Consider the following 72,089-nt stretch of genomic DNA (forward strand, 5'->3'; position numbering starts at 1 on the left):
TTGTGGGCCTACTAAGTTGACGGGGACGGAGGGCTTTGTCAACTTCGTCAATATGCACAATTCTAGCTCCAGTGACCGTACGATGTCCATCCAACGGCCGTAGTGCTTCTTCAACATCTGTTCTTCTTGCTCCAGCCACCCAAACCAGCGTCGGTCGTGCCTCCTTCTCCTACCTCCCATGACCGGCTACGATGCGGTGGAGGCCTCACTGCCCCCTACTACTCCCACCGCTAGCCAGGCCATCCCTCTACTCACCCACACCCCCTGTTATTCTGTGTCGACGGCAGCCTCACACCGCAGCGAACCAGTGAACCCTCGTACTCCTATCCGCGTGGGCATCCACTACCGCGTCTTCCCTGGCTCCACGTCGTCCCCTTCCTAGGCCTCGCCGTTGTCCAGCGCCCTGGTGCTCTTGGCGCGGCGTGGTCAAGGAACGACTTCCATCGGAAGAGCACTGTACGTGGAGAGGCTGACAGCTGGGTCCACGGCAGCCGCAAGGAAGTGCCTCCTTATTACGCGGAAAATAATTATTCCTCCACCTGACAGCAGGGACCCACCGGACGGGCCACCATATTTGGCGAAAAAATGTTTCCCCCCTAACTGCTGGGACCCATCGGACGGGGCAACATATTTCGCAAAAAAATAAGTTCCCCCCGCTGTCAGCTCAGACCCACCAGAGGTGCCTCCTTATTACGCACAAAAAAATGAATACCCCCCCTGCTAGCTGGGACCCACCTTGGTGGCAGGCTGACTTGTGGGCCTACTAAATTGACGGGGACGGAGTGCTTTGTCAACTTAGTCAACATGAACGATTCTAGCTCCAATGACTGTACGATGTCCATCCAATGGCCGTTGTGCTTCTTCAACCTCTGGTCTTCTTGCTCCAGCCGCCCAAAGCAGCGCTGGTCGTGCCGCATGCTCCTGCCTCCCATGGTCGGCTGTGCCGCGGAGGCCTCACTGCCCCCTACTATTCCCACCGCTGGCCAGACCCTGCGGCGATGGCAGCCTCACACCGCAACCGAACCAGTGAACCCTCGTACTCCTCTCCGCGCGGGCTTCCACTATCGCGTCTTCCCCGGCTCTGCGTCATCTCCTTCCTAGGCCTCGCCGTCGTCTACCGCCCTGGTGCTCTCGGTGCGGCGTGGTTAACGTGGTCAAGGAACAGCTTCCATCGGACGTGGACTGTACGTGGAGAGGCTGACAGCTGAGTCCACGACCGCAGCAAGGAAGTGCCTCCTAATTACGTGCAAAATAATTATTCCTCCACGTGACAGCAGGGACCCACCGGACGGGCCACCGTACTTCACGAAAAAACGTTTCCCCCTGACTGCTGGGACCCACCAGCTACATCTTCGCACGCAAGGAAGTGCGTCCGGGCAAAAAAAATGATTCTCCCCCCTGATTGTTGGAACCCACCAGCTACATCTTCGCACGCAAGGAAGTGCCTGATAGTCGGGACCCACCTGGTCAAAGCGTACGTAGCATTGTCATTCTGGTCGCGAACGTGTACGTACATACTTTTCGATGTAGAAACACGCACGTGTCGTAGTAGAGGTGCGCACGTAGCATGTACACATACGTACAGCGGCCAGTGTGCAAGAAAGAAAATAAGGCCACGTACGTACATATGGGCAGGGTCTCGAACGCCTACGCGCGCATACGTACGGCAAGGGATCGTGTACATGGCTGGGTCGGAATGGAGAAACAATGTCATTGTCGTGTTCATGGGGATCCAACCAGCTAGGTTAGAATGGAATGCGTCGTCTTGTTAATCCGGAGGGCTTGGACGGAACAACCGATGGAAACGAGGCCTGGTGTACCGCAGAACGGAGGAAACGGCCTTGTGTTTGACCGGCCACGTTCAAAACGGGATCCTGTTCATCGGGAGGGGGTCTGGCGTACCACAAAACAGAGGAAATGGACCTCAACGGACGAAAGAGGGGTCCTATTGATTGGGAGGGGTGTGGCGTACCACAAAATGGAGGAAACGAACTTGTGTTGGAGCGCTACGGTCGAAACAGGGGTCCTGTTCATCGGGAGGGGTGTGGTGTACCACAAAACGGGACTCCACGGGATACTGTTCATCTCCACCGTCGACCCCCTCCAGCCTCCATGGGCTACTATTCATCCACCGTCGACCTCCTCTGTCGGATCTCGGGTTTCGGCAGACCCTTGACGTTCGAACACTGGGGTGCGCGCGGAGATTTCGCCTCCTACCTACCTGCACCCCTCCGCCTCGCTAAGATCTAAGCAATGGAAAGAACAACACAAACGACACAGGGTTTAGACTGGTTCGGGCCACCTTTGCGGTGTAATACCCTACTCTAGTGTGTGGTGTGGTGGATTGCCTCTTGGGCTGATGATGATGAACAATACAACGAAGAATAGCCTCGCGAGGGTCTACTCTTGGCTGGGGGGATGAACTGCTGGGAGGAGTTCAGTCACTCTTCTCTCTCTCTGCTTTCTTGCTTTCTCTCTGCTAGGGTTCTACCAGATCTCTTCCCGTTATCCCTTCGTTCTCTCTTCCTCCTTTGTGGGTGGCTGGTCCTATTTATAGAGGCCCTGGTCCTCTTCCCAAATATCGAGCGGGAAGGAAGCCAACAATGGTGGGCTAATTTGAAGGGGGACAGCTAGTACTAGCTATCCTGACAAAAGTAGTCTTCGCCTGCACAAAGCTCTGGTGGTGACGCCGTCTTGGGCTCCACGATGACCTCCGTCTTGCAGTCCTCCTGGTCTTGGTCTTGTTGCACCGAAATGGCAACCTTTGCCTGATGCCTCGGTACTCCGCGGCTGCGCTTGCTCCCTTTGCACCAAAGGGGAAAGGAGGACGCTGCGCGGGCTGGCACCCGCTTGGCGCCTTCGGTCGTCATGGCTTGCGTCACGGGCACCTCGTGAGGTACCCCGCCTTGATCTCTCCGCCTCCGCGCGAGCCAGCCTGATGAGGCCGTGCCTGAGGAAGCTCCGCGTCGTCCGCCCCGCGAGGCTTGGCCCCTCGCGAGGGTCTTGAGTCTGTGTTGGTGAAGATGGGCCGCGCTGGGCCCCCTTTTGAGCCATGCCGCAGGCCGCAGGCAGGCAAGTCTGGGGACCCCCGTTCCCAGAACGCCGACAGTAGCCCCCAAGCCCAAGGCGCGCACGGACTTGGCCGTGCAGGGAGGCGGAAGGGCGAGGGCGAAGCGCCGCGGGCCCTAACAGCCTGCGGCCTTTGGCGCCGCGTGGTGGTTGATTAGACGTGGGCGGCACTGCTCCCCCACGCCTCCCTGATTTTTGCGCCATGCTAGGCGGACTTGTAGTTGTACACAGCCGCTCCCCTTTCTGTCGCTCGAGCGCCCTCTGTCCTTCCTCCGCTCGAACTCCAGCTTCTGTTTTCGACCCAATCTCGAACTCCCCCCCCCCTTTTCCATCGCCATGGCTCTGACGAAGAAGGGAGGAGGGAAGAAACCCATGTCTCCGCCTGGTCTGCCGCCATTGGCGGCCCCCGCCGAGGGCTTAGGCAAGGTCAGCTCGGCTCTGGCCAATATCTTCAACGAGTGCGGGAGGACGCCGGCCTGGCATGCGTCCCACTCCTCCATCGACAGGACAGTCACCGAGGTCCCGTATTTCGCCGACGCCCTGCGGGCGGGTTTGGTTCCTCCCTTTTCTGATTTCTTCAATGCCGTGCTTTCCCACTATCAGATCCACATGATGCATCTGGGTCCTGAATCCATCACCCTCCTTTCGATCTTCGCCTTTGTTTGCGAGGCTATGATGGGCATCCTTCCTTCGGTTGCCTTGCTGCGCCACTTCTTCTCGCTGCGCCTTGTCGACCCAACCAAATGTTGGGCATGCGTGAGCTTTGTTGCCGCGTCTGAGACTACGGCCTCGGGGATAGACTTCAAGCTCCCCCTGCCCGCGACTGGGTTCCGCGAGCGGTGGCTGTATGTGGACGCAGGGGTGCCCAGCCCCCTGCTATCGAAGCCAACTTCGCCTGCTGTCCCCAATTCGGGTTGGGGCCAGGGGACGCTTGAGAGCTCCCGGCTCGTCTTCGTCTGGCACCGCTTCGCGTTCTTGAGGTCGCTCGGTGTGACAGCGCCCAAGGTGGTGAAGGAGTTCCTGCTACGCCGCGTTGTTCCTCTCCAACGCCACTCCTGCCGGATGTGGGCCTTCAGGGGGCGCGACGACCGTATGAGGCTCCAGGAAGAGGACTTGGCTCCTGAAGTGCTGAGGACAACACTCTTGACCCTGACTCGGGACCCCAACCTTGGCAGCATCCAGCAGGGAGGGGCCTTGCTGTACCTCTGCCAGAGCAGGGGCGATTTTGTGAAGCAGATGCCTGTCTTTGATGAGTGGGGGCCGCGCCCCGCCGGCCTCCAGGGGCCTCGCAAGAACCCAGTGGTGGTGATCGCCCTTCCAGTCGGCCAAGGCGGCTCTTCCTCGAGCGGCGGAGCAGGGAGGCATGAGGCGCCAAAGGCCGAGGGGGCTCCCGGCGGGGTGATGGCGACGGGCGACGCTCATGAGGGAGCGGCTCTCGGGGCCAATGCCGCTGAGGCTGAGGGTGACGAGCAGCTGCTCTCAACGCTTGCGACTGAGGCCCCTGAAGTTCCGGCTCCTTCCCTTGGCGAGGCGATTGGCAGCGCGCATCAGGCGAGCGCCCGTGACGCAGATCGCCTTGATGCTCCTTCTTCGTCGCAGGTTGATCCCTGCTCCCAACTCTTGGGCCGCTTCCGTGTGGACTTTGAGGCCCTCCGAAAGAGAAGGGAGGCCCTGGGCGACGATTATCCTTGTCGCCTGCTGAAGCACGGGAAGTACTTCGCCACTGATGAGTAAGGCTTCTCCTTTCCCAGCTCCCGATCCTTCTATTGCTTTTACTGACCCTTGCTCCACAGGCGCCTTCCAGCCGAGTTTGCGGAGACGGCTGAGGTGCCGTCCCCCTTGGCTTCGCCCCCTCCATCGCCCTCAAGCGCCTCGAGCAGCAGAGCCCTTGTGGTGAAGGTGATCGAAGAGGCGGACCGTCCCGAGGCGCATCGTGGCCCTGCGCACCTCGCGATCCTCTTCCGCAGGCCTTCTCATGGCATAGCCAGCCTGCCGTGGGCTTCCCGCCTGGTCGTGGACTGCGATTGGCTGAGGCGCTCCTTGCGTTCTTCTCCTGGGGACGGGCTGGCCCCAGGCCGGGCCTCTGGCGTGGCGTGCCCGACCATCGCGAGGGTGCCAGCCCCCAGCCCCCAGCCCGGAGGGGGGGCTGGTTCGTGGCCCCCGGCGCTTGCTTGGGGCAGATGATGGCGTGGAAGACGTGCTCGAGCGCGCTCGGGAGCGTCGCGCTCTCCCCCAAGGATTCCTTCGAAGGGCGGCTGACGCGGTAAGCCTGCTTGGTGAGGAGCTTGCTGATGAAGACGCGCGCCTTGAGGCCGAGGGCCTGCGCCTGGCTGCAGAGAGGCGCGAGCTGGAGGCCGCCATTTCCCTTGCGTGCCGCCAGCGCGATCTTGAAGACGCAGAGGCCAAGGCGTCGCTGATGGCCTCTCGGGAGGCTCGATCTTGGGCCGCTGAGGAGGCCCGGGAAGCCGACCGGCGGCAAACGGCGGCGGAGGAGCGGGCTCTGGAGCTCTTGGCCTGGTGCCACTCACTGGAGGAGCTGGTGGAGCTGCGCGAGGAAGCCCTCGTGTCGATGAAGGTGGCCTCTGGCGACTCAGCAGAGCTCCAGAAGCGTGAGGAGGCGCTGACGCTGGAAGCCGCCGAACGTGCCCGCGAGTACGAGCGTTTGGAGACGAGGGAGCGCTTGGTGACACAGGCGGAGGATGATGTCGCTGCACAGGAAGCCCACGTCCTAGAGGAAGTCGGACGTCGAGTGGCGATGGAGCATTTGAACCTCGAGCACGAGTTCGAGGAGAAGTTGGGGTTGATCCGGGCCGAGGTTGAAGGCAGGACTGCTGCCTTGAGAGCCAAGCTGGAGGGGGTGACATGGCAGGCCGACGCTTTCCGGGCCGCCCTTGAGGTGGCGGAAGGTGAGTTAACCACCTCCCAGGCCGAGGTGCTCCTTCTTCGCTAGCGGGTGGAGGAGGTTGAGGCCGTCGCGTGCCAGAATGCGGATGAGATATGTCAGTGGCGGATCCTAGAGCATGAGCACGGCCCCATGCTCACCACACTCCGAGAGAGAGCCAACACAGCCTTGGGCAACATTTGCGAGGCGGCTATTAGCGAGCCGCATACAGTCAACTACGCCAGCAATCTTCAGTTCTTCACTGACATGGTGACGCAGCTGGAGGTGCGGTCGGTCAGGGCTGACAGGTTGGTGGAGAAGAGGAGCCGTGCCCTGCTCGGGCGTGCCTTTTCTCGCGTCTTCAGCCATCTCCAGGACATGGATCCCCACTTCGATTTCGACGCCGCCATCGCCCCAGTCCCCCAGGCTGTCCGAGGCGACCTGGCGCGCTGGGTGGAAGACAATGTGGATGCTCTTATCAGGGCCTTCGCTTCAGACAACGACGGTGTGGTCATGGCTGCCGACAAGGGCGGTGCGGCGCACGGCCCTGACGCCGCTGGCGGTGACGCGGACAGCGATGGCGAGCTCAGCGGCGCCAGCAGCGGCTCGGGTGGTGCTCTTGAGGACGCATTGGGGGATTTATCCGACTGATTGTGCATTGTTCCTCCTTCCTTGCCCTGCGTAAATAGAACTAAGGTTTTGGCCTGATGGCGGTGAGAGCATTTGGGAGGGGGAGCCCCTTATGTAAAACTTGTGTTCATCGTATTAGTAGTCGCTACATTGCCCACGCGCCCGCGCCAAGTGGTTGGCTTAAGCGACACGCTGGTCGGCTAGTTTACCTTGGTCCCGTGCTGGCCCTGAGGCAGCCTGTGGGGGGTTGTGGTGCTCCGAGTGTTCCCTGATTGGATCCGTAGGACCTGCAGCAAAACATCCTCATGAGAGGACACGGCGGCGGCAGTCTGGGCTGCGCGCAAGCTAGGCCCGACCCGGCTCGCGAGGGGCTCACGAGGGGAGGCAGCTGAGGCGAAGTGGTAACCAAAACACGAGAAATTACTCGAACGAGACTAAGAACCCCTTCCCAGAACACACGCAAATCTCAAATTCGAATCCAACTTGAATCTAGCGGGGGAAAGCGACAACCAAAGGAAAAAGCAACGAAAGCAGAAAAAAGGCCGCGTCCGGCACCTAATCTAGTCTTGGACGTCTTCTCACCAGCGCGGAGCTAAGTGCTGCCACTGGGCGTGGGAGGGAGCCCCAGGGCCTGAGGCCGGCACCCCTGAGACTCCGGGGCGTGTATAGCCCCACTCATTATTACGTGAGAGTGTCACGGGGCGGCGAGCTTCACAGGCACTGGGCCTTCTTCACAGGTACTGGCCTTGCTTCATATCGCCAGACGAGGGCCCCGCCTTGCGCCACACTCTGGTGCCATCAGCGACGACCGGAAACCAGGACGCCGCCCGATGGGGTAGAGAGGTCGCCAGTGGTTCCCCCGACGACCACGGGTCCTCCGCCAGGGGCAGGCCCTAAGGCACCTCCCCAGCAGAGGGCCTACCTCCTGAGAACACCTTGCTCTGAATGCCGTGGTGGTGATGTCGGATCTCGGCCCCTCTCCTGTAGCCCCCTGCGCCTTCCTCCCGAGGGGTAGGAGACTGTGGGAGCGGGGCAGCCGCTCGCTGTGGCGACCTGCACCTCGTGCGATCCATGGTTAGTGTATACCTGCTCCTGAAGAATTAGCGGCACCCGATAATCGTTGCCTCCAGCGTGGCCGGTGGGACCGTCCCGGGGCTCCTGGAAAGGCTCAGCTTCTAGTGCCTCGTCCCCCCAGCTTGGGCTGAGGAGAGAGCCCTGTTCGCTCTCGTGAGGGTGTCCTTGGTCCATCATGAGGGGCACGTATTCCTCTGGCGCCGTCATCGCGAAGGCCACGCCATAGTGCTCCGCGTGCCACGTGGTCCTGCCTGACGCGCCCACCGTGGGGTGGCAGCGCGGCTGTCCATTGGGGCCGCGGGTCGCGTCGGGTCCTTCTTCACGGACCGGGAGTAGGGGCAGCGCCGCCGCCGGTCCGGTGCTGATAGCTTCGCTGGCGTTGAAGTAGCCTTGGAGCCCGCGGGCGCGCGCGGAGCCCCCGCGCGGGCCGCCCTGGGCTTGAGATGGGAGCTGGGTGCAAAAGGGGTGAGCCCCCGAGGCGGCGAAGCCCAGGAGCTCTGCCACCCGCTCCAGCAGCACGTCGCGGCCGCCCTCCAGCAGCCTGCACTGCAGTAGCTCTCGGGCCACCGTGAGCGCGGCCCTCGAGTTCGCCTGCTCCCGGAGGGTGTACGGTGCCGTGGTCGCGGCGTGATTGGAGGCCCTTGCTGCCGACCGTGCCTGCCGCGGTGTGAGAGCTGTTGAAGCCTGTTCGCGTCGCCCGCGGCCCGCAGCGCCCTACGGACCGCGAGCTGCCTGGGGCACGGGGTCGCCCGAGGCGAGCGGCTCTGCGCGAGCGGGCCACGCCGCCCATGGATCTGGGTTGCCCGCCTGGTCGCCGGACATGGTGATGACGACGCGACAGGGCACAAAGCGATAGAAGGTGGATTCTGGCGCACCTCTACCTGGCGTGCCAAATGTCGGATCTCAGGTTCCGGCAGACCCTTGAGGTTCGAACACTGGGGTGCGCACAGAGATTTCGCCTCCTACCTACCTGCACCCCTCCGCCTCGCTAAGATCAAAGCAATGGAAAGAACAACACAAATGACACAGGGTTTATACTGGTTCGGGCCACCGTTGCGGTGTAATACCCTACTCCAGTGTGTGGTGTGGTGGATTGCCTCTTGGGCTGATGATGATGATGAACAATACAAGGAAGAACAGCCTCGCGAGGGTCTGCTCTTGGCTGGGGGGATGAACTGCTGGGAGGAGTTCAGTCACTCTTCTCTCTCTCTCTGGTTGCATGCTTTCTCTCTGCTAGGGTTCTACTAGATCTCTTCCCGTTGTCCCTTCGTTCTCTCTTCCTCCTTTGTGGGTGGCTGGTCCTATTTATAGAGGCCCTAGTCCTCTTCCCAAATATTGAGCGGGAAGGAAGCCAACAATGGCGGGCTAATTTGAAGGGGGGCAGCTAGTACTAGCTATCCTGACAAAAGTAGTCTTCGCCTGCACAAAGCTCTGGTGGTGACGCCGTCTTGGGCTCCACGATGACCTCCGTCTTGCAGTCCTCCTCGTCTTGGTCTTGTTGCACCGACATGGCAACCTTTGCCTGATGCCTCCGTACTCCGCGGCTGCGCTTGCTCCCTTTGCACCAAAGGGGAAAGGAGGACGCTGCGCGGGCTGGCACCCGCCTGGCGCCTTCGGTCGTCATGGCTTGCGTCACGGACACCTCGTGAGGTACCCCGCCTTCATCTCTCCGCCTCCTCGTGAGCCAGCCTGATGAGGTCGTGCCTGAGGAAGCTCCGCGTCGTCCGCCCCGCGAGGCTTGGCCCCTCGCGAGGGTCTTGAGTCTGTGTTGGTGAAGATGGGCCGCCCTGGGCCCCCTTTTGAGCCACGCCGCAGGCCGCAGGCAGGCAAGTCTGGGGACCCCCGTTCCCAGAACGCCGACATCCTCCAGCCTCCACCTGCTATTGTTCATCCACGGGCTCCTGTTCATCCAGCGTCCACCGCACGCTACTGCACCGGCTACTGTTCAACCAGCCCTCTCCACAGGCTCCTGTTCAACCACCCCTCCATGGGCCACTGTTCATCCTGTCCTCCACTGTCTACTGTTCATCCTACCCTCCACGGGGTGGTCCTGTTCATCCTGCCCTCCACGGGGTCCTGTTCATCCAGCCCCAATCGGCTCGATCGATCGGGGTACTGTTCATCCAGAGGCAACACCACGGGGTCCTGTTCATCCGCCCCCACCGGGAACTGTTCATCCAACCCCCCCACCCCACGACGCTCACTGTTCCTCCAGAGGCAACATCGATCGGCTTCAGTTAGCAGCAGTAGCGCAGGAATCGGTTGATCGGGTTCAGTTAATAGCCATCGATCGATCGCTTGGGTTCAGTAACGCGTAGCCTGCAGTGCAATCGCTCGGGTTCAGTTAGAGCCCAACGCCTCGCACACACGTGCGTACGTATGAGAGAAACGCGCAACGCTCGGCCCCTGACCACCCACCATAACCGGGGACTCCCTGATATTTTCCGCGCCCTGGCTTCTACCACGGTTTTTTCCGTCATGGACGGCCCAAAGAATGTCATGCAGCTCCGTCTCCGGCCTGCCCAGGACGAAAAGCCCATTTTCTGTCATGATTTTTTGTCATAGAAGTAGGACCCCACCACATCTATGATGATACCGGGTTTTGTCACAATTATCGTCATAGAAGTATCATAAGTATGACAGGAAAAAAATTCGTTCGTCCCAAAATGTCACAAATGTGTCTTTTTTTGTAGTGCAGGCCGCTGGTGGAGCCACACCCCGGGCCGCAGGAAGGCAAGTCTGGGTAACCCTGTTCCCAGGACGCTGACAGTAGCCCCCGGGCCCAAGGCGCGCTCCTACTTGGCTTCGTGGCGAAGCCAAGGGTCAAGTGCGGAGCGCTGCGGGCCCTAACAGCCTGCGGCCTTGATTGATGCGTGGCGATTGATGGGATGTGGACGTCTCCACTTCCCCACGCTGCCTCGGCAACTGCCCGACTTGCGAGTCCCTGTTGCATGCAGAAAAAGGTCATTATTACCTTAGATCATGGAGGCCGGTGGTTGGCCTCCTCCTGGCTATAAATGGGAAGGGGGTGGAGCCCCCGTCACCCATCTCTTCTTCCACTCCTCCTGCTTCTCCCTCTTCTTCCCTTTCGCGACACCCATGGCACCGATGAAGAGGTTCTCGGCCGCCGAGAAGGGGAAAGCTCGCCAGGAGCGGCCCGGCTCGCCACCACCTAAGAGGGGGCGCGGCTGCCCGCGCAAGCATGCCGCGACCCCCGCTGCGGTCCTTCATAGGCGTGGGCGGACTCCTTCAGGGTCCGGCATCGTCCTTGGCGGCCGCGAGGTGCTCCTTTGCGCGGCGGGAGCTGCCTAGGTCGGGGCAGCCCGTTGATGAGGGGAGGCGCACCATGATCGCCTGGCCTCCCTAGCCGCGCTTCCACTCGGTGGAGGTGCTGCCGGAGTTTGTCGTGTGGTCGGCGAACCCGGCTGGCACTTGGCTCCAACTTGCGCACTCCTTCGCCAGCGAACTGCCGGCCCCAGGTCCCGGCGGCCTCTGGCTGCTGGCGGACGGCTGCTGTAGCAAGGCTTCGTGGGTCGCGGTGGAGGTCTCTGCTGCGGGCAATGTAGCCCTGGCCCATGGCTGGCAGACGTTTACCCGCGCACGCGGCCTAGGCAGGCGGTCTACCCTCCACTTCAAGTACGACGATGCAGCAGCCCTCTTCATGAGGGTGTTCAGGGAAGACGGTCGCCGCGCCGGATGCTGCCCCGAAGATGACGACAACAGTGGCGAGGTGCTTGGCCTTGCCGACGGTCGTGACGAGCACGAGGGTGACCTTGCCCGCCGCGGAGACCGCGCTCGCCCAGCTACGGCAGCTCCTCCTCCGACGAAAGCTCCAGCAGCGGCGGCTATGACCAGTTGCCACGCCACCGGGCCTGCTTCGAGGATGGTGGCGGATCATCCCGTCGTCGCGCCCCGATGTAGCGCGAGGAGGGCTCTGGCTGAGTGCGGGGGCCGACCCTCGTGAGCAGCCGCGTCGTAGGAGCCGCTTTTGCTTGTCCTCTCTTTCCCTTTCCCCTGCATTGTTAGTAACGAATTCGGGGCCCTGCGAGGGCGTGTAATGAATCATGGTTCTTATGTTGCTTTTATGGTGCGTTTATTGTTTCCAGGTTGTGTTGTGAGATCTATGCCTTATATAGGTGAAAAGGGGGAACTTAGCTCAATGCATCCATTGTAGCTTGGCCCTCATGAGGGCACGCGTCTCTGGGCACCTGTTGGGGCTTCCCCACTATTGATTCGGGTAACATGGCTTAGCTGCATCGCGAAGCTGCAAAAACTTGTCAAGAAATCTTTAATCCTTCCTGTGCGGGGCCTCAGGTATGGGCTGGTTATGGCCAAACGCACCGCATCGCGGTAACCGCGGGGCACGGACTAAAGGCGGGTGCGCCGATCAAAAACTCAGACGAGAACGCCCCGCAGAGACCAGGGGAGTGCACACGCGCATAGTACCTGTCCATCCCCCCTCGCGGGGCGTGCGAGGGAGAGCATCGGGCAACTGCTGCCCTCCCTGGCGAAAAACAAAGAATTAAGGGAAGAAACAGAAAGAAGAGGCAAACCACCAAGAAACACTGGAACTCCAAATTTCATTAAAGGGAAAGTGGCAAGCCAACTACAGAAAGTAAATGAACAGCCGCGTCCAGCACCTAGTCTAGTCTTCTCATCAGCGCGGAGCTAAGTGCTGCCACCAGGATGTGGGAGGGAGCCCCCGAGGCCCGAGGGCGGCACTCCTGAGACTCCGGGGTGTGTACATCCCCACTCATTATTACATGAGAGTGTCATGAGCAGAGACCTTCACAGGCACTAGGCCTTGCATCATGGATAGAACTTCCGGAGGTGTTGAATGTTCCAAGCATTCTGGATGGGGTCCCCATCCTGTCTCCATGCATGCGGCGCCAGGCTTGGAGACGCGGGCAATCCTAAACGGGCCCTCCCACATGGGTGAGAGCTGATGCAGCCCTTCCCTGGAGAGAACCAGCCTCAGGACGAGATCACCCACCTCAAGCGTCCTGGAGCGGACGCTGCGACAGTGGTACCGTCGCAGTGCCTGCTGGTATCTTGCCGCTGGAAGCGAGGCTTCACGGCGGTGTTCCTCCCCCTGCATGAGGTCCATCCCCCGCATGGCGTCCTACTGCATCTCATCAAATGCCAGGGCCCATGCAGAGCGATGCCTGACCTCGTGAGGGAGAAACGCTTTTGCTCCATAGACGAGGAAGAACGGGGTCTCGCCTGTTTACTTGGTGGCGGTGGTGCGAATGGACCACAACACAGACTGGAGCTCGTCGTGCCGGACCCTGCCGCAGGCCTTGAGCTTCTTCTTGAAGGTCCTGGTCTTGAGGCCTCCCAAGACCTCGGCATTGGCGCGCTCAGCTTGGCCGTTGCTCCTGAGGTGTGCCACCGAAGCGTAGCAAATCTACGTTCCAAGGTTAGCACAATAGGTCTTGAAGAGATTGCTAGTGAACTGCGAGCCGTTGTCGGTGATGATGAAGTTAGGGACCTCAAACCGACTTACGAGGCCTTTAATGAACTTAACTGCTGGCCCGGCTGGGGTGGTGTAGACGGCTTCAACCTCTGCCCGTTTGGTGAACTTGTCAATGGTGACGTAGAGGTAGCGGTAGCCCCCGGGCGCTCGTGGGAAGGGGCCCAGGATGTATAGCACCCAGACCGTGAAGGGCCATAAAAGAGGGATAGTCTTGAGGCCCTAAGCCGGCTAGTGGATTTTCTTGGCATGGGACTGGCAGGCCTCGCAGGACCTTACCAGCTCGGCCACCTTGTTGAGTGTCGTGGGCCACTAGAACCCGCTGCAGAACGCCTTGCCAACGAGGGTACGCCACGATGAGTAATGCCCGTAGTCTCCACCGTGTATGCCAGCCAGCAGCTCGTTCCCCTGCTCCCTGGAGATGCATCGCAAGGAAACATCATTTGGTCGTTTTCTGTACAGCTCACCGTCCTGGATGCAGTATGTTGTAGCCTGTCGAGCCACATGCTTCGCGTCCTGATAACCCACAAGTATAGGGGATTGCAACAGTTTTCGAGGGTAGAGTATTCAACCCAAATTTATTGATTCGACACAAGGGGGGCCAAACAATATTCTCAAGTATTAGCAGTTGAGTTGTCAATTCAACCACACCTGGATAACTTAATATCTGTAGCAAAGTGTTTAGTAGCAAAGTAATATGATAGTAATGGTAATGGTGGTAAAAGGTAACGATAACAAAAGTAATATTTTTGGTGTTTTGTAGTGATGATAACATTAGCAATGGAAAAGTAAATAAGCGAAGAACAATATATGGAAAGCTCGTAGGCAATGGATCGGTGATAGAGAATTATGTCGGATGCGGTTCATCATGCAACAGTCATAAAATAGGGTGATACGGAACTAGCTCCAGCTCATCAATATAATGTAGGTATGTGTTCCGAATATAGTCATATGTGCTTATGGAAAAGAACTTGCATGACATCTTTTGTCCTACCCTCCCGTAGCAGCGGGGTCCTATTGGAAACTAAGGGATATTAATGCGTCCTTTTAATAGAGTACCGGAACAAAGCATTAACACATAGTGAATACATGAACTCCTCAAACTAAGGTCATCACCGGTAAGTATCCTGATTATTGTGACTTCGGGGTTAACGGATCATAACACACAATAGGTGACTATAGACTTTCAAGATAGGATCAAGAACTCTCATATATTGATGAAAACATAATAGGTTCAGATCTGAAATCATGGCACTCGGGTCCCGGTGACAAGCATTAAGCATAGCAAAGTCATAGCAACATCAATCTCAGAAGAGAGTGGATACTAGGGATCAAACCCTAACAAAACTAACTCGATTACATGATAAATCTCATCCAACCCATCACCATCCAGCAAGCCTACGATGGAATTACTCACGCACGGCGGTGAGCATCATGAAATTGGTGATGGAGGATGGTTGATGATGACGATGGCGACGGATTCACCTCTCCGGAGCCCCGAACGGACTCCCGATCAGCCCTCCCAAGAGAGTTTAGGGCTTGGCGGCGGCTCCGTATCGTAAAACGCAATGATCTTCTCCTCTGGTTTTTTCTCCCCAAAAGTGAATATATGGAGTCCAGGTTGAGGTCAGTGGAGCGTCAGGGGGCCCACGAGGCAGGGGGCAAGGGTGCCCCCCCCACCCTCGTGGACAGGTGGGACACCCCCTAACGTGGATCTTCCTTCCAATATTCATTATATATTCCAAAATAATGCTCCATTGATTTTCAGGTTATTCCGAGAACTTTTATTTCTGCCTAAAAATAGCACCATGGCAATTCTGCTAAAAATAGCATTAGTCTGGGTTAGTTCCATTCAAACCATGCAAGTTAGAGTCCAAAACAAGGGCAAAAGTGTTTGGAAAAGTAGATACGACAGAGACGTATCAACTCCCCCAAACTTAAACATTTGCTTGTCCTCAAGCAATTCAGTTGATAAACTGAAAGTGATAAAGAAAAACTTTTACAAACTCTATTTGCTCTTGTTGTTGTAAATATGTAAAGCCAGCATTCAAGTTTTCAGCAAATATTATGAACTAACCATATTCACAATAACATTTAGGTCTCATGTTTACTCATATCAATGGCATAATCAACTAGCGAGCAATAATAATAAATCTCGGATGACAACACTTTCTCAAAATAATAATGATATGATCTAACAAGATGGTATCTCGCTAGCCCTTTCTGAGACCGCAAAACATAAATGCAGAGCACCTTTAAAGATCAAGGACTGACTAGACATCGTAATTCATGTTAAAAGAGATCCAGTCAAGTCATACTCAATGTAAACTAACAGTAATGGATGCAAATGACAGCGGTGCTCTCCAGCTGGTGCTTTTTAATAAGAGGATGATGACTTAGCATATAAGTAAATAGATAGGCCCTTCGCAGAGGGAAGCAGGGATTTGTAGAGGTGCCAGAGCTCAGTTTTGAAATAGATATGAATACTATTTTGAGTGGTATACTTTCATTGTCAACATAACAACCGATAGATGGTGATATCTTCCATACTACACACATTATAGGCGGTTCCCAAACAGAATGGTAAAGTTTATACTCCCCCTCCACCAACAAGCATCAATCCATGGCTTTCTCGAAACAACGAGTGCCTCCAACTAACAAGAGTCCTGGGGGAGTTTTGTTTGCAGTTATATTGATTTGATTTGCATAAAGCATGGGACTGGGCATCCCGGTGACCAGCCATTTTCTCGTGAGTGAGGAGCTAAGTCCACTCCTCTTGAGAATAATCCGCCTAACATGGAAGATAAAGACATCCCTAGTTGATACATGAGCTATTCGAGCATACAAAACAGAATGTTTATTTGAAGGTTTAGAGTTTGGCACATACACATTTACTTGGAACGGCAGGTAGAAACCGTATATAGGTAGGTATGGTGGACTCATATGGAACAACTTTGGGGTTTATGGAATTGGATGCACAAGGTATTCCCGCTTAGTACAGGTGAAGGCTAGCAAAAGACTGGGAAGCGACCAGCTAGAGAGCGACAACAGTCATGAACATGCATTAAAATTAATCAACACCAAATGCAAGCATGAGTAGGATATAATGCACCATGAACATAAATATCGTAGAGGCTATGTTGATTTTGTTTCAACTACATGCCTGAACATGTGCCAAGTCAAGCCACTCGAATCATTCAAAAGAGGAGACCACCCTATCATACCACATCACAACCATTTTAATAGCATGTTGGCACGCAAGGTAAATCATTATAAGCTCCTAGCTAATTAAGCATGGCATAAGCAACTATAATCTCTAATTGTCATTGCAAACATGTTTATTCATAATAGATTGAATCAGGAATGATTAACTAATCATATTTACAAAAACAAGAGAGGTCGAGTTCATACCATCTTTTCTCATCTCAATAAGTTCATCATATAAACATCATTATTGCCTTTCACTTGCACGACCAAATAGTGTGGATAATCATAATAGTGCACGTGCATTGGACTAAGCTGGAATCTGCAAGCATTCAATTCAAGAGAGAAGACAAGGTAATATGGGCTCTTTCTCAGATCAACGGTAATGCATATAAGAGCCACTTTAACATTTTAATTATGGCCTTCTCCTCTCGACCCCAAAGAACAAGAAAATAAATAAAACTATTTACACGGGAAAGCTCCCAACAAGCAAAAGAAGAACGAAAAATCTTTTTGAGTTTTCTTTTTAATTACTAGTACAAGCATGGAAAGTAAACTAATTAAAAGCTACAACTATTTTTTTTGTTTTTCTTAAGGTTTATTAAACTCACAAGAAGAAAGCATAAAAAGGAAAATAAACCAGCATGGATGATACAATGAAAAAGTGTGAGCACCGACAACTAGCAATGAGTGTGTGGACATGAATGTAATGTCGGTGAGAGATACGTACTCCCGCAAGCTTAGGCTTTTTGGCCTCAGTTGGTCTATGGCCACGGCTGGCCTGGAGGATATCCAAAGTGATAGTTGGGGTCGTACTGAGATGCAGCAGCTATTGCCTCATGAGCTGCTTCTTGGAGATGGGCCGTCTCCGTCCTCCTCTATATTCGTCTGCCTCCTCCCTGGTTATAACATATCTCCCTTTTGCCTGAAAGTCAAAGAAAGAAGGAGCAGGGAGAGCGACGTGATAGGTGCATCGTCTGTCAAAGATTAGTCGGTACTGGAGGAACTGATCGTTCCTCTCAACAAACTAATGACGAACCATGGCCTCATAATCCAAATAAACAGGAGGCAACTCAATATCATACCCACGTATTGGTACACCAAGAAAATTAGCTAGACGGGTTGCATCAATTCCACCGAAGAAATCTCCACTAAATCTATTATTATGAAACCTACGTGCAACAATGGCTACCAAATTATAATGTCTATCTTCTAATACAGCACTCCTGAGAACACTGAGGTCAGGGATACACATGTGACATGCTTCATCCTTACCATTTATGCACCTACCTATGAAGAGAGCAAAATAATGTATAACAGGAAAATGAATGCTCCCTACGGTAGCTTGTGTTATGTCTCTAGATTCCCCCACAGTTATACTAGCAAGAAAATCTCTAAATTCAGATTTTCGAGGTTCATTAGGACTACCCCATTGTGGAAGCTTGCAAGTAGTGTTAAAATCCTCTAAGTCCATAGTATAAGAATTTTCATAGAGATCAAACATGACAGTTTGAGAATTGCATGATGATGAAAATTCAAACCTCCTCACAAAGGAATCAGCGGGATGATGGTACTGGCAGCATTTGTCTTCCTCGAAGCTCTCAAGATTAGCATTATGCACATATGTGTTAAATTCTTCCTTGATTCCTGCTCGATCCATAAAGTCCCCTGAAGGCCATTCACAAGCCCGCACTTGAGCTTCCCTCGGTGGTTCCTCGTCGGCATCGCGCTTTGCGAGCCTGGGATCCTTGCTTCCTTGAAGGACCACCTTGGTACATTTTCCTAAACATATTTCTTCCTTTGAAAAATATCTGAAATTTTAGTAACTTCAAAATAAAAGTGAACCAAACTCAACAATATTGATATCAACTACTCCTACAAGTGCCTAGAGGCAATATCATGCATCAAAACTACTTTTGACCATATAAATTTGACATGCAAGCTCAAGAATAGGGTCACCTAAGTAGCAAAAATATGCAATGAATAAAGCACTAGAACAAAAACTAATTGGACCATTGGAGGAGTCACATACCAAGGAACAATCCCCCAAAGCAGTTTTGTGAGAGGTGCTTTGAGCAAGGAGATCGAAAATGGCAGCAAAATGAGTTTGGACTCGGGTTTGAGCTGGTTAGTGGTGTTTGTGGGAGGAAGAAGGAATGTGTGGTAGCTGGAATAAGTGAAGGGGAGGTACTGTGGGGCCACAAGGTAGGGGGCGCGCCCAGGTGGGTAGGGCGCGCCCTCCACCCTCGTGTCCAGGTGCTTGCTCCCCCTACTGTGTTCTCAGTGCCAGATATTCTCAAATATTCCAGAAAAAATCTTATTTAAATTTCAGGGCATTTGGAGAAATTTTATTTTTGGGGTATTTTTTATTGCATTGATAATTCAGAAAACAGACAAAAATTACTATTTTTGCTTTATTTAATATAAATAACAGAAAGTAAAAAGAGGGTACAAAGAGTTGTGTTTTCTAAATTCATCCATCTCATGCTCATCAAAAGGAATCCACTAACAAGGTTGAGCAGGTCTTGTTAACAAACTCATTCCGAATAACATGGAACCGAAGAATTTTCGAATAACACTAGGTTACCTCAACAGGGATATGCACATCCCCAACAATAAGAATATCATATTTCTTCTTGACAGTAGGAAGAGGAAATTCAAAACGTCCAAAAATAATCGATGGAAATTTTCCAATAGAGTTTATACTATGAACTTGAGGTTGTTTCCTTGGAAAGTGTACCATATGCTCATTGCCATTAACATGAAAAGTGACATTGCCGTTGGTGCAATCAATAACAGCCCCTGCAGTATTCAAAAAGGGTCTTCATACTATCGTCCTCGGGAATATCAAGAATAACAAAGTCCGTTAAAATAGTAACATTTGCAACCACAATAGGCACATCCTCGCAAATACCGACAGGTATAGCAGTTGATTTATCAGCCATTTGCAAAGATATTTCGGTAGGTGTCAACTTATTCAAATCAAGTCTACGATATAAAGAGAGAGGCATAACACTAACACAGGCTCCTAGATCACATAAAGCAGTTTTAACATAGTTTCTTTTAATGGAGCATGGTATAGTTGGTACTCCTAGATCTCCTAGTTTCTTAGGTATTCCACCCTTAAAAGTATAATTAGCAAGCATGGTGGAAATTTCAGCTTCCAGTATCTTTCTTTTATTAGTAACAATTTCTTTCATATACTTAGCATAAGGATTCATTTTAAGCATATCAGTCAAACGCATATGCAAGAAGATAGGCCTAATCATTTCAGCAAGGCGCTCAAAATCCTCATCATCCTTTTTCTTGGATGGTTCGGGAGGAAAGGGCATGGGTTTCTGAACCCATGGTTGTCTTTCCTTACCGTGCAGCCTAGCAACAAAGTCTCTCTTATCATAACGTTGATTCTTTGATTGTGGGTTATCAAGATCAACATCAGGTTCTATCTCTACATCATTATCATTGCTAGGTTGAGCATCAATATGAACATCATCATTAACATTATCACTGGGTTCATGTTCATTACCAGATTGTGTTTCAGCATCAGAAATAGAGATATCATTAGGATTCTCAGGTGTGTCAATAATGGGTTCACTAGAAGCATGTAAAGTCCTATCATTTTTCATTTTCTTCCTCTTAGAAGGACTAGCTGCATCAATAATATTTCTCTGAGAATCTTGCTCAATTCTCTTAGGATGGCCCTCATGATACAAAGGTTCCTGAGTCATTTTACCACCTCTAGTCATAACTCTAACAGCATTATCATTTTTCTTACTATTTAATTCATTGAGCAAATCATTCTGAGCTTTAAGTACTTGTTCTACTTGAGTGGTAACCATAGAAGCATGTTTACTAATAAGTTTAAGTTCACCATTAACATTAGCCATATAATCACCCAAGTGTTCAAGCATATCAGCATTGCGTTTTAATTCTCTACCAAAATAAGCACTTAAGTTTTCTTGTTTAACCATAAAGTCATCAAACTCATCCAAGCATGGGCTAGCAAACTTAGCAAATGGGATTTTAGCTTTATCATATCTATAGAGAGAATTTACCTTTACTACCTGTGTCGGGTTATCAGGACCATGTATTTCTTCAACAGGCGGTAAATTAAGACCATGTATTTCTTCAATAGGAGGTAAATTCTTAACATCTTCAGCTTTAATACCTTTTTCTTTCATAGATTTCTTTGCCTCTTGCATATCCTCAAGACTGAGAAATAGAATACCCCTCTTCTTCGGAGTTGGCTTAGGAGTTGGTTCAGGAATTGGATCAGGATCAGGAAGTGTCCAATTATTTTCATTAGTCAACATATTATTCAATAGAATTTCAGCTTCATCTGGTGTTCTTTCCCGGAAAACACAACCAGCACAACTATCCAGGTGGTCTCTGGAAGCATCAGTTAGTACATTATAAAAGATATAAAGTATTTCATTTTTCTTAAGAGGATGATCAGGAAAAGAATTAAGTAATTGGAGAAGCCTCCCCCAAGCTTGTGGGAGACTCTCTTCTTCAATTTGCACAAAATTATATATTTCCCTTAAAGCAGCTTGTTTCTTATGAGCGGGGAAATATTTAGCAGAGAAGTAATAAATCATATCCTGAGGACTACGCACACAACCAGGATCAAGAGAATTAAACCATATATTAGCATTACCCTTTAATGAGAACGGAAACACCTTAAGTATATAATAGTAGCGAGTTTTCTCATCATTAGTGAATTGGGTGGCTATATCATTTAATTTAGTAAGATGTGCCACAAAAGTTTCAAATTCATAACCATAGAAAGGATCATATTCAACTAAAGTATTGTAGGCATGTATTCCGAATATAGTCATACGTGCTTATGGAAAAGAACTTGCATGACATATTTTGTCCTACCCTCCCATGGCAATGGGGTCCTATTGGAAACTAAGGGATATTAAGGCCTCCTTTTAATAGAGTACCGGAACAAAGCATTTGTCACAGCCCTAGAATTTGATTGCAATTAGTTTCATAAGCATCCATGGATCATGTCTATATTGTTTGAAATTTGAAATGGGGATGATCAAACCCTAGCACCACATGAAATTCAAATAGGTTCAAATAAAATCTTTTTCAATGAACCCAAAATGCTCTAAGAAAAGTTCATGATTTCTGGTTAAGGTGCAAACCTCTGCTAAAAATGATGAATATATTTTTAGGTCATTTTTGGATTCTTGAATTAACATAAAAGTATTTGAGTTAGAGCCATTTAAATGCTATATATATTTTAAATGGTCCAAATATTCTCAAGTTATTTGTGGAGCTCTGGAATAGTTTATCTAACATCCACAATAATTTTCAGAATTTATTAAAATGATTTACTGCCTAAACTAAATCAAAACAAACAGAACAAAATAAAAAAACAGAAAAGAGGGACACCTTACCTGGCGCTCACCTACAGCCCAGCGGCCCAGCTGTGCTGCCCAGCCCACTTGGCCCGTGCCAGTCATCACCTAGCTCTGCCAGTAGGCAGAGGAGGGAGACAGCGCACGCGCGCCCGCGGCGCCACGCACCTCCCTGCTCGCCTGCATCATCGAGGCCACCGTGACGCCTCGGGCCTTCTCTTCGGTGCTGCCCCGAACCCCTGGACGTTTCACTCTCCCCCTCTGCCCTCTCTCTCGCCCTCTCCTTGCCATGGCCGCAACCGTCAAGCGCTCGCCGCCGTGAAACCTGTAGCCACCGCGCACCCTAGGCCCCGCACCGTGTCCAGCCGCGGAGAGAAGCTCGTCCTCGTCTGAACGCTGAAGATCAGAAGCCCGGGCGCACTGCAGCGCCGTCAGAATCATCGTCTTCCTCGCTGGCAACCCGTGGATCACCGCCGTCGATTCGCGCCGAAGAGGGCCTCCCCGAGCCGTCTGAACTGCTGAACAACTTCGCTGTGAGGACTCCTTCGTTTCCCCCTCCTCCCCTGCTCGTTCTCGTGCCGTAGTTGCCGTCCCCGCAAGCACTGAGCTCCGGCCATCGCCATGGCCAGCGAACCTTGCGCCCCGGAGCTCTTCCGCTCGCTCTAGTAGCCCCCGCGTGCTCTCCAGGTCCCCAGGATCCCGACGCGCTCCTCTGCTCTCTGGCTAACGCGCTGCAGCCACCGCGCCCGTGCTGGCCCGAGCTCTGGCCGCCGCCAAAGCCGTCGTGGTCGTCGTTCCCGGCCACCCCACCGCCACCCGAGGCCTCCCCTAGTCGCGCACGAGCGTGAGCTCTCCACCGGTACCCTCGGCGCATCGAACCGCTACCGGAGCAGCGATTCCGACATGCCTCCGCCGTCGGATGAGGTCGCCGGCGGCGAAACCCTGTTTAGCCGACGTGGCAACAATTAGTTTAGGCTCTAATTAACCCACACCCATTGACACCGGGCCCCACCCACTAAACTAACACCTGGTTAATTTAGTTTAACAAAAAAATAACTCTCTGTTAGTACAGAGCCTATGACATGCGGGCCCCAGAGTCAGGTTTGACCTGGACCCGTCCTGTTGACTAGATGACGTCACGGTGACACAGTGATGAGGTCATAAATGCTTTTCGGGATTTTAAATAAATCAGAAATGATTTGTTTAATTCAGAAAATATCCAAAACTTTGAAGAAACATAGAAATTCAACCGTAACTCCTAATAAGATAAATTATATATGAAAAATGATCAGAAAAATCTAATCTATCCATTTGTACCATTTTCATGCATGTTTGAACAACTTAAAGTTGCTGTATAAGACAATTTGAATTAATGGCATTTGAAATGTCTGACATGGAGTTTGAATTTGAACCTTGGGTTCAAACCAACTTCATTTAAACCGTTGCTAGCTGCATTAGCTCAACTTACATCATATTGCCATGTCATGATCATGCATCATATTGTTGCATTGCATTGATTGTATTCTTTCTGTGTTTGTCGATGATTGTCCCCCCCCCCCCGATAGACATGGTTCCGACGATTGATCAATGACACCGATGAAGAACTATATTATCTTCGAAAGTGCCAGGCAAGCAAAACCCCCTTGTTCATTCCGATACAATCCCACTCTCTCGCTCTTGCTCTCTTTTACTGCATTAGGACAACACTGTTTCAACTGTTACATGCTACGGTAGTTGAACCCCTTTCCCCTGCATGACCTGTCATTGCCACAGTAAATAGATGATACCCACTAGCATGAGTAGGAACTATTTGAGCCCTGATGTGCCTACTCATTCATGCTTGTTGTCATGCCTGCTACTGCTTAGAGTTGAGTCAAGTCGGATTCATCGGGAATGAATTGGAACGTGGTGAACATGTCCTACCTTTGAGAGCTAAGTGTGTGAACACGATTTGGTAAAGGTAGCAGTGAGAGGCGATGTAGGAGTACATGGTGGGTTGTCTCATTGCAGCCGTCCTTAGGAACTGAGTTCTGTGTTTGTGATCCATGAACCGCTACTACCACGCATTGGAATGCTTAAGTGCCCCTCTCGACTTATTAATCAACCTGATCTCTGTCCAGGAGTTGCAACTAGTTTCTGGTGTTTGTAGGTAGTGTTAGTAGTCTACCAAGTGGCACCCGGTACAGGTGGGCTTGGGACAGACTAGGCACAGTGGCACGGTGTACCAAGTGGCACCCGGATGGTGGGCTTGGGAACCCTACTCACATCGTTTGGGGCCCGTGAGCGACACCCCAGCCAGATCTCCTTGCGGATGGAACCCGAATAGGCGATAAACCTGGACTAGAGACCTGTTGGTTAGTCAGGTCGTGGTCGACTCCCTCGCCAGGCTTCCGCTTGAAGGTTGCCGAAATACACAACGTGTACATGGTGGTATGTGGCGAGAGCGTGTGTGAAGAAGTACACCCCTGCAGGGTTATCATTATCTATTCGAATAGCCAGAATCCTCGGATATGGAAACTTGGACCCCTTGCATAGTTCATAGACAAGTGAAAGTGGATACTCTAAAATGCGCAAGATAAGTGTGAGTGCTATGGATGGCGTTCTCGCAGGGAGACGGGAGCGGATCCATAGTGGTGTATTGGTATGGTGAATTTGTGGACTCGTGTGCGCCACCTCAAAAGAGTTACTTGCAGTCGTAGTTCAGGTTAGCCACCGAGTCAAAGCTGGCTTGCTGCAGTTAACTCCACCACCCCTTTGTTGATACCAATGCATATGTAGATAGTTCTGATGTAAGTCTTACTGGTACATTTGTACTCACGTTTGCTTATTTTATGTTTTGCAGAGAGACTTCAATCTCGCTAGTAGTTCCGCTTGGACTTCGACGTTTAGCTTGTTACCTCAGCTACGATCTTGTACCCTTGGGAGGGTCTTGTAGATAGTTAGGCTTCTGAGCCTTCTTCATTTGTAGTTGTCTGTACTCAGACAAGTTAAGCTTCCGCATGTGCTTGTTGCTTGTATGCTCTGAATGTTGGGTCATGAGACCCATGTTTGTAATATCTCGCTCCTCGGAGCCTAATGAATAAATACTTTGAGTCATAGAGTCTTGTTGTGATGCCATGTTGTATTACACATATTGAGCATATTGTGTGTATGATTGAAATGCTTGGTATGTGTGGGATCCGACAACCTAGTTGTTTATCCTTGGTAGCCTCTCTTATGGGGAAATGTAGTCTTGTGCTTCCATAAGCCATAGTAGTCCGCTACAGCCTGGTTCACCGGAGTCCTGCTAGCCCAGCACTATTGCTCCGGAACACTTGACTAGCCGGCATGTGATTCACTTCGTTCCTATGTCTGTCCCTTCGGGGAAATGTCATGCGGTGACATCCGGAGTCCTGCCTAGCCTGCTACAGCCCGGTTCACCGGAGTCCTGTTAGCCCAGTGCTACAGCCCGGATTCGCACGCTGCTGACCGACATGCTCGAAGTTGATTCATGTATGCCTGTCCCCATAATTTGGTGCCACTTTGGGTTCACGACTAGTCATGTCGGCCCGGGTTCTCTGTCATATGGATGCTAGCGACACTATCATATACGTGAGCCAAAAGGCGCAAACGGTCCTGGGCCATGGTAAGGCGACACACACGGGAATACCGTGCGTGAGGCCGCAAAGTGATATGAGGTGTTACAGGCTAGATCGGTGTGACTTAGAATCGGGGTCCTGACAGCATTAACACATAGTGAATTCATGAACTCCTGAAACTAAGGTCATCACCGGTAAGTATCTCGATTATTGTCACTACGGGGTTAACGGATCATAACACATAATAGGTGACTATAGACTTGCAAGATAGGATCAAGAACTCTCATATATTGATGAAAACATAATAAGTTCAGATCTGAAATCATGGCACTCGGGCCCTAGTGACAAGCATTAAGCATAGCAAAGTCATAGCAACATCAATCTCAGAACATAGTGGATACTAGGGATCAAACCCTAACAAAACTAACTCGATTACATGATAAATCTCATCCAACCCATCACCGTCCAGCAAGCCTACGATGGAATTACTCACGCACGACGGTGATCATCATGAAATTGGTGATGGGGGATGGTTGATGATGATGATGGTGACGGATTCCCCTCTCCGGAGCCCCGAACGGACTCCAGATCAGCCCTCCTGAGAGAGTTTAGGGCTTGGCGGCGGCTCTGTATCGTAAAACACGATGAATCCTTCTCCTCTGGTTTTTTCTCCCCAAAAGTGAATATATGGAGTCCAGGTTGAGGTCGGTGGAGCGTCAGGGGGCCCACGAGGCAGGGGGGCGCGCCCCCACCCTCGTGGACATGTGGGACACGCCCTCACGTGGATCTTCCTTCCAATACTCATTATATATTCCAAAATAATGCTCCGTTGATTTTCAGGTCATTCCGACAACTTTTATTTCTGCACAAAAATAACACCATGGCAATTCTGCTGAAAACAACGTTAGTCTGGGTTAGTTCCCTTCAAATCATGCAAGTTAGAGTCCAAAACAAGGGCAAAAATGTTTGGAAAAGTAGATATGACAGAGACGTATCACGTCCTCCTCTTTCTCCGACAGCATCCTATGCATTAGATATGCCATGAATTCCTCGGTCCAGCACCCCTCCTGAGGCTCGAGCGCCAGGAGCAGACGTGCTCTTGAGGTCGGGCCGCAAGCGGGGGCTCCCGAGGCTGGTGGCTAGGGGAGTTCTTCTCGAAGTGATGTAGTCTCCACAGCCACAGGGGTCTCCGAAGGCTTGAAGAGTCTCTCTTCGAAGACACCAGGTTCTTGGGGTAGCCGCCTCAACGCCTTCTTGGCGATTTCGTCAACCTCCTTGTTGGTGCCGCATGGCACATGCTGTAGCTCTAGGTCTGGGAATTGCTTCTCCATCTTGCACACTTCCGCGAGCTATGCTCCCATGTGCTCGTCCCTTGGTTCATACACCTTGTTGGAGAAGTTGACGAGGAGCTGAGAGTCACCCTTGATGGTGAGACGCTTCACCCCCAAGCCTGCGGTGGCCTTGAGGCTAGTGATCAACCCCTCGTACTCCACGATGTTGTTGGAGACCTTCTCACCCTATTGACAGCAGAGCAGCACGGCATAATATAGCTTGTATTGGGTGGGCGAGTTGAGCACAGCGCCAGCCCCTGCGCCTTGTCGTGCAAAAGCGCCATCGAAGTACATGACCCAGCGATCCGGTGCTTCATCTCCCAGCGAGCGGGATCGGCTCTCGCCCGCTTCGGGCTCAGGAACGTCAGTCCATTCTGCAAGGAAGTCGGCAAGCGCAGCTCCCTTGATAACCCTGGTCGTGCTGAACTCCAGCTGAAATGCTTGCAGTTCAATGTTCCATTCTGTGATCCTCCCCGTGGCATTGGGGTTCCGGAGCACCCTCTCCAAGGGGTAGGCTGAGACGACCTTAAATGGGTGGCCACGGAAATAGTGGTGTATCTTGTGTGAGGCCACCAGGAGCTTGAGTAAGAGCTTCTGCGACATTGGGTATTGTGCTCTCGCGTCCCGCAATACGGTGCTGAAAAAGTATACTGGGTGCTCGATGAGGGCGGGAACGTCAATGGAGCATGTATCCTCAGGAAGTTGTGGTGCCTCCTGAGGTGGGGGACCTCAGGAGCCTGGTCGGCCATCTGGGCCTCCGCAGGCCCTTGAACGCCATCTTGTGGGGTGTGATCGTCTGTGGGCATCGTCTTGGCCTTAGTGGCGCTATCTTGTGACTGCACCATTTTAGCTGAGGGCGCGGTATTGCGCTGCAGGTCCTTGGCCCGGCGATCCTCCCGAATTGCCACCAACGCTACGCTGGCGGAGTGAGGCGTAGCGGCCAGATAGAGCACCAGAGGCTGGAGGGGGCGAGGTGCCACCATCACTGGTGGGCTGGTTAGGTATCTCTTGAGGTCTTGAAACGCCAGATCTGCCTCGAGGGTCCATTCGAACGGGCCTTTCTTCTTCATCAGCTTGAAAAATGACAGAGCGTGCTCCCCCAGCTTGGAGATGAAGCGCCCCAGCGAGGTCACGCAGTCTGCAAGTTTCTGCATTTCCTTGAGGGTTTGTGGTGGGCTCATGTCTTCTATTGCCTTGACCTTCTCGGGGTTAGCCTCGATCCCTCTGTGGGAGACGAGGAATCCCAGTAGCTTGCCGGAGGGGACACCGAACACGCACTTCTCCGGGTTGAGCCGCAAATCCACCTGGCATAGGCTAGCGAAGGTCTCCTCCAGGTCCTGAATCGGGGTTCTGGCCTCCCAAGATTTAACCACGATGTCGTCGATGTAGGCTTCAGCTTTTCTGCCGAGCTACTGACCCAGGGCGATGTGCATCAGCCGCTGGAAGGTCGCCCCTGCGTTGCGCAGTCCAAACGGCATGGAGGTGTAGCAGTACACCCCGCACGAGGTCAGGAAGGCGGTCTTCTCCACATCCTCCAGTGCCATCTTGATCTCGTGGTAGCCCGAGAACGCGTCCAGGAAGCACAACAGGTCACACTCGGCGGTGGAGTCTACGATCTGGTCGATACGCGGAAGTGGGAACGGGTCTTGGGGACAGGCCTCGTTGAGGTTGGTGAAATCGACACACATGTGTTCCTTCTCGCCTTTCTTTGGCACAACAACGGGGTTCGCGAGCCACTCCGGGTTCCGGACCTCACGAATGACATGTGCCGCCTCCAGCTTGCGAGTGTCCTGGACGATGAAGGACTGCTTCTCTGTGGACCGTCGCCGCGCCTTCTGCTTCACAGGGTGCACATTGGGGCACACCCTTAAGTGATGCTCGATTACCCCCTTGGGACCCCTACCGGCTGCTTGGGCTCCCAGGCGAATACCTCCTTGTTCACGCGCAAGAACTTCACTAATGCCTCCTCCTGACCCGGGTCGAGGCCGGCGCCTATGGTGAAGGTTGCCCTCAAGGACCCACCTTCCTCTACCGGCACTTGCTTCGTTTCGGCCCGGTCTTTAGTGAACAGCTACTTCTTCTTTGCCGGCAGGGCTTCCTTAGCCCCTAGGGTGGCTTCGCCGGCTGGGCGCGCTGCCGCTGCGGCCCTGAAGGTAAGCTTGAGATCCACAGAGCTTCCTTGGGGTCTCCGGCCATGGTGAGGACACCGCTGCTGCCTGGCATCTTCATGAGGTTGTAGGCCGGATGGGTCATTGCCATGAACTGAGCCAAAGCTGGGTACCCAAGGATGGTGTTGTACGGGAAGCCGATGCGGGCGACATCAAAGTCGATGAGTTCGGTGTGGTAGTTGTCCTGGGTACCGAAGGTTACCGGGAGGCGTATCTGCCCCAGGGGGCTGGTGGACCCGCTGCCGACTCCAGAGAAAGGCTTGGTGGGGCAGAGCCAGCCGTACGGCAAGTGAATCAAGCCGAAAGCTTCCACGGAGAGCACGTTGAGGCCTGCTCTGCCATCGATAAGGGTCTTGGTCATGGCGACATTGTAAATGGTGGGCGTCAGAGCATTGGGAGAGAACCCGAGCCAGTCGTGGTTTCGGGGTGATCCCCTGAGTTGAAGGTGAGGTTGGCCTTGGGCGCCACCCATCCTGGAGGGGCTCCCTACTGCACAGAGGTAGCGCCGATCTGGCGGAAGAACTGCTTGGTGTGGCTGCCCGAGGACGGGCGCAGGTGTCGCGAAGCGTGCAACGAAAAGGCCGCGTAGTTCCTCCCAGGAGGCTACAGAGAATCCCGGCAGGTTGAGCAGCCAGGCGCGCAGCGCGCCAGCGAGGGCCATGGGGAACTAGTTGGCCATGACCTTGTCGTCACCTCCAACTTCCAAGACGGCCTCCTCGTATGCCAGCAGGAAGGTCGATGGATCCGTCGCGCCGTTGTAGCGGGGGCAGCATCTCTGGCTTGAACTTGCGCGGCCACTGCACCTGCTGCAGGGCGGGGGTGAAGGCCCTGAGCCCCCTAGTGCCGCCGGGGTCACTCGCCGACCAGTCAGAGGAGCCATGCTGACCATGGGGACCGGTTGGAGAAGCCGACCCGACAGAGGGATGGAACTCCGGCGCACCCCTACCTGGCGCGCCAAATGTCGGATTACGAGTTTCGGCAAACCCTTGAGGTTCGAACACTGGGGTGCGCACGAAGATCTCTCTCCCCCTAGCTCACGCTCTCGCAACGATCTCACAGTCTAGCTCGCCGAACCCGAAGAACAAGGGACACAAGAGTTTATACTAGTTCGGGCCACAATTGTGGTGTAATACCCTACTCCAGTGTTGTGTGGTGGATTGCCTTGTAGGCTGGGGATGAACAAGTACAAGGGAAGAATATCCTCCTGAGGAGAGGTGTTCTTGAGCTCGATGAGCTTGTGTGGCTAGGGATGATCTGAATGATCCGTCTCTAGATGAGTCGATCCCTGGCTACGATGGTGGCTAGCCCTATTTATAGAGGCCCGTGTACTCTCCCCAAATATTTGGCGGGAAGGGATCCCACAATGGCCAATTTGAAGGGGGACAATGAGTACAAGTTATCTTGACAAAAGGTGGTCTTCGCCTGCCAAAGGCTCTTGTCGTGATGCCGTCGTGGGCTCTGTAGTGACCTCTATCTTGCCACCCTGCTGGTCTTGGTCTCATTGCACCGATATGTAAACCTTTGCCCGACGCCTCGGGACTCCTCGCCTGTGCCTACCTCTTTAGCACCAAAGAGGAAACTAGCACTCTGCGGCCACTGGTGCCCGCCTGGCCTTGGTCATCATGGCTCACATCACGGAAACCTCACGAGGTACCCCTCGCCTTGATCTCTCTGCTCCTCGCGAGCCAGGCTTGTGAGGCTGCCCCTGAGGAGGTCTTGGGTCGTCCGCCTCGCGAGGCTTGGCCCCTCACGAGGGTCTTGAGTGTTGGTTGATGAAGATGGGCCATACCAGGCCACTAGTGGAGCCACGCCCCGGACCACAGGCAAGCAAGTCTGGGTACTCCCGTTCCCAGGACGCCGACACCATCAGACGAGAAGGATGATATCATTTGCGTGGACAAAATGTACCAGGACGCAGTCACGACAGAGGCAGCGGCATGAGTAGTTCCCTTCAAGGAGGACGGAGGAAAGAAGAAGGGTAGGAGGGACACTAGCAAGGAGTCCGGGAAGCGTGTCTCTTCGGAGTGCGCTGCGTCTGTTGACGACTTGCCGGAAAGTTCCAACAGCAAGAAATCCAAGGTCACTTCACCCCAAGTGAAGAAGGTCCCAGCAGGGCTGGCTGGCGTTGATGGTACTTTCACTATCAGCGCCACCCTATGACAAATAGGAAAGCGTGCTTGTTGCCTTCCTGCAGGCGAATATCGATGTGTTTGCTTGGCAACCATCTAATATCCCTAGTGTTCCCATGGAGGTAATCGAGCACCACCTTGCTGTCTTCCCACACGCCCGACCCGTCAAGCAGAAAGTCCGGAAGCATGCCTTGGAGAGGCAGCAGTTTATTGCGGAAGAGATCAAGAAACTTGAAGCAGCTGGTTTGGTCAGATGAGTGCTAAACCCCACGTGGTTGGAAAATCGAGTGGTAGTCCGGAATGCTAACGGTAAGTGGAGGCTTTGCATATATTTCGCAGATCTCAACAAAGCTTGCACGAAGGACACGTTCCCCTTGCCGTGTATCGATCAGATTGTGGATTCCACTTCAGGCTATGATTTGCTCTCCTTTCTGGACGCATACTCTGGGTATCACCAAATCATCATGTCTAAAGAAGACAAAGAGAAGACATCGTTCATCACTCCATGTGGTACATACTGTTTTGTCCAAATGCCGTTCGGATTAAAGAGTGTTGGGTCCACTTTTGCAAGGGCAGTCCAGATTGGTTTTGAGCCACAGCTGCACAAAAACATTAAAGCTTATATGGATGATATTGTGGTCAAGACCAAGGATAGAGCCACCCTTATTTAGGATTTGGAGGAGACATTTGCTAATCTGCACAAGATCAACTTGAAGCTCAACCCGGAGAAGTGTGTGTTTGGCGTTCCCTCCGGCAAGCTACTTGGGTTCTTTGTGTCCCATCGGGGGATCAAAGCCAACCCCTACAAGATTAGAGCTATCGAGCAAATCCAAGCACCAAGGACAACCAAGGATGTAAAGCGTCTGATAGGGTGCATTGCCGCGGTAAGCAGATTCATTTCCAAGTAAGCCAAGCGCGCCCTATCGTCCTTCAAAATTTTGAAGAAGGCAGGGCCCATGAAGTGGACCCAGTGGCAGATGCGGCTTTGCAAGACTTGAAGGCCTACTTGTCCTCTGTGCCCACCTTGGTTGCTCCCAAGCCACAAGAGCCGTTGGTGCTATACTTAGCGGCAACCAACCAAGTGGTTAGCGCAACCATGGTAGCGCAGCTGGGAAGTGGATGAAGCAGAAAGTGAGCAAGTATCGGCAGAGTCAGATAAGATGACAGAAGTGAGCACGGCAGCGAGGGCAACCCCAAGAACATGGCAAGGAATAAAGTGGTGCAATGCCCAATGTACTTCGTCATCTCCTTACTATAGAGGGCTAGATCGAGGTACTCTGGAGTGCAAAAGTTGATCTTTGGTCTCATCATGGCCTCAAGGAAACTGCGCCACTACTTCCAAGCCCATGAGATCACGGTTGTCACTCGTTTCCCGTTGCAAAGGATACTCCGAAACCCTGAGGCTACCGGCAGAATAGTGGAGTGGGCTTTGGAGTTATCCAGTTTTGGTTTGAAATTTGAGAGCACATCAACAATCCAGAGCAGGGCATTGGCAGAGTTTATTGCAGAATGGACGCCAACCCCTGATGAGGAAGTACCAGAGACAGTTATCCCCGGCAAGGAATCGCCCAAAGAATGGATTATGTATTTCGATGGTGCCTTTTCCCTGCAAGGTGTAGGAGCTGGCATGCTTCTTGTCACCCCCTCTGGGAGCACTTGAAGTACGTTGTCAGATGCATTTCGCCCGGGAAGAGGCAACTAACAATACAACAGAGTATGAATGGCTCCTTGCTGGGCTCAGGATTGTCGCAGAATTGGGAATTAAGAAGCTGGTCATTCAAGGAGATTCACGGATTGTGGTGAGACAAGTCAACAAGGATTACCAAAGCCCATTGATGGAGGCATACATCAAGGAATTGAGAAGATTGGAGGAACACTTTGACGGATTGCAAACAGAGCATGTACCCCATGCGGAAAATAGCATAGCTGATCATCTGTCAAAGTGTGATGCGCAGAAGCTTCCTGTGGAACCAGGAACTTTTGTTCTCCATCTTACTCAACCCTCCGTATCCCCAACAACAATGGCCCAGAAAAGGAGAAGATTGGACTCTGGTAAGCCTCTCCCGGTAGAGCCGCCCGCTCCTGGCAGAGACCCTACCCGCAACAACTCATCGCTACATGCCGGACCGCACCCTCCAGCCGGGCCCATGGACCCCGTGAACAAGGAACGTGCCCCCACGGTTGTGGAGGTGCCGCTAGTCCTCATTGTTGAGCCCTAGGCTCCAACTTGGGCAAGGCACATAGTCCACTTCCTCCAAACTGGAGAGCTTCCCGGTGACCAAGATTAAGCTGAAAGAGTAGCCCAGAGGGCCAGAATGTATCAGTTTGTCGATGACACTCTATACGGAAGGAGGCCCAATGGTGTGAAGTTGAAGTGCGTCTGTCAGGGAAGAAGGAAAGGAACTGCTGGATGAGATACACAAAGGAATGTGCGGCTCCCACATTGGATCAAGGGCACTAGGTGGGAAAGCATTCCGACAAGGATTCTATTGGCCCACAGCCCTCCAAGATGCGGTCGAGCTAGTCACCAAGTGTGAAGCCTGCCAGTTCCATTCCATGAACATCCACCTGCCTTCCCAAGCTCTTCAGACAATCCCTTTATCATAGCCATTTTCGGTCTGGGGGCTCGATATCCTCAGCCCTTTCCCCTGAGCAATCGGGGGCTTTGAATTCTTGTCTGTTTCCATCGACAAGTTTACAAAGTGGCCGGAAGTGACTGCCGTGAGAAAGGTGACTGCTGAGTCGGCTATCAAGTTCTGGAAAGAACTGGTGTGCCGTTTTAGAGTTCCGGAAGGATTATTACTGACAACGGCACCCAATTCATGAGCCGCGCCTTCATGCAATATGTTCATGCCCTCGGATGCAAAATCTCATTTGCCTCTGTTGCACATCCCAGGAGAAATGGGCAATATGAGAGGGGAAATGCTGAAGTGCTGTGAGGGCTCAAGACAAGAACCTTTGATACGCTACGGAAGCAAGGTAGGCGGTGGATCGATGAGCTGGCGGTAGTTCTCTGGTCCCTCAGAGCGACACCAAATTGAGCTACCGGGCAGACTCCCTTCTCCCTAGTCTACGGGGCAGACTCGAGGAGAACTGTCTTCGGGATGCTACGCGTGCTGCATGCTATCAGCAGGCCCTGTGTCACTATCATAGCCGCAGGGTTCATGCCTGGTATTTTGAGGAAGGCTACCTTGTCCTTAGGCGCGTTCATTCCGCCAAGGGTACAAACAAGTTGACGCCAAAGTGGGAAGGCCCTTACCGGGTAGTATGAGTCACCAGACCCGGCGCAGTCCATCTGGACACCGGAGATGGCATTCAATTGCAAAATTCATGGAATATTGAGCATCTCCACAAGTTCTACCCATAAGGCGCGGCTGTCGGGCCCTGCCCGGCAGCCACCCTTTTGTACAGACCTTGCCTTAGTTGAACGTATGTGACAGCCTGGTTTTTGCCCTCTTTTTTTTACTTTTATTTGGTTTTGATTTGAATCTGGAGTTTTGAATCATTTCAGTTGGACTTAACACTTGGGATCACCTTGATTTTCACCCAAGTGACTCATCCCTCTACCTAGCAATCATTTCTTCTCTGGTCAACCTCAAAATAATATTATGAATATTTTTCTTAAACGAAAAATATTCATTTTCTTCTCCAAAACCCTAACCAGCCACTTGTGTTCCAAAGCAACCCCAATTTTTCTTGCCCAAAAAAATCTGATAAAATTCCCAAATATTCTTTAAACCCTAGGGCACCTTCATGAGCAAAACTATTGCCTCACTTTTTGCAATATTTTTGCTACAGAAAATATTTCCTGTTCTGGACAGAAATGGTAGTTTCTACAACAACTACCATTTTACTTGCTCCAATGCTGCTGAATTTTCTTGCGCATCACTACCTTCCTAGATAATTGCTAGCCTCCAAAGTTCAACCCTCAACTCCCACTGGTTTGACCATAGTTAACTCTCAAAGTTATTGTCCAAAAACTTACCAGGAAGTAACACTCCAACTTACAGCACCTGAGCTCGACTCAAAGCATTGGCACAACCCTAACCACTAAGGACTACACACCAGACATGAAATTTGGGTCAGCCGTGGCTCTATGCCGAAGTGCACGCGGTGACCACGCATGTGCACAGTGACAGCCTGCTAGCCGACGCACTCTGAGTGCCGCTGAGCGCTTTGTGCGTCCCGTGCTCGCTTCCCCGGCTGCCGCACCTCACCAAACCTCGCCACCATCACCGTCTATACTCCCTTAACTCCCTCCTAGCGCTCGCCGATGCTGGAGCTCGCCGTATCGAGCACGGGTGTGGTCCGGCCAACAGAACAGTGCGCTGCGCACTGTGTTCGTTGCCACCCCCTTGATCCTGTGCTCGTCGCCGCCCACTCACAGTGCCCGCGTGAGCTCCGTCGCCTTCCCCCTCGCTCACTAACGCCGTTCGTCACCGGGCGCCGTCTCCAGGTGTCCTCCGGCGGAGGCCGAACCCCTCACCTCACTCTCCTATAAATCCAGCCCTCCCCAGCCCTCTCGAGCATCACAAACCAACCTCGCACACTCCATAAGACCGTAGGAAGCCGTAGCTCGGCCGGGCAAGCCTCGGGCCGCCGTCCCCGAGCTCGAGCTCGCCGGCGATCCCCTCGGTTCGCCCCTACCGCTCAAGCTACTCTTCTAGAGCCTCCATCGTGCTTCAGTGGTGCTGTCCGACCCGGTTGGAGCCACTGGTGCAGCCTCTAGTCGCCGTCATCTCCAACTCCGGCGACCTTTGCTTTCTGCCGCTGCTGGAGAGGCTCGTTCCGACGCCGTCCAACCACCCCTAGCTAATCTACGGGTACGGGCAGGTACGCCTCGGTCTCCTCTCTCGATCTATCCCTCTAGCCCCTGCAAAGATGCCCTTCTCACCGGCGTGTGCTCCCGCAGAGCCTCATCGTGCTCTGTTTCCCTGTCCCCTTCCCTCTCACCTGACCTGCGAGGCCCACGGTCAGCTACTCTGGCCGCACCCGAAGCGGTACGAGTGGTGGCGCTCCACGGGTTTACGCATTTGACGTCACCCCCTCAAGATCTGTTTTTATTTAAATCAAATTCAAATTTAAACAGAGAGCTTCAAACAGCCACAACTTTTTAACCCTAAGTCCAAATGAATTGATTCTTTTTTGCATTAGGTTCTTTATGAAAATATCTAGAAGCTCACCAAAAATGAGATTTTTCCCTACTGTCTAGATTTTCTGGTGCATTTCAGAGTGTTTCTTGATGTTTTCTTTTTATGCTTTTAATTGTTTTTAGAAGGTGAAGCTTGTCTTGAGGATCACCTGGAGTGTGAACCTCATTTGCACTAAGGCAAGCCACAACAACATTTTCATGGTGCCATTGCAATATTGTGATTTTTCAACTTGAATGAATGATTTAGTTCATGCATTTAAATCACTAAAATAAATATATGTTTATTCTGTTGAATGCTTGTTTATGTTGATATGTTTTGTTTACAGAAGGTTAAAGCTAACTAAGTTAGTTCAAGTCATTAGAAGTAATATTTGATTATGAACAAATAATTTTGTTATGAAAAAGAATTAGTTTTGGTTAATATTTTCTTGAGTGAGAAAAGAATTATACTAAGTTATTGTCATGGTTAAGTTTGCTGAATAAACATAACCAGAAAAGTGTTATGAGTTTATGATAGGAATGGTTAGTGCTCACTACTGCAGGATGCTGCTAACGCGACACTACGATCGGAGACCCTTCGAGAAACTGTGTGCGATGCCATAATCGCAAACGGTGTGGTATGAAAACTGTCAGAAATGTGTAGAACGTTTGTGATGACGGATGCATCAAACATGGTTCAGGTTTTAGTTGTGTGTGCAATGAAGGGCATACGGTTTAGTTCAATGAACGGTTTGCGATGAGGAGGAACAAAAGAAACGGGTAGCCAGATGGAGGCGCGTGCGATACACAGCATATGGTTCACTCGGATGAACTGTTTGTGATTAGGCAACACAAAAGAAACAGTCAGCCAGATCAAATGTGTGTGTGATATACGGCATGTGGTTCGGTCGGATGAACTGTTTCATTGAGACATGAGAACAGAAATGGTTCAAATTAACAAGATGTGTGTGATACGAGGCAAACAAGTCTGTAATTGGAGACGTGTGCGAAGACCGATAACAACACAAATGGTTACTGCAAACAAGCCATGTGTCTTGTGAGCAAACAATTGCTGGTATACAATTGTGAGTGATTGATGAAAACATCACCGATGAGTTCCATTGTTTAGTCCGTGTGCGATGTGATTTTCTTTGTCCGCACAACATCTACGCTCTGTCTACGGCATCAACATATATACTTAAAAAGACAGCATTGCATAACCAAATTAAGCATACAATTACACAAGTGACTACACACATAACATTTCCACACACAAAAGAATGCAATTACATGCATACTAAAGCAGGAGAAACGAGGATCTAATCATCTACTTATTGTTGCCACGACGCTTGCCATTGCTCTGCTTCCGGCTGGATCCTTGGCCGTTTTGGGGGAAGGAGGGACTTCCTCATGTCAACGATCTGCATGTACATGTCGTAGCTCATGTACGCCTCCTTGGCTGTGTACACGACGTAAGCTTTGTCGAGTTTCTCCATCCAGGCCGAGTGCCAGGCATTCTTGTCCTTGTTGCATGAATCCTTCATGTCTCTGCAGTAGGGGTCGATGATGGCCTCGGCGAGGTGAACCAGTGAGTCCTTCTCACGATCCTTGCTGCCCCCGATCTTGTATTGGCCCTGGATACCGACAAGTTTCTGGCAGGCGATGCCCGAATTCTTGAGCGCCTTTACATCATTGGTGATGTCCACCATAGCGAACATGTAGTGGGGGCTATTGAAAAACCTGGCGAAACGCTCGCAAGGCCTTATGGCCAGGCAGTAGTGGTAGACGAGGACGTGGTGGCGCACACACATCGGGGCGACGGCGACCTTGGGATGAGACCCGACACGAGCGCGGGTGTACTCGAGGTTGAACCCGACCACCTTGTACATCTCCTCAGCAAGCAACAGCTCCATGATGTGGATGGAGTGCTCCGCCCAGACCGGGTCGTTGGTGTACACCACCGATAGGTCCATGAAACTTATGTGGGTGTCCACCATGGCATGCATGGTGAACTGCTGCTCGTCGGCGGCGGCCGCTCGGAGCGCCATTGGAGCCGCGCAGGATACCGTCTAAGAATTTCTTGTGGTGGGTGTGCTTCTTGCAATGGTGGGGTGCGATCGAAAGGTTGAAGACACACAAGGGTAGGTTAAATGGCCGCTATAATAAATGGGCGCCAGCCGACCTGTAATCGTCATGTCTTGTCACGGCGTTCATAGCGGAGGATTCCAGAATCCAGTGCACGCTTGACAACACCGCACCCCAGGCGTGGGTTCGAAGAGCCTGTTCCCGCGCTACCGCGCAAGCTTCTCGCCTGGCTAGTTTGGATGCGCATCGGCTAGAAGAGGGACAAATCGTGGGCGTTAATTGGCAAAAAGCTTTGTAAAAACGAAGTGTGTGGAATGACTACGACAATAAGTTTACCCTTGGGTGATGAGGTCAAAGTTACACAGAAGGGTGATGATGGACACTCGAGTGCGATAATTAATTCTGCGCTCTACAGTGCACACGATGGAAGAAACCAACTGTGTGCAATAATGTCGAAGATCGCAGTCGAGTTAGCTATACAGATCATGTGCTATGAGATCGATAAGGTAAACTGATTCGAGAATGGTTAATAAAATCTAAGACCATTGCATATTAAGGTCAAAATAGTGCTAGCAATATATGGCTCAAAATCGAAGATTACAAGGTTCAAACTGATATTAGAAATGAAATTCAGCTCATCAGCCGCAAACGCTCGCGCTGATGCCCTGAACATGGATATCAGAGAGGTTCAAACTAATATCACCACTTCTATGTTTGGCTTCGAAACCTCACAATTTTTGCAAAGTGGTCAGCCACTAAGAAGTCATGTATGGGGTTGACCCGTTGACTTCCGATTACTCTGTCATCTGAATTTCCAAAATGAAATTCAGTCGGAGCCTACTCCATTCTGCCGCGGGTGCCGGCGCTGATCAACAGACCATTAATTTTTGCGAAATAAATGTAGGGAAAACCTCATTTCCTTCAGCACCCTTGCTCTGAGAACAAAGTACCTGGCGAATATAATCTCCGGTAAGGTCCCTCGGTTGGACTTCAAAGTAATTTCTGAGAGATGCAGATCTAGGCATTCGACGTGATTGTTATACTGTATCACATTATCCACCACTGGGCCTAATCTTATCTGCAAAAGAAGAAAATGTGTTAGTGCCTACATGCAATTTTGAACATTACTACAGGCCTAGCTATTTGGTTTGCAGGATTTGTAAAATGCACTAACATGCCATCTTCGATCTGACATGATTAACATGGGCATTTGATTACATTCTAGAAAAATGTAGCCTTCTTCACAAGAGGTTAGAGTGGATGAAAAGTTCCCTAAGAAAACTAGTACAGATGAATCCAAAGGAGAAATGCTTACTGATTGTAACCATATGGATCAAGCAACCAATGTGGGGGGGCATGTATATACTGAAATCCTCCAAAAGAACCTTCAGAAATCGTAGTACATTGTCATTGTAAACTTGGAAAAAGGTGTCACAAACTGAACTCCCTTATGGTTAACATTTAACAGGACAGGAACATCACCTCGATATATAGCTTCTCCCGGCAAGGAAAGCATATCAGGAAACTGACAACTTGCTCCAGGTTGGGACCGATAGATTCTAGTGCCAAGACCTTCATTGTGCGTAGTTTCGGGGTCAAGCTTGTCGGAATCATTTTCTGAATGACAGACGAACAAACATCTTCAAAATTAGAAATAATGTTAATTTGTAGAAGGAGAGGTAGAAGGCGGTTATTGTACCTGAATGGGTGTAGATCCAATAACAAGTTCGGAGTATTTATCAGACGAGTAGCCCACCACTGTCAATTTCGGCGCGGAAATGACATTGATTCTTGTTGGACCTTCTTGATCAACTACAAGTAACCTCTCAAGTGCAGGTGTGTCCTGGATGACCATACCGTGGTCCACCTTTTGTGATGTCTTCCTGCCGCACCAGCAACACACATAAATAGTCCGGAGAGTCATGGAGGTAATGTGGAAGGTACTCAACCCATTCATCGCCTGAAGACGAAAGTACTAAAGTGCAGTACAGCCACGGAGCAGGCGCTCCATGTCACCCTTTGAGAGGCAGATGGCGACGAGCTCGAGGTTCTTCAATCGTGGTAGAATAAGAGCGGGCGCGTCATTAAGGGGCGGGAACTGGCAGTTCCTGAACTTGGCGACGCGCAGCGTGGGCGCGAGGCGGAGTGCGGACGTTGGCAGCGACCGCATATGCCCATCATCAAAAGTGATCTCCTCGAGCTGATCTAGGGCAGGGGATCAGAACCAGTCGTCAAGCTTGGCTCGGTCCTTGCCCTTGGAATGGAACTTGCCCATTCTAAGGCCTTTGGTTGGGCCAAGGTGACTGTCGAGGATCTTAAAGAACGCATCCAGGCTTTTGCGATAGCCATGGAAGAGCTCATGGGTGTCGATGGGGTCGAGAGGGCTGGAGTTCCATAGGGGCGCCACCGCCGGGAAAGGAGGGTTGTCCGCGCCCCATATTTTATTGGGAGGAGGGAGATGATGACTCTCAACATATCATCGGGGAGGCTGCTGATTCAGTCTAGGCCTGCTGGAGTTGCTTGCGGTTCTAGCTTGCCCTGCCTCCGCTTCTTGGCAGCCCCGTTCTCCACCTCCGGAGTCTCCTTGTCAGTGGCGCTTTCTGATAGAAAAGGGAGTACAGGGAATATTTAGTTAAAACGGGGCAATAGAAAAGTGTATTGGTAACTAGAAGTTATTAGGTAGGAATATAGTAAGATAAGGGAATAGAAATTGGTTGCTTAAATACTACACAATTCATTTGACATTACTGGTTAAGTCAACATATGCAGATAGTTGAAAAGAAAACTTACTTTGAACAAAGTCTGGACGGATGATTTTGTCGGGGAAGTTAGCATATATCTCATGACCAGGCCCTTCTATGTGCAGTGCAATTTTCGTGCCAGCTTTCAGTACATAAAACTTTGCAATTTCATTCCAAAAGCCAGTGCCAAAATAGGAGTCACCACGTTAATCAAGTCTTATAGTAGCAACGATTATAAATCCATGGTTTGTGCGCAGTATGACATTCGTGGAGCCTTGATGTATGTAAAGGGAAAATTATGCACTACATAATCTGTTGCATAGCGAGGGATGTCCTGCAGAAAATGGTAGGGTTGTTAAAGAAAATATGGTAACATGCAAATATGGGCCCAAATTGCAAGAACTGTACAATAGTTGAAATCGAAGGACAAAAGTCTATAATTAAATAGATAGGGTAAACATGATGTCATGGAAATATGAGTAATCGAAAGAACAATACATCATTAATTTGCCTATTATAAAAATAAGAGGGGGGAAATCCCCTTTGACATATATGGTGCATGTGGCACCTTTTATCCAAATGTGGAAATATTTAGAATATGTTTAGGAAAGTAGGCCATGCCAACCGATTTAGGGTGAGATTGAACATACCGCGTGCGTCCTCAAGTTATTTGGTACGATGAGATGGAATCTCTAGCGGCGGTCGCCAAGTCCTGAAGTATCGGCGCACTATACATTCTATGAATGAAAGAAAACCCTCAAATCATCTCGAATAAAAATGAATTCACGGTGATTTTTGCCGGGTGATTAAAGGAGGAAGATGAACTAGGATAAGAGATGAGATAATATCTCGTTAAATTAGTTACCTTCTCATACATGAGAAAGAACCCTCAGTACGGCAGATTCCCTAACCGAGTGGAGCTGGGTCGACCACGAGCAGCGTCGAGAAAGTCGATGGCGATAGGCGGCGCCAAGCGGAAGTGGCGAAATGCGGTGGGCTTTGCCGGTAGCCTGGCGGCGGCAGGCGTCGAGCTAAGTACTTACCGCCGCTATAGGCAGTGCCATGGCATAGACGCGGAGGAGCTTCTGTAGGTGTGAATGGGGAATGTACCGGAGGGGCCGAGGTGGGTGGTGGGCGGGGTGAGGGTTTTTGTGACGTGGGGATGGTGAGGTTTTTCTTTTTTGAATTGGGTGGTGAGGGTTTTCTGTCCCACAAAGAATTTTGGGGGCAACGGTTTGCTAGAGCGAACCGTGTGTGATTGATGTAGCAGGCAAAATGAAAGTCATTGCACACGGTTCCAATTTTTGGAACCATGTGTCATTGACGTAGTACCTCCGTCCTAGTTTATTGGTCCCCCATTGTAATTTTTACCAAAATTTGGCGAAATAATTAACATACTCAGAGATAGATAATAAGCGTACAGGTAGATAAGCATAGTTCAACCATAAGTAGTACATAGTTCAACAGTATTAAGCATACTCAAGCGTACATATATAGTTCCATCCATCCCACATCTCATCTCACAGGCCACCACGATCCTGAAGCTTCTCCAGGTACTCGGCGTACGCGCCGTGTGCCACCCTGCGAGAATACTTCTGCTTGAAGGAGCCAAGGGCCCATCCTCTTGCATGCGCCAGAACACTTAGATACGCATCATGAAGCTTCTGGTTGCAAAATGGGCATCCATAGCTGCCGTTCCAGGTCCTAATACGCCTGTTATGCATTCCCGCATAAAGCTCCCTCCGGATTTGGCTGTTGTACCACCTCTGGACATCTTCATCTTCGTCGTCCACATCATCAGACAGCACCTATACAAATAGTAAAACAAATTTGGCATCAAATCACTGATTACATGCCGTGAAGTAGGATTAGGAATTTATGGCTATTTATTTATATATATCCAGAGATTATGGTTCGATTTTTAAGCACAGTCGTCTATGTACAGACCAATCTTGAAGAAAATAATGGCACAAACATAGGTAGGTCATTCAAAATCAATTGTCAAGTCCTGGCTAGGAATTATTAGCACGAACACTAACCCTAGTCGGATTACTAGCAGAAATCATTTGCACATATGAAACAACTAATCACTTATCACCTGTACCATCCAAACAATCAATACACTACACGGATCTAACGAAACTTACTTAGATTTCATGGATTGGGAGAACATAACCACAGGATTTCTATTCCAAAAAGGGGGAGGCAGGAGTAACCAGAGAAACCCTATGATCTATTTGACACATAAATGGGTATAGATGACTAACCAGCTATCCGTCGTCATCGGAGTCGTCGCCGGAGTGGTCGTCGGAGTCGTCGCCGGAGTGGTCGTCGGATTCGTCGCTGGAGTCGTCGTCGGAGTCGGTATGGAACTCCGCCTCCAGCTGTGGAAGCTCGACGCCGTCGACGACGTCAGAGTGCAGTGATAACTCGCCGGCGGTGATGGCAACCTTTATCTCCATCTCCATGCTATGCTCCGGTGCTTTAGCATCCCCGGCGTCGCCACTCCCTCCGATGGGGCGCTTCAGCGGCATCCTCATACACTAACGTCTTTGAGGACTGAGAGCGGCGTCGAGGTTGCAAGCCGAGAGAGAGGATTGTGTGTGTGTAGCGAGGATGGGGGGTGCAGCCGCTTGGGCGCACCATTATTATGGAGTAGTGGGAGTTGTGGGAGAGAGGCGGGCGGCGGTCAAACCAATGGCTCGCCTCCCGGTGAGCCTACGCACCGGACTACTGGCATGCCTACCAAAGTTTCACACAGCTACTCGCACGCCTCCCTATGACACTGCGCAGCAAGCACGCCCCCGTCAATTCACACACCTGCACGCACGCCTCCCCGTCTACCTACGCGGCGGACTGCTCGCATGTGTCCTGTCAACTCACGCCTGCTCGCATGCCACATGGGTCGCGTGGTGGCACTTATATTGTTTTTCTATTTGGATGATTAATGTTGCCGCTTTATTGCTTAACTGAAGCATGGCACGTATCCATTGTTGGTCTAACGCTCACAGTTTGAATAAATAATCCGTTTGGGATATTGGTTCCCAATTATTAATAATCTCCCGTCTGTAATTAGAAAAAGATTACATCAAAACTGGTCTCAAATTTGACAAAAAAAGTACAATGCTACTTTGTATTGTTGTCCATATGACAACACTATAAGTTTCATGAACTTCAAATAAGTTTTGGATGTACTAGAATTTAAAAATCAAGAGTCTCAATGTTTGAAATTTGTTGCACGGGGAGTAAACATGCACCCAGTGAGACACATGTGTTTTTGCAATCCATTTAGGTGCACTGTCACGTGTGCATGTAGCTCAAATTTGATTTTTGCACATTATACCCATAGAAAATCAATCAATCAATGTACTAAAATTTCTTAATGATCTCTGTGAATTTTTCGAAATTAAAATGTCCATCCTTTGGTAACATGTATGTTCACCGCGGGATAATTAATTTAACATGCATCATAGTTGTGGTGGATTCGCGGTGTGTGTGTGGGTGTGTGCGTCTGGGGGTGGCGGGTGGCTCGTAGTACACTACGAGTTGTGAGCCACCATGTGGCTTGGCCGTTTTGTCAGGCAGGCTGGTGCCACATCAGAGTCGTGAAATTGTTATTTAAAACATTACACAACCCTTTCATACATAAATGTTTGGCCACATGCAGTCGATGGTTGTCCTACACGACACTCGATACTCGCGTGTGACGCTTTCTGTGAGCCTGCGAGGTCGTCGTCCATCACTTTGACGAACAACCGGCAGTGAGGTTAGTTTGACCAGCAAGGTATAATATTTTTGTTTGTATTATGGTGGTATATAGTACACGTCGAAGAGGTGGGAGGGGACTAGCATTTATACTATACGTATGCGTCCGTGAACAAGTATACCTCACTCAATGTCGGGACTTTTTGGTTACCAAGGCACGTGCCACATCAAAATTGTGAAATTGGTTATTCAAACATCACACAACACCTTTTTGGGCCACATGCATATATATCCTAGCTAGGACACTCACGTGTGACGCTTCCATCTATGGGCCCACGAGGCCATCGTCAATGCATGTATGCATGCTTCACTTTGACCTACATCGGGAGAGGTTAATTAATTTCACCATCGATGAGGATTCTTTTGGGTTGTACATATATTACGGCAGGAGCATATAGTATGCGATGAAGAGGGGGGAGGGGACCATCATATGTAGTACGCTTGATATGAACCTCGCTCTGTGTGGGTGCATGGTTTACAGTTTTTGAGGCATGTGGCACATCAAAGTTGTGCATTTTGGGTATTCAACATATATATATATATGTTTGGCCCACATGCAAAGCGGTGGTGGTTGTCCTCTCGCACCCACTTAAGCGGTTATCAGCGATATCGATGCTTTCCATCAGTGGGCCCGCTTGGTCCATCACTTCTTTTTGCCTAACAACAAGAGAGGTTAATTTGACTTAGGAGGGGATTATTATTTTTTCTTTGGGATGACATGCATGATACACTTTGAGCACACACATATGCATGTGTGCGCATGAATCCCTCCCATCGATTCGAAGTGGCTAGTACAACGACACCATCATGGACCGATCTCGCTCTGTGTGGGGAGCTAGTGTACGATTTTTGACACACACGCCAGATCAATGTTGTGTATTCAAACATGCATGCAGCATCACCTCCATACCTATGCATGTAGTGGTTGCCTTCAAATGATACACTCCCTCGCGTGGTTATTGGCAACAAGCCTATATATTCGTGGGCCCGCATGGACATCCATGATCACCTTGACCAACAACAAGATAGGTTACCATGATAGATTCTTCATTTGGTTAGTGTTATTGTAGTATAGGTCATGGTGAGATTCAAACCTAATTAAGTTTGAGCGCATATACTATGCATGCATGCATATATCAATCCCTGTCGTTGGCTTGAAGTGTGGTGTAACATACATATGCATCGTCAACCTAACCCTCACTCAGTGTGGGGCTTTGTAGTTCGAAATCACGGTGCCACATCAAAGTTGTTCATTGCTACTCAAAAACACACCTCTCCATACATATGTTTGGGCCACACGCATGCAGTGGTTGTCTTCGGGGACTAGCTACTTGCGTGATTATTGGCGAGCTAGCCCATCTCCGGGGTCGCATGGATGGCCATCACTTTGACCAACAACAATAGAGAGGTTGTACAACCAAGGTGGATTATTCTCGGCCCGTTTTATGATCCATCTTGATCAGATATATGCCTCTCTGGCCCGCCGACTGAAAGTGTGTGTGGGGGGGGGGCTTGCTAGATCACACTTTGCTAGGTGAACCTCGGTTGGGGGGGCATGCATTCATAGCCTAATTAGGATTCCCTTCGTGGCGACACGAGGGGCGGTGGGGGGCTGCTAGCTACTTTGCACTTTCCTAGGTGAACCTCGGTTGGGGGGGAGGGGGCATGCATTCATAGCTTAGGATTCCCTTCGTGCCGACACGAGGGGGGCTGCTAGCTACTTCGCACTTTGCTAGGTGAACCTTGGTTGGGGGGGCATGTGTATTCATAGCATAGGATTCCCTTCGTGCCGACACGAGGGAGGGGTGGCTGCTAGCTACTTCGCACTTTGCTAGGGTGAACCTCGGTTGGGGGAGGGCGTGCATTCATAGCTTAGCTAGGATTCCCTTCATGCCTACACAAGGGAGGGGGGCTGCTAGCTACTTCACACTTTGCTAGGTGAACCCCGGTTGGGGGGGCATGCATTCATAGCTTAGGAATCCCTTCGTGCTGACACGATGGAGGGGGGCCGCTAGCTCTACTTCACACTTTGCTAGGTGAATCTCGGTTGGGGGGGCATGCATTCATAGCTTAGGTTTCCCTTCGTGCCGACACGAGGGAGGGGGCTTCTAGCTACTTCGCACTTTGCTACGGTGAACCTTGGTTGGGGGGCATGCATTCATATATAACTTAGGATTCCCTTCGTGCCGACACAAGGGAGGAGGGGGGCTACTAGCTACTTCGCACTTTTCTAGGTGAACCTTGTTTGAAGGGGAGGGGGCATGCATTCATATATAGCATAGGATTCCCTTCGTGCCAACACGACGGAGGAGGGGGCTGCTAGCTACTTTGCACTTTGCTAGGTGATCCTCGGTTGATGGGGAGGGGGCATGCATTCATAGCTTAGGATTCCCTTCGTGCCGACACGAGAGGGTGGGAGCAAGCAATACCGTGCACTTTGCAAGAGAGGTGCCACATCGAAGTTGCATTTGGTATTTGAAAATCAGACCACCCTTTTGATACATAAATTTTGTCCACATGCAAGTGTGTTCGTGTTCTGACCCTCTCCCGCATCATTTTTCGCCAAATTTATGAACATTAGACAAGTCGGATGACGCAAAAGACACGGTTCACTCAAACTAACCGTGTGCCACGCCGGTGCACCTATCACACACACATCCGCATAGTACATTGGGCTCCACGAGGCTCCCCTTCTCAAAAATATCTACCCGCTTTGAGGGTTTTCTGTTTCATAACACACGGTTGTTATCTCTGGACCGTGTGCGATGTTTCTTGTTCCCAATCCCGCCTACATCGAAAATATCTACCCGCCTCGAGGGTTTTTCTTTTTCATAACACACGGTTGTTATCTCTGGACTGTGTGCGATGCACTATCATCACAATTTTCAATAGCCCGACATTTCACTCCCGCGTTTGACTCTCGCGTAGTAAAATTTTCAGTACCCACGTCATTTCCTCAAACACCCCGCCCCCCTCCACACACACACACACACACCAAAACCTCCTCGGGCATGCGCGCACACACACACCCTCCCTCGCTCGAAACCCTAGAAAAATCCCCGCCACCGCCGCAAGGCCTCTATTGTCAACATCTGCCGGTTTGCCCGTGCAGCTTACCCACCGATCTCCATACCTAGGCCGCCCTAAGTTTCTTAGATGATGCCCGCCAAACGCCCCCTTTCCCACAGACCCCCATCCCCATCCCCCACTCCAGAGCATCGCAACCTAAGCCCGGCTAAGCTTCCCGTGGAGCTCAAGGAGCAATTGGCCCAAAAGAGGAGTATAGTCATCTCTTCGCCCGACGTCGCCGAGGAAGCTGACGACCATTACTGGCGGCAGGCACTCAAGTAGCGGGCTAGAGTACACGGGCATGTCTCATCCGCCGGCTATGACATCGAGGTCATCGACAGCGACGCCCTAAGGCGGGTTGTGTCATAGGTTAAGTGGCCCACCACCAACCCCTCGAGTTCAACCATCGCCGATCTCATCCATGGCCCCGCCACTGATCTCCTCTGGCTCGCTGTCAACAATTTGCCATTCTACATCGCCATCGAGCCCCTTTTGTCATTTTTGAAGGACACATTCTGCGATGCTGGCTTGGGATCCACAACTTCCAAGTCAGACCTCATCGACGGCGACCACGAGGAGGGCTCCCTCTCCGGCTCTTCCAAGGGGAAAGAGCCCATCTGCTCTTCCAAGGGGAAAGTGCCCGTCTGTGACATCAGGGAGGGCACCATATAGTCGTGCTCTTCCAAGGGGAAGGAGCCCATTTGCGATAACATGGAGCGCATCCAGGGTTCGTGCTCTTCCCACGGGAACGAGCCCATCTGTGACAAGTGAGGAAACCCATGATTTGTTTATTTCCATTGTTCACAATGTGATGCTCCATATGTGCAATTATTTACTGTGTAGTACATTTCATCAATCCAGTTTTAAACATACCGATAGGAATGCATATATTTGCTTGTTGTTAATCCTGTTATAGCTAGCATATGCCTCTTATAAAGTTTTTTGATTGTTCGGTTGTTTGTAGTTAGAATATGTTCGGTGTCAAATGCTATCTTTGGTTGTTCGTAGTATGCCTTGTTTATTCCAGCTATTCACAGCGTGATGTTCTATATGTGCAAGTATGAACTGTGCAGTTCAATTTCATCAGTACCAGTTTCAACAATACCACTATGAATGACTACATTTGGTTGCTGCATCTTGTAGTTAACATGCATTTCCATTTTTATTTAACCATAACCAGTGTACTTAGACCGGCACAATACCAGTTTGAATGACCATGTTTGCTTTTTGTTAAATGTTAGGCCTGTTGCAATTAGCACACCTTTCCAGTTGCTAGCGTGCTTAAACCTGCACATTGAAGCTATCTTTTGGAGATTATTTTGTCTGCCATGTGTAATTTTGGTTGATGTTTAGCCTATTGTGCTTAACATGCTTCTTGATGTACCTACACAGGACAATTTTGGGAACGACTGTTGTTTTCCATCGAGGTTAGTTTCATCCCATGGCTTATATCTGCTCACTGTTCAGGATATCTATAGCTGGTACCATATAGGTCGGCGGTTGATAACGGACTAATCGGTGAATCGAACTTTTAACTGAATATATCTGCAACCCATTTTTCCTTAGGTTAAGTAGGGCCACATGTAATATATATGAGGCCACATAGCAATGTGCACTGTACTTAATGTCTAAATATGCAATCCTAGGCTACATAGCAACAAGGAAGAGTGTTACATTAATGTTCTAATGATGTCTAGATATACGTAGAAGAGCAGCAGCAACAGCAACAACACAGCCCTGTTTGGATACTCAACTTAGCTAGAGGTTAGAGTTAGTTTCTAGCTCATTACTAACCCTGAACTAACTCCATCCAAAGAGTTGTTTGGATGGCAGGGTTAGATTGACAATAAATGCACCAGGAGAACTAGCTCCAATTAGCACCTCTTGGGTTGGATACTAGTTTTTATTGGGTGGGTTATAGATGCAACTAGCTCAAACTAGCCCTCATGTTTAGATATACTTTAGGGCTATTTGAGCCCGAACTAGCTCAAACTAACTATAACCCGTGGATATAGCAGTAGATAATTTTTAAGAATGAACTAAACTCCTTCCGGCCCATAATATAAGATGTTAATTCATCTAATATGTGAGTATATTGGATGTTATAAGATACTCCCTTCGTTCCTAAATATTTGTTCTTTTTAGAGATTTCAAATGGACTACCACATACGGATGTATATAGACATATTATAAAAGAGTGGTGTACTACATCATTGTGCCATTGTTGTTTAGCTTCTAATATTAACTTGGTGCTTTTAGGTACATATGTCATTGGTAAAGATTCGCGTTTCCACCCTTTCTGCGTATGGGGCAATGAGATATCGATGAACCAACATCAAGTGAGGAAGCTGATAAAGATTGCTAGTAAAATGGGTCCAAAGATCACAATTAAACTATTTTTTACACTTTATCCAAGACAACAGTGAACTGCAGGATGGTAAGTAAGAACTCTGCAGCCTTCTTTTTACTGCCCATAATGAGTTGTGTTAGATTACAATGTCTGAAATCTTTCGTTTGAAGTGGTTCCCAAAGCAGCTTACTCAAGATTACCTCTCAAACTACATGATTCGTGGGCATGCAAAGGTTAAAGTATTTCTACCAGAACAAGATGATTATCTAGATGTTTTCATGAATACCGTGAAGGATGGGCGGTCGGCCATCACAAGGGGTTGGACTAGAGTCGTGTGTGCCTTCTGCATGGAGGAGGGCACAATATGGGCATTCCTATTTACCTTGTTCAGCAACCAAAATATATTTCGCCTCTTTCTTTACCGTCTTTAATAGTACAAGTATACAACTGTGGTTCATCATTCTTTATTTTCTTCTTATGTAATTCTTGAACATATGTACCTATGAATCGAATAATGCATTGATTGTTTGAACCTGATGGATATGAATAAAGTTGTAGCATACATTCAAATTCAAATCCAAATTCGGTACAATTTGGAAAAGCAACAATTAAATTATGGTGAAATTACGCTCTCCAAGTTGTTACGGCACACACGGTTAGTAAAACACAAACGTTTGCGATATGCACCATAATCCGAGACGGTTCACAGAGAGGAAACGTGGGCAAGCATGCACAGAGTTGCCGTTTGCAAAGCGTGTGCGACGTCAGACAATATCACAAACAGTGCGGGCAAACTAAAAGTTTGTGTTAGTTGCCTTATCGTACACGATTCGCAACCATGAACTGTTTCTGATGAAGTATGCATCGTAAACGTTGCACCACAGAATAGCGTGTGCGATAGTTGTCGTGTACGACGATGTTATGGTGGTCCGATGTTTCGTAATCATGTCCGACACTCGTACGATGATTACCTAATCTTCTTAACGGTGAACCATTTTTGATGGGCCATGCATCATACACGTTCTATAATAGTGAACCATTTGTGATGGGTCGCGCATCGTAAACGTAGCACCACCGAACACCGACTGTGATGGCAATGCAAGAAGAAACGAGTAGGAGTACTGTAGGGGCCCTATCCCCGACGGTTTTTGGGTCGTGATGGAAGGACCCTCCTATCGCCCACACTCACTTGGCGACGGTTCCAAATGACGTCACGGAAAGGGGTTTCAAATTGTTTATTTACGACCGACGCGCACCAGTGGCTTGATATAGTTGATCCATTATTTTTTTATGATATGTAATGCATGTTATATGATTGCATTTTCATGGCATATCATGACACCGGTTATTTTTATTTTAAGTTGAACTTGATAATAACTCAACTTGAATATATCATTGATCGGGTCATGGTGCCACTGAATCGAGTTTTCCCCCAGTGCAACCACATTTGCCTTTGTGGGAAGGCCTTTATTCGGTCCGTTGTCATACCTCTGGTCGGTGCCTACAATGAGGGAAGGTTATGGGCGTGCGTTACCAAAGCCCGGTAAGCAGACATAACCTTGTGTGCACGTTGTTGTGATGATACCTTGTCCCCGTTTGGGACCGTTTATGTTTTTGCCACGACGGTGGCCGTTGGTGTCTTTGGTAGACACGGGGCCACCCATGACTTAGCCCAGTGGGGAGTTAGTCGGAGTGGTCGGGAGAGTGTCATGGCAATGGAAGGGTTTTGTCGGAATGTCGTTGATCCACCCGAATGGCAGTACAAGGCCATGCAATCCATGGTGTGGGTACAGTGCGCTACCTCTACAAAGTGTATTTAATCTATCAATAGCCGAGTCCACGGTTACGGACACACTTGAAAGTAGGTCACACCATGGGTCAATGTTTACATAATATTGCACACTAAAGCTAATAACATTGCACTGTTGGGAAGGGGATGGTTGAGAGACCATTCTGATTATGCAGACCAAGATGTTGGTCAGTTTGTGATCCAAGAAAGATCACCTTTTGGTTACGAGGTAACCCGTTTAAAGACCAAGATGTTTGTTCGTTTGTGATCCGAGAAAGATCACTGCTTGGTTACAAGGCAACCCGTATGGTAAGCAAGTCCGAGGGACTTGAGGCACGAGATTTTGTTCACTTCATCACTAGTATGTTCTTGCATTGATGATAACCTGTTTAATATCATGATATTGTTTGTCATTATGTTTATGCTTGTTGTGAGCTTGCAAGTAGATTCAATGTACTGACCTGGCGTGCCATGCCAGATTTCAGGAAAGTCTCGTTGCAACGGAGTGCTGTCCGAGTCTAGATCGTGTCCACATCGGTGTCCCTGTGCTATGGAGTTCCACTACCTCTTCGTTCCGTTGCCGAGTAGTTGTCATGATCGAGGCCCCCTTTGTGTTCATTAAATAATGTACATATTGTTCACCCGCACCGTGTGTGCCGCTTGGCCTCGCAACTTGTTGTAATATGAGCTATGTTCCACTAGCATCAATAAAGCGGTTGTTTTCTATACCAAGATGTTGTGTGTTGCCAGAAGACAAGATCTCTGGGCTGGCAGTGCAAGGTAAACCGGTTGCTCTGAGTCGGGGTGCCACAACGCTTGGTATCATAGCCGCGTTGACTGTAGGACACGCTAGACTACCGACATGTTAACTAGACGTTAGTTAGACTAAAAGTTGAGTGTTGATAGTGTTTGTAGTTGATTGTTGCCTTGCATACACTCGTTTTATTGTTATTCTAATCTACTAATGGCTGTGAGTGTAGATGGCTCCAGTGTCGTATCTGTGCCAGTTGCAGCTGATGTCGTACACGTCACCGCATCTCCTTCATGCCGTGTGGCATCGGCTGTACCCTCTCGGTGACGATCCAGCCTATCGTGTGTACCGGGAGCGTCTAGCAAACTCAGTGTATGAGTATCACGCGGTGGTTACCCTGCGCACCTGTTCATCTTCCAGCACTTACATTCGTACCTTCAGGAGCGGTTTCGCTTCTACCACTTCTCAGGCTGTCCAGTTTGCCGCATTTGAGGTCCTCGTCAACTTGCGCTATAAGGAGGTCCAGATGCAGAACCACCCAGGTTTCCACTACTATTCCTCCTTGCATGACAATGGTCGTGTCTGTTTTCCTATCATTGATCCGGAGTTTGATAGTACTGCCAGCTACCTTTCCCACTACATCACTGCTAGCTACCTTCTGATTCACAAGTTGGCTCGAGAGCTCACTCGTGCTCGCACTGCTTTAGCCGCCACTAGAGCATTCTCTACTCCATCGTCTACGGGATTTACCCCCTTATAGTCCACCTGGTTCTAGCTTGCCTATTTCACCGGTTACTCCTCCGAGTAGCTCAGGCACCTCGACCATGACTTCTCTCTGTGCTCCTGCTGTGTGGGTTTCCCTTATCACTACCCCCGTAGCCGCGATGCTTCAGCCTCATCCTGCACCTGCTCCGGAGGGAGATCCCTCGAGGCAACGTCGTCGTGTTACCTTTAACCCGGAGGTCTCGGTTAACGTCATCAGTTCAGGATCCGAGTCCGCTTCAGGAGAGGACCCCGCCGCACCAGCAGAGCATTAAAGCGACCAAGTATCCGCAGTTGTCATGTTGATGTACAGATGTAGTCATACAAGTCATGCTGTCATGTTCTATGTATGAGAGTAGTTGAACTTATCATGTCATTTACCTTTTATGTATGAGTCTATGTATAATTATGTTGGAACTTTCTTTTATTCGCCGTGCTTCTTTCATATTTTGCTTTCTTTCTGGTTTTGTCGCTGGCTTTTCACCAGTATTTTTGGATGTTGCTCATCTTGGTTGTGTTTTCTTGGGAAAACAAATAATAGGATGACGCGGAGAGGCAGCTGTAGTGCCGCTTGTGAGGATGTCCCTGTTCGCCGTTCTACGCGACAGGCAGGGCACTCTCCCGAGCCATACGTTCCACCACCTCCTCCACCACAAAATTCACCCTCCCCCGAGCAAATTTTACGCAAGTTTGAGGAAAGAGGAATAATGATCTGCTCGAAATATTAAGTGTGCAAGCTATGGTTGGGCAGAATGGAAATCAGAACGGTCATCACTCCAAACTATTAGATTTTCTGCGAACCAAGCCTCCCAGTTTCAGTCGGGTTATTGATCCCTTGGACGTAGATGATTGGTTAGGAACTATTGAGAAGAAGCTTGAGATTTCTCGTACTGAAGAGGATGACAAGGTTCCCTTTGCAACACATTATCTCGAAGGAGCTGTCGCTATATGGTGGGAAAATGTGAAAGCCATGTGGCCTGCTAATGAGGAAATCACTTGGGCAAAATTCAAAGATCACTTTCGTAAATACCATATCCCTACTGGTATTATGAAGGTCAAGCAACCTGAATTCCTCGTGCTCATCCAAGGAAGTCAGTCTGTGAGTGAATATTTGCATAAGTTCAATCATTTGGCCCATTACTCCCTCTATGATGTGGCCACAAAAGAAAGAAAGATTGATCGATTTCTTGGAGGATTAAACCAGCATCTCCGGTGCACACTCAGTATGTTTGATTTTCCAGATTTCCAAACTCTCGTAAACAAGGCCCTCATTGCTGAAAGGGAGCACAAGCTCATCCATGACAACAAACTTTCCACTAACGATCACAAGCGCAAGTTCGAGCCTAGGAAAGATGTTCAACTAGTGGAAAAGGCTCGTACTTGGCAGCATACTCAAGTAGAGTACAAGCCCAATTGGAAGCAGAAAGTTAACAAAACCACTACACAATTCAAGAATGTCATGACTAACCCGGTGCGAGAAGAGTGCCAGCACAACAATTCTTGTTTCAGTTGTGGACAAACCGAACATTATGCCAAGCAGTGTCCCAAGAACGGCAAAACTAATGCTCCATTCAGGCCACAAGTCAACTTTATGGGGCCACACCCTGTCCAGCAACACATCAGCGGGCAAGTGCATCACCTCTCCATAGACGAAGCCCAAGAGAACCCCGAAGTCGTCATTGGTATGTTTTCTGTTAATAGCATACCTGCCATAATTTTATTTGACTCAGGGGCTTCCCTCTCTTTTATTTCGCGGAGTTTTGCTGCCCAAAACAAATTTTCTTGTTCGATTTTGAGCAAGAATATGCTGGTACAATCCCTGGGATCTCTGCTCGGAAGCAATCTAGTCTGTCATAGTCTGGAAATTAGTATCAACGAAGTCCGATTTCCAACTTCCTTGATAGTCATCGAATCTGCCAAATTGGACATTATCTTGGGAATGAATTGGTTAACCCAATACCAAGTATGCATTAACTGTGTGACCCGAAAAGTCACCTTGACAAGTCAAGAAGAGAAGACTACAAAATTCTATGCCCGCAGAAGCATACCCAAGAAAGAAATGGTCTTCACCGCTATGGCTGGTGAATTGGAATTGATTCATGTGGCCAGTGAGTTTCTCGATGTATTTCTAGAAGAACTGCCAGTCATGCCGCCAGACCGAGAGCTTGAGTTCACAATAGATCTTGTGCCCGGAACTATACTGATACACGAGAAATATTATCGGGTGCCTTCGTCAGAATTATAAAGTTAAAGAAATAGCTTGATGAGATGCTCCAAAAAGGGTATATCCGACCCATCTCTTCACCATGGGGATCACCCGCAATCTTTGTGGATAAGAAGGATGGCAGTCTCTGGATGTGTGTGGATTACCGTCAGTTGAATGATGTCACCATCAAAAACAAATATCCGCTGCCCAGGATTGATGAATTATTTGATCAACTCAGTGGAGCAAGGGTATTCTCCAAAATTGATTTAAGTACAGGGTACCACCAACTCAAGATTAAAAAGGAAGATATTCCTAAGACCGCGTTCACTACCCGGTACAGTCTTTACGAATATACCATTATGTCTTTCGGGCTCACCAATGCCCCTGCTTTCTTCATGCATATGATGAATAAAGTATTCATGGACTTCCTGGATAAATTTGTGGTGTTCTTCATCGATAATATCCCCATATACTCAAAAAGTGAAGAATAGCACAAGGAACACCTCAGGGCCGTCTTACAAAGACTCCGTGACCATTAGCTATACGCCAAATTCAGTAAATGCGAGTTTTGGCTCAAGCAAGTTGGATTTTTGCACATATACTATCAGCAGAAGGTATAGCCATGGATCCAAGAAAGGTGAAGGACGTGCTCAATTGGCTGGCACCCACAACAGTATCCCAAATCCGGAGTTTCCTTGGATTAGCCGGATACTACCGTCGCTTCATTGAAGGTTTCTCTAAGATTGCCAAGCCAATGACAGAGCTTCTCAAGAAAGATAAGAAATTTGAATCGACTGAGGATTGTGAGAAAAGCTTTAATGAGCTAAAAACCAGACTGACAACAGCGCCTGTGTTGACTCTTCCAGACATCTACCGCAGCTTTGATGTGTACCGTGATGCTTCCAGACAAGGTCTCGGATGCGTACTTATACAAGAAGGCAAGGTGGTAGCATATGCATCTCGACAGTTACGGCCCCACGAAGGGAACTGTCCTACTCATGATCTGGAATTAGCCGCGATGGTTCATGCTCTAAAAATCTGGAGGCACTATCTCATTGGAAAGAGGTGTCAAATGTTTACGGACCACAAAAGCCTCAAGTTCATCTTTACTCAGCCAGATTTAAACCTCCACCAATGAATATGGCTTGAGTTAGTCAAGGATTATGATCTCGAAATTAATTATCACTCGGGTTAGGCCAACGTGGTTGTCGATGCACTCAGTCGTAAGCCTGTCAGTCTGAATACCATGATGGAATCCTTGCCTCCCGAACTTCAGGAAGAGATTACCCAGCTCCACCTGGTCATCATTGATGTGGGTCTTGCCAATATTATGGAAATTACTCCTACCCTCGAGGATGAGATCCTCAAGGCCCAGCCAAATGACCCAGTGCTACAAAAGCATGCCAAGCGTATGTTGGCAGGACAGATCCCAGATTTTTCTAAGGATCAGCAAGGTACACTAAGGTTCCGCAGAAGGATTTGTGTACCAAATCAAGTTGACTTAAGGAAGAGGATACTGTCAGAAGCACACGAATCTTCGTACTCTATTCACCCCAGAGGCACGAAAATGTACAAAGACCTTCGGCAGATATTCTGGTGGGACGGGATGAAGAAGGATATCGCCTATTTTGTGGCCTGTTGCGACATATGCAACAAAGTGAAGGCGGAACACCAGAAACCAGCCGGACTCCTCCAACCGTTGCTCATTTCACGATCAAAGTGGGATGATGTCTGCATGGATTTTATCACAGGGCTACCAAAGACTCAGCAAGGCAATGATGCAGTATGGGTCACAGTGGACAGCTTAACCAAAGTAGCTCATTTTATTCCCATCAAAACCACATACCGAGCCAATCAACTCGCACAATTATGTGTCCAGAATAGTCACTCTGCATGGAGTACCTCGAACAATCACTTCCGACCGGGGGTCACTATTTACCACTGCTTTCAAGTCACGTCTCCATCAACCTTTTTGGACAACCCTAAAATATAGTACCGCTTATCATCCTCAGACCGATGGACAGACTGAGCGGGTAAACCAAATACTCGAAGATATTCTTCCAGCATGTGCCTTGGCCCAAGGGCCTAAATGGGAAGACTGTCTGCCGTATGCCGAGTTCTCCTACAACAATAGTTTCCAGGTTAGTTTAAAGATGTCACCTTATGAGGCTCTGTATGGCCGTAAGTGTCGCACTCCGTTGAATTGATCCTAAACCAGAGATAGGCACATTTTAGAAACTGATCTCATGATGGAAGCTGAAAAGCAAGTCAAGGAAATTCGAGACTGATTGCAATTAACCAAATCCCGACAGAAGAGTTACTATGATGCAAAACACCGACATATCAGTTTTGAACCCGGAGAGCATGTATACCTCCAGTCACTCCTATGAAAGAAGTCAAGAGGTTTCAGACTCACGCAAATTTGGCACCCAGGTTTATTGGTTCGTTCCCAGTTATGTCCAGAGTGGGTACTGTTGCATATCAGTTGGAACTGCCCCTAGAATTGTCAGAAGTGCACAATGTGTTCCATGTCTCATAGTTGAGACGATGTATATCGCCGCCCGAGAAAAAGACGGCTATGACAGAAATAGAGTTGGCTAAGGATTTAACGTATGAGTAGAAACTGTTCAGAATTTTGGATGAGATAGAAAGGACCACTTGTAGTAAAACAAGAAAATTTTACAAGGTTCAGTGGGAGCATCACACAGAGGCAGAAGCAACTTGGGAACGAGAAGAATTTCTAAAGGCAAACTATCCAGAATTGTTTTCCCGAGCAACTGAATCTCGAGGACGAGATTCATCCTAAGTGGGGGAGGTTTGTGACAGCCTGGTTTTTGCCCTCTCTTTTTCTGACTTTTATTTGGTTTTGCTTTGAATTTGGAGTTTTGAATCATTTTAGTTGGACTTAACACTTGGGCATCACCTTGATTTTCACCCAAGTGACTCATCCCTCTCGCTAGCCATCATTTATTCTCTAGTCAACCTCAAAATAATATTATTAATATATTTTTTAAACAAAAAATATTCATTTTCTTCTCCAAAACCCTAACCAGCCACTTGTGTTCCAAAGCAACCCCAATTTCTATTGCCCACAAAAATCTGAGAAAATTCCCAAATATTCTTTTAACCCTAGGGCACCTTTCTGAGCAAAAATATTGCCTCTCTTTTTGGAATATTTTTTGCTTCATAAAATATTTTCTATTCTGGACAGAAATGGTAGTTTCTACAACAACTACCATTTTACTTGCTCCAATGCTGCTGAATTTTCTTGTACATGACTACCTTCCTAGATGATTGCTAGCCTCCAAAGTTCAACTCTCAACTCCTACTGGTTTGACCATAGTTAACTCTCAAAGTTAATGTCCAGAAACTTACCAGGAAGTAACACTCCAACTTACAGCACCTGAGCTCAACTCAAAGCATTGGCACAACCCTAACCATTAAGGACTACACGCCAGACATGAAATTGGGGCCAGCCGTGGCTCTATGCCGAAGTGGACACGGTGACCACGCGTGTGCATGGTGCCAGCCTGTTAGCCGACGCGCTTGGAGTGCCGCCGAGCACTCTATGCGTCGCATGCTCGCTTCCCCGGCTTCTGCACCTCACCACCATCACTGTCTCTACTCCCTTAACTCCCTCGTGGCACTCACCGACACCGGAGCTCGCCGCAGCAAGCACGGCCGTGGTTCGGCCAACAGAACAGTGCGCCATGCACTGTGTTCGTCACCACCCCCTCGATCATGTGTTCGTCGCCGCACACTCACAGTGCCCGCGTGAGATGCATCGCGTTCCCCCTCGCTCACTGACGTTGTTCATCGCGGAGCACCGTGTCCAGGTGTCCTCCGGCGGAGCCCGAACCCCTCACCTCACTCGCCTATAAATCCAGCCCTCCCGAGCCCTCCTGAGCATCACAAACCCACCTCACACACTCCACAAGACCGTAGGAAGCCGTAGCCCGGCCGGGCGGGCCTCGGGCCATCGTCCCCAAGGTCGACGGTGATCCCCTCGGTTCGCCCCCACCGTTCTAGTCCCTCCCGAGCTCAAGCTACTCTTCCAGAGCCCCCGCCATGCATCAGTGGTGCCGTCTGACCCGGTTGCAGCCACTGGTGTAGCCTCTGGTCGCCGTCATCTCCAACTCCAGCGACCTCTGCTCTCCGCTGCCGCCGGAGAGGCTCGTTCCGACGCCGTCCGACCACCCCTAGCTAATCTACGGGTACGGGCAGGTGTGCCTCTGTCTCCTCTCTCAATCTATCCCTCTAGCCCCAGCCAAGATGCCCTTCTCGCTGGTGTGTGCTCTGGTGGAGCCTCATCGTGCTTTGTTTCCCTCTCCCCCTCCCTCTCACCTGACCAGCGGGGCCCGCTGTCAGCCACTCTGGCTCACACCCGAAGCGATACGAGTGGTGGCGCCCCGCGGGTTTACACCTTCCACGTCCCCCCCCCCTCCAGATCTGTTTTTATTTAAATCAAATTCAAATTTAAAGAAAGAGCTTCAAACAGCCACAACTTTTTAACCCTAAGTCCAAATGAATTGATTCTTTTTGCATTAGGTTCTTTATGAAAATATCTAGCAGCTCAGCAAAAATGAGATTTTTTCCCTGTAGTCTAGATTTTCTGGTGAATTTTAGAGTGTTTCTTAATGTTTTATTTTTATGCTTTTAATTGTTTTCAGGAGGTGAAGGTTGTCTTGAGGATCACTAGGAGGAGTGTGAACCTCATCTGCACTAAGGCAAGCCATAGCAACATTTTATGGTGCCATTGCAATATTTGTGATTTTTCAACTTGAATGAATGATTTAGTTCATGCATTTAAATCACTAAAATAAATATATGTTTATTCTGTTGAATGCTTGTGTATGTTGATATGTTTTATTTACATAAGGTTAAAGCTAACTAAGTTAGTTCAAGTCATTAGAAGTAATATTTGATTATGGACAAATAATTTGGTTATGAAAAATAATAGTTTGGGCTAATATTTTCTTGAGTGAGAAAAGAACTGTACTATGTTATTGTCATGGTTAAGTTTGCTGAATAAACATAACCAGAAAAGTGTTATGACTTTCTGATAGGAATGGTTAGTGCTCGATATAGTTGATCCATTATTTTTTATGATAAGTAATGCATGTTATATGGTTGCATTTTCATGGCATATCATGACACCGGTTATTTTTATTGTAAGTTGAACTTGATAATAACTCAACTTGAACATATCGTTGATCGGGTCATGGTGCCACTGAATCGAGTTTTTCCCCAGTGCAACCACATTTGCCTTTGTGGGAAGGCCTTTATTCGGTCGTTGTCATGCCTCTGGTCGGTGCCTCCAACGAGGGAAGGTTATGGGCGTGCGTTACCCTGGCCCGGTAAGCAGACATAACCTTATGTGCCCGTTGTTGTGATGGTACCTTGTCCCCGTTTGGGACCGTTTATGTTTTTGCCACGACGGTGGCCGTTGGTGTCTCTGGTAGACACGGGGCCACCCATGACTTAGCCCAGTGGGGAGTTAGTTGGAGTCGCCGAGAGAGTGTCATGGCAATGGAAGGGTTCTATCGGAATGCCGTTGGTCCACCCGAATGGGAGTACGAGGCCATGGATTCCGTGGTGTGGGTATCGTGTGCTACCTCTGCAGAGTGCATGTATTTAATCTATCGATAGCTGAGTCCACGGTTACGGACACATTCGAAAGTAGGTCACACCATGGATCAACATTTAAATAATCTTGCACACTAAAGCTAATAACATTGCATTGTTGGGAAGGGGATGGTTGAGAGACCATTCTGATTATGGAGACCAAGATGTTGGTCAGTTTGTGATCAAAGAAAGATCACCATTTGGTTACGAGGTAACCCGTTTAAAGAACAAGATGTTGGTCCGTTTGTGATCCGAGAAAGATCACTCCTTGGTTACAAGGTAACCCGTATGGTAAGCAAGTCCGAGGGACTTGAGGCACGAGATTTTGTTCACTACATCACTAGTATGTTCTTGCATTGATGATAACCTGTTTAATATCATGATATTGTTAGTCATTATGTTTATGCTTGTTGTGAGCTTGCAAGTACATTCAATGTACTGACCTGGCGTGTCATGCGAGATTTTAGGAAAGTCTCGTTGGAACGGAGTGCTTTCCGAGTCTAGATCGTGTCCACATCGGTGTCCTTGTGCTATGGAGTTCCGCTACATCTTCATTCTGCTGCCGAGTAGTTGTCGTGATCGAGGACCCATTTGTGTTCATTAAATAATGTACATATTGTTCAGCCGCACCGTGTGTGCCACTTGGCCTCGCAACTTGTTGTAATATGAGCTATGTTCCGCTAGCATCAATAAAGCGGTTGTTTTCTGTACCAAGATGTTGTGTGTTGCAGGAAGACAAGATCGCTGGGCTGGCAATGCAAGGTAAACCGGTTTCTTTGAGCCAGGGTGCCACAATGCTTGGTATCAGAGCCGCGCTGACTATAGGACACGCTAGACTACCGACGTGTTAACTGGACACTAGTTAGAGTAAAAGTTGAGTGTCGGTAGTGTTTGTAGTTGATTGTTGCCTTGCATACACTCGTTTTATTGTTATTCTAACCTACTAATGGCTGTGAGTGTAGATGGCTCCAGTGTCGTACATGTTACCGCATCTCCTTCGTAACGTGTGGCGTCGGTTGTACCCTCTCGGTGACGATCTAGCCTATCATGTGTACCGGGAGCGTCTAGCAAGCTCGGTGTATGAGTATCACGCAGTGGTTACCCTGTGCACCAGTTCATCTTCCAGCACTTACATTCGTACCTCCAGGAGCGGTTTCGCTTCTACTACTTCTCAGGCTGTCCAGTTTGCCGCATTTGTGGTCCGCGTCGACTTGCGCTATAACGAGGTCCGGATGCAGAACCACCCAGGTTTCCACTACTATCCCTCCTTGCACGACAATGGTCGTGTTCGTTTTCCTGTCATTGATCCGGAGTCTGATAGTACTGCCAGCCACTTTTCCCGCTACATCACTGCTAGCTACCTTCTGATTCACGAGCTGGATCGAGAGCTCACTTGTGCTCGCACTACTTTAGCCGCCACTAGAGCATTCTCTACTCCATCATCTACGAGATTTAACCCTTATATTCCACCTGGTTCTAGCTCGCCTATTTCACCGGTTACTCCTCCGAGTAGCTTGGGCACCTCGACCGTGACTCCTCTCAGTGCTCCTGCTGAGTGGGCTTCCCTTCTCACTACCCACGTAGCCCCGATGCTTCAGCCTCATCCTGCACCTGCGCCGGAGGGAGAGCCCTCGAGGCAGCATCATCGTGTTACCTTTAACCCGGAGGTCTCGGTTAACGTCGTCAGTTCAGGATCCGAGTTCGCTTCAAGAGAGGACCCCACCGCACCAGCAGAGCATTAGAGCGACCGAGTATCCGCAGTTGTCATGTTGATGTACGAATGTAGTCGTATGAGTCATGATGTCCCGTTGTGTGTATGAGAGTAGTCTAACTTATCATGTCAATTTCCATTTATGTATGAGTCTATGTATAATTATGTTGGAACTTTCTTTTATTCATCGTGCTTCTTTCGTATTTCGCTTTCTTTCAGGTTTTGTCGCTGGCTTTTCACCACTATTTTTCGATGTTGCTCATCTCTGTTGTGTTGTCTTGGGAAAAAATAATCGGATGATGCGGGGAGGCAGTAGTAGTGCCGCTTGTGAGGATGTCCCTGTTTACCGTTCCACGCGACAGGCAGGGCACTCTCCTGAGCCGTACGCTCCACCACTGCCTCCACCGCAAAATCCATCCTCCACCGAGCAAATTTTACGCATGTTTGAGGAAAGAAGGAATAATGATCTGATCGAAATATTAAGAAGTGTGCAAGCTATGGTTGGGCGGAATGGAAATCAGAACGGTCATCACTCCAAACTGTCAGATTTTCAGTGAACCAAGCCTCCCAGTTTCAGTCAGGTTATTGATCCCTTGGACGCAGACGATTGGTTACGAACTATTGAGAAGAAGCTTGAGATTGCTCGTACTGAAGAGGATGACAAGGTTCCCTTTGCAACACATTATGTCGAAGGAGCTGCCGGTATATAGTGGGAAAATGCGAAAGCCATGTGGCCTGCTAATGGGGAAATCACTTGGGCAAAATTCAAAGATCAATTTTGTAAATACCATATCCCTGCTGGTATTATGAAGGTCAAGCAACGTGAATTCCTCGCGCTCGTCCAAGGAAGTTAGTCTGTGAGTGAATATTTGCATAAGTTCAATCATTTGGCCCGTTACCCCCTCTATGATGTGGCCACAAAAGAAAGAAAGACTGACCGATTTCTTGGAGGATTAAACCAACATCTCCGGTGCACACTCAGTATGTTTGATATTCCAGATTTCCAAACTCTGGTAAACAAGGCCCTCATTGTTGATCGGGTCATGGTGCCACTGAATCGAGTTTTTCCCCAGTGCAACCACATTTCCCTTTGTGGTAAGGCCTTTATTTGGTCCATTGTCATGCCTCTGGTCAGTGCCTCAAACGAGGGAAGGTTATGGGCGTATGTTACCCTGGCCCGGTAAGCAGACATAACCTTGTGTGCCCGTTGTTGTGATGGTACCTTGTCCCCGTTTGGGACCGTTTATGTTTTTGCCATGACGGTGGCCGTTGGTGTCTTTGGTAGACACGGGGTCACCCATGACTTAGCCCAGTGGGGAGTTAGTCGGAGTGGCCGGGAGAGTGTCATGGCAATAGAAGGGTTCTGTCGGAATGTCGTTGGTCCACCTGAATGGGAGTACGAGGGCATGGATTTCGTGGTGTGGGTATAATGCGCTACCTCTGCAGAGTGTATTTAATCTATCGATAGTCGAGTCCACGGTTACGGACACACTCGAAAGTAGGTCACACGATGGGTCAACGTTTAAATAATCTTGCACACTAAATCTAATAACATTGCACTGTTGGGAAGGGGGTGGTTGAGAGACCATTCTGATTATGGAGACCAAGATGTTGGTCAGTTTGTGATCCAAGAAAGATCACCGTTTGTTTACGAGGTAACCCATTTAAAGACCAAGATGGTGGTCCGTTTGTGATCCGAGAAAGATCACTGCTTGGTTACAAGGTAGCCCGTATGGTAAGCAAGTCTGAGGAACTTGAGGCATGAGATTTTGTTCACTGCATCACTAGTATGTTCTTGCATTTGTGATAACCAGCTTAATATCATGATATTGTGTGTCATTATGTTTATTGTGAGCTTGCAAATACATTCAATGTACTGACCTGGCATGTCATCCCAGATTTCAGAAAATTTTCGTTGGAACGGAGTGTTGTCTGAGTCTAGATCATGTCCACATCGGTATCCATGTGCTATGGAGTTCCGCTATGTCTTCGTTCTGCTGCCAAGTAGTTGTCGTGATCGAGGCCACCTTTGTGTTCATTAAATAATGTACATATTGTTCAGCCGCACGGTGTGTGCCACTTGGCCTCACAACTTGTTGTAATATGAGCTATGTTCCGCTAGCATCAATAATGTGGTTGTTTTCTGTACCAAGATGTTGTGTATTGCCAGAAGACAAGATCTCCGGGCTGGCAATGCAAGGTAAACCGGTTGCTCTAAGCCGGGGTGCCACAATGTAACCCCTTGTACAAAGCCAGGCGATTATCTTGAGCAGCGGAGAAATAAACGAAGCGCTGGGGGCGACCAAGTTGCATGCATGCATGAGCATTCCAAGAGCATTGCATAAAGCATGTCATGAGCATTTTCATATGCATATAGATAGGATCGCATCTTGCATCACTCCCATCTGCATGAAGCTACAGGTTCCTGCCATGAACTTGGCCTCTACAAGGAGTTGGGAAGATGGACCAACATTGTGATCTCCGGTGAGCCAAACAGGTAAGTTCTACCTCTCGTCCGTTAGTGTTCTGTAAGGTATAACTTGTGCATGAGAAAACCTCGCCACTCTTTTGAGACATAGGTGCTCCCATCCTTGACTTGAATGTTGCTTCGGTCAGGATGGTCGCAGTGGCCTTTGGTAAAAGGAAGTTGGCGAGGGGCTGGTCCCTTTATTTTTGTGCGGTAGACACATTTCTCTGGCAAAAAAAAGGTGCCGGAAGGGTAGCCTGCCGGGGAAAACTCGTTTATTTACACTAAGGAGGCATCCCACCTCTGCATGGACATATACATGCACGGGTTCCTGGCAAGGTTCATCATTTTCATTAATATGCTGATAATGCAAGTACAAGCATTACAGAACACAAACACGGACTCGAGAGATTACATTATTTGAATTAAAATTTGGCAAATGCCTACAGATTTAAGATTGAAAAAGATAAGTTCTCCATAAACTCCTCTCCCTGTCCCTCTTCTCCGAGGTAGTGCGGTGGGAAGATAAGAGGGCGGGATGCGCACCGGCACAACGCCACCCCGATCCTGTCAGGGCCTTCCAAGCGTAGACTGACAAGATCGGGAGTGGCGAGGCTGCGAAGGAGGAGGGCGGAAGGAGCACCACAGCGGGCCCCTGGTCACCACTTCCAGGACCAGTTGGAAGACTCTAGCACAAGCTCTGGTAGACAAGGATGTCGAGGCCCAGCTGGAAGACCACTAGAGGAAGCGGAAGCACCCCGGCAGCTGGGGAAACGGTGATGACGGCGCTGGGGAAAGGGGGAAGAGCCAGACAGATGGGCAGCAGGTCACCAGTACAAGACGAACGCGTCAGTGCTATCGTACTCCAACTGTACGGCTTGCCTCCTACCTTCTCCTTCTCCCCTGGCTTCATATTCATCTACACCACCATTGCTCCCGAGAAGCGCCAAGACCCGGTCCGGCTCCTTCTCCAGGGAGACGGCTGATATGTCTCCAATGTTTCTCTAATTTTTGATTATTGCATGCTATTATATTATCAATCTTGGATGTTTTATAATCATTTTATAGTCATTTTATATCATTTTTTGGTACTAACCTATTGACATAGTGCCAAGTGCCAGTTGCTATTTTTTCCATGTTTTTTACATCGCAGAAAATCAATACCAAACGGAGTCCAAATGCCACGAAACTTTACAGAGATTTTTTATGGACCATAAGACATGTAATGGGCCCTGGCTGCACCTGGGGGTGCTCCGAGGAGAGCACAACCCACTGGAGGCCCAGGCACGCACTGGTGGGTTGTGCCCACCTCGGGTGCCCCCAGACCACCTCATTACTCTATAAATACCCCAATATTCCCAAAACTCTAGGGGAGTTAATGAAATATTCATCCAGCTGCCACAGAGTCCAGAACCACTAGATCCAATGTAGACACCATCTCGGATGGGATTCACCACCTACATTGATGCCTCGCCGATGATGCATGGGCAGTTTTTTGTAGACCTTCGGGTCCGTAGTTAGTAGCTAGATGGCTTCCTCTCTCTCTCTCTCTCTCTCTCTCTATATATATATATATATATATATATATATATCTGAATTCTCAATATAATGGTCTCTTGGAGATCCATATGATGTAACTCTTTTGCGGTGTGTTTGTTGGGATCGATGAACTTTCAGTTTATGATCAGATCTATCTTTGTATATCCATGAAAGTATTTGAGTTTCTTTGATCTCTTTTATGCATGATTGTTTATAGTATCGTATTTCTTCTCCAATATTTGGGTTTTGTTTGACCAACTTGATCTATTTATCTTGCAATGGGAAGAGGTGCTTTGTAGTGGGTTCGATCTTACGGTGCTTGATCCCAGTGACAGAAGGGGACCCGACATGTATGTATCGTTGCTATGAAGGATAAAATGATGGGGTCTATCTCTACATAGATAGATCTTGTCTACATCATGCCATCGTTCTTATTGCATTACTCTGTTTCTCCATGAACTTAATACACTAGATGCATGCTGGATAGCGGTCGATGTGTGAAGTAATAGTAGTAGATGCAGGCAGGATTCGGTCTACTAATCTTGGACATTATGCCTATGTAATATATGATCATTTCCTGGATATCGTCATGAGTATTTGAGGTTCTATCAATTGCCCAACAATAATTTGTTCACCCACCGTTTGCCATTTCTCTCGAGAGAAGCCACTAGTGAAACCTACGGCCCCCGGGTCTCTTTCTCATATTATTTGCCTTTGCGATCTATTTTCCTTTGCTTTTATTTTCAGATCTATTGAACTAAAAATAAAAAAATACCTTGCTGCAATTTATTCTTATTTATTTTATTTAGTGTTCAATCTATCAATCTATTAGAACTTTCTCACGTCCGTTTGCCTATCTTGAGGCGTCGTTACCCGGAAGGGATTGACAACCCCTTTAACATGTGAGGTTGCGAGGATTTGTTATCTGTGTGCAGGGGTTGTTTACGTTGTGTTGCTTGGTTCTCCTGCTGGTTCGATAACCTTGGTTTCATATCTGAGGGAAATACGTACCGCTACTGTGTTGCATCATCCCTTCATCTTTGGGGAAATACCGACGTAGCTTCAAGCTCGACCACGGTGGAAGATAGAGAGAGAATGAAAGTCATTCCCTATGCCTTAGCCATATGTTCTATTATGCATGCCATGTTGTGTACCAGATGTGTGCCTTGCCATGAGTTTGGCAAGGGGGCACAATAGTGATCCAGGAGTGGATCACTAGACAGCGGTCAAAATTATCCTTAGTTACCTAAGAGGACTAAGGAAATGTTGCTTGGTTATGGAGGAGCATGGGCTGAGAGGAGGTGCCCTGGCCTTATTGGGCCAGGCGCACACAAGTCCCTCAAGGCCCATGCAGTTGGGAAAGGTGGAAAGTCCACTTTTGTATGGAAGGGAAGTAGGAGGACTAGGATTCCACCTCCTCCTCCATTAGCTGCGCCCTAGGGATTGGAGGGGTTGTTCCCCACACCCCTCCACCTATATATAGAGGGGAGGAGGCGCCCCAAGAGGATACACCAAGCCATTGGCGCCCTTCTCTCTCCCGTTACTCTGTAGTTCCACCGCCTCGTGCCTAATACGTCTCCGTCATATCTACTTTTCCAAACTCTTTTGCCCTTGATTTGGACTTTAACTTACATGATTTGAATAGGAACTAACCCGGACTGACGCTGTTTTCAGCAGAATTGCCATGGTCTTATTTTTGTGTAGAAATAAAAGTTCTCGGAATGACCTTAAACTTCATGGAGATGATTTTTGGAATTAATAAAAATATTGGTGAAAAAATCAACCGAATGGGGCCCACACCCAAGCCACAAGGGCAGGGGCGCGCCCACCCCCCTGGGGGCGCCCTTAACCTTGTGGCCCCCTGGACCTCCACTGACCTCAACACCAACTCCATATATTCACGTTCGGGGAGAAAAAAATCATAGAGAAGGATTCATCACGTTTTACGATACAGAGCCACCGCCAATCCCTGTTCTTCCTCGGGAGGGAAGATCTGGAGTCCGTACGGGGCTCTGGAGAGGGGACAACGTCGCCATCGTCATCATCAACCATCCTCCATCACCAATTTCATGATGCTCACCACCGTGCATGAGTAATTCCATTGTAGGCTTGCTGGACTGTGATGGGTTGGATGAGATTTACCATGTAATCGAGTTAGTTTTGTTAGGGTTTGATCCCTAGTATCCACTATGTTCTAAGATTGATGTTGCTATGACTTTGCTATGCCTAATGCTTGTCACTAGGGCCCGAGTGCCATGATTTCAGATCTGAACCTATTATGTTTTCATGAATATATTTGTGTTCTTGATCCGATATTGCAAGTTATAGTCACCTACTACATGTTATGATCCGGTAACCCCGGAGTGACAATAGTCGGGACATTTCCTAGTGATGACCGTAGTTTGAGGAGTTCATGTATTCACTAAGTGCTAATGCTTTGGTCCGGTACTCTATTAAAAGGAGGCCTTAATATCCCTTAGTTTCCAATAGGACCCCGCTGCCACGGGAGGGTAGGACAAAAGATGGCATGCAAGTTCTTTTCCATAAGCACGTATGACTATATTCGGAATACATGCCTGCATTATATTGATGAATTGGAGCTAGTTCTGTGTCACCCTATGTTATAACTATTGCATGATGAATGCCATCCGACATAATTATCCACCATTGATCCACTGCCTACGAGCTCGTTTCATATTGATCTTTGCTTCGTTACTTTTTCGTTGCCACTTTTACCGTTGCTACAAAATTGCTACTGTTACTTTTGTCACTATTAACGCTACTTCCATATTACTTTGCTACTAAATACTTTGCTGTAGATATTAAGTCTTTTAGGTGTGGTTGAATTGACAACTCAGTTGATAATAGTCAAGAATATTCTTTGGCTCCCCTTGTGTCGAATCAATAAATTTGGGTTGAATACTCTACCCTCGAAAGTTGTTGCGATCCCCTATACTTGTGGGTTATCAAGACCTTTTTCTGGCGTCATTGCCTGGGAGCATAGTTCTATTCTCTGAGTCAGTTGGGATTTATATCTGCTGATCAATTTGAGGAATTTTAAAGATCAAAGAACCAAGATTTTTCCCTCAACTATGAGGGGAAGTAAGGAACTGCCATCTAGCTCTGCACTTGATTCTCCTTCTGTTTTAAGTAAACTTGCGACTCATACACCTACTATTGATTCCGGTATGTCGCATGTTATTGATGATGCCACTTCTGCTATGCATGATGCTTATGATGAAACTACTTCTCTACTTGATAATACTGTTCCACTAGGTGAATTTCTTGATGAACAACTTGCTAGGGTTAGAGAGAATGAAATTACTGAAACTCATGATATTATTGAAACTGATGATTATGATTCTCCCCCTAGATATGAATTGCCTGTTGTACCCGAGGGTTATGTTATGGATGAATAAACTGCTAGAGACTTCTTTGCTTGCAATGATAGAGAGGATCTTAAGAAACGGTTAGCTAAGCTGAAAGAAAAATCCTTGAATGCTAGAATGAAATATGACCCCAATTTTGCTACTTCACCTATCTTTGTTACTCATAAGGATTATGAATTCTCTGTCGATCTTGAGTTAATTACTTTGGTTGAATATGATCCTTTCTATGGTTATGAATTTGAAACTGTTGTGGCACATCTTACTAAATTGAATGATATAGCCACCCTATCTGCTCATGAGGAAAAAATCGCTTTTACTATATTCTCAAATTGTTTCCTTCCCCATTAAAGGGTGATACTAAGTTATGGTTTAATTCCCTTGCTCCTGGTTGTGTGCGTAGTCCCCTGGATATGATTTACTATTTCTCTGAAAATATTTCCCTGCTCATAAGAAACAAGATTCCTTACAGGAAATATTTAACTTTGTGCAAATTGAAGAAGAGAGTCTCCCATGAGCCTGGGGGAGGCTTCTCCAATTACTTAATGCTTTGCCTGATCATCCTCTCAAGAAAAATGAAATACTTGATATCTTCCATAATGAACTAACCGATGCTTCCAGAGACCACCTGGATAGTTGTGATGGTTGTGTTTTCGGGGAAAGAACTATTGAGCAAGATGAATTGCTATTGAATAATATATTGAGTAATGACAATGATTGGACACTTCCTAAACCAACTCCTAAGACAACTCCGAAGAAAAGGGGTATTCTATTTCTCAGTCATGGAGATATCAAAAAGGCAAAGAAATCTATGAAAGAAAAAGGTATCAAAGTCGAAGATGTTAAGAATTTACCGCCTATTGAAGAAATATATGGTCTTGATAACCCGACACAGGTAGTAGAGGTAAACTCTCTCCATAGATTTTATGAAGGTGACATTCCTCATAATAAATCTACTAGTCAATGCTTGGATGAGTTTGATAATTTTATTATTAAACAAGAAAACTTCAATGCTTATCACTACAAAAAAAGACACGTCTGTGACATTTTGGGCCGAACGAATTTTTTTCCTGTCATGCTTATTACACTTCTATGACAATAATTGTGACAAAACCCGGTATCATCATAGATGTGGTGGGCTCCTACTTCTATGACAAAAAATAAAGACAGAAAATGGGTTTTTCATCCTGGGCGGGCCGGAGATGCAGTTGCATGACATTCTTTGGGCCGTCCATGTCGGGAAAAACCGTGGTAGAAGCGAGGGCGGGGAAAATATCGGGGAGTTCCCGGTTATGATGGGTGGTTGGGGGCCGAGCGATGGACATTTCTCTCATACACGTACGCACGTGGGTGCGAGGCGTTGGGCTCTAATTGAACCCAAGTGAGGCGTTCGTCTACTGAACCCGAGCGATTGCACTGCAGGCTACGTGTTACTGAACTCGAGCGACCGATCGATCGATCTGGCTGTTAACTGAACCTGATCGAGTGATTCCTTCGTTACTGCTCCTAACTGAAGCCGATCGAACATGCTGCCTCTTGATGAACAGTGAGTGTTGTTGGTGGGTTGGATGAAAAGTTCCCGGTGGGGGTTGGATGAACAGGACCCCGTGGTAGTAGAGGCTGTTGCCACTGGATGAACAGGACCCAATCGAGCTGGTTGGGGTTGGATGAACAGGACCCCGTGGAGGGCTGGATAAATAGGACCCCGTGGAGCGCTGGTTGAAAAGTAGCCGGTGGAGGGCTGGTTGAAAAGTAGCCGGTGGAGGGCTGGATGAACAGTAGTCTGTGGAGGGGTGGTTGAACAGG

This window comes from Triticum urartu, chromosome 5 (genome assembly GCF_003073215.2).
Source record: "Triticum urartu cultivar G1812 chromosome 5, Tu2.1, whole genome shotgun sequence".
NCBI classification, from domain to species: Eukaryota; Viridiplantae; Streptophyta; class Magnoliopsida; order Poales; family Poaceae; genus Triticum; species Triticum urartu.